Source organism: Mesoplodon mirus (genome assembly GCF_964341445.2).
Source record: "Mesoplodon mirus genome assembly, chromosome: 7".
In the NCBI taxonomy this organism is placed as follows: domain Eukaryota; kingdom Metazoa; phylum Chordata; class Mammalia; order Artiodactyla; family Ziphiidae; genus Mesoplodon; species Mesoplodon mirus.
In genome coordinates, this window is record NC_138983.1 from 56975770 (window position 1) to 57042825 (window position 67056).

Genomic DNA, 67056 nt, shown 5'->3' on the forward strand with positions numbered 1-67056 from the left:
ACATGGCACAATGCAGAGGAATCATTTGGGTCATGGCTTATGACAGGTCCCTGTCACATGGGGGAGCCCATGTGAGCAACCTCTGGGGGTGCCGTTTTGAAGAGGCAGAGTGGGAAGGGTGGAGGAGTCATAGGAGGTAGGTGTAGGTGGGGTGGGGAAAGAAGGACCTTCTCTCAGGCAGAGTGGGCCCCTCGGGCAAGGGCTCTCCCAGAGGGAGAGGGAGATAGAGAGAGAGAGTCCTTACCCTTGAGGTTCAAAGCGAGGTCTGCCAGTTTTGCCCTATTCCTGCCCCAAAGCTAGGGCTGGGCCCTGTCCAGATGAACTCCACAGATGTCCAGAGTGGTCCTGGCTAGACCCAGAACCTGTCCCAGGTGAGACTCATCTCCCCCACACTAAGCTCTGACCCAGCCTGAGCACCAACCATTATGCCAGGTAGCTGGATTTTCCCAAGAGGCAGAGGACTGGACAGGAAGAGTGAATCTCTCCCACGCTTATCCCCAGTGCAAAAGAAACCTCATGGTCAGGGCAAGGAGGGAGCCCTGACTTGGCCTCCTTGTGACCCGCCCCCCCTCCCCATTCCTACCTTGAACCTGGGCACCAACTGCCCAGCCGGCTTCCAGTTCCTGCAGGCCCTGCTCTCCTGCTCCCATGTCTTTGCCTAGAATGCACCTGCACCTGGATGTTCTTCTCTTATGAAGTGCTTTTCTCAGAAGTCCACCCACTCCAGGAAGCCTTCCCTGATGCCCTGGTCCACTGCCCCAACCACTCAGCATTATCCAGTGGTGTGCTAGAGAAATTTGTACCTGCTCTCAAGAGCCCTCTGTTAATTTTTCAGGAATTTTGCACGAGGCTGATATCACATTGGTAGTCTGAAACTGGCTGTGGCAGGAGTATTTGTACCACAGAAACTGGCAATGCTGCAAATAAGGGGTTCCCCTCACCCCCGCACCCCCCGCCGAGAGTCAGCTTAATGGTTGAACTTTTACCAGCGCATGACTGGTCATCATCATTAAATCCTAAACTGGGGGATCCTGAGGACTGGGACCCCACCTGACTCCCCTCTGCACCCAGCAAAACCAGGCATAAAAGCCAGTTAACTTTAAAGTGGAGGATGACCTGGGGTCTGGAGAGTATATTTATATTCCTCGTATGAGACCACCACTGAGGCAGCTACTGGGAAGGCAGGTGGCAGAAGAGAACAGGTTGGAGAAAGGACCCTAGTGTGGATGGTGAGAGCTCCCCAGCCTGTATCCCCAACCTCCAACTACACAACGGGGTCCGGCTCAGCAGGTAACAACACCTTTAGTACAAGTCCCAGCCTCAAACTGGCTCCCAGCCTCCAGATGGGTTTATGACATCAGTTCCCAGACGTTCATCCCTTGGTCTGGGCGTCCTCCTCAGAGCTGAGCCCACGGTGGCACTCAGACCACTCCGACTCATCGTGGGAACCTCTGGCTCAGCCCTGACTCCTTACCAGGGTCCTCTGGTCAACTTGCGACCCTGTCCCTCCCAGGTAGCTCAGGCTTGGCTTGGCTGTGTGACCTTGGTTAAGTCACTTTCCTCTCTGGGCCTGTTTCTCCACTTGACTTGATTAGTCTGGAGCCCAGCCTAGGTACCTTGGCAGGCACAGCCAGGTATTTACGTGGGATTCAGGCCAGGGGCAGAACTGGCCCCAAACCCTTGCCTTTCTTTTTTTTTTTTTTTTGCTGTACGCGGGCCTCTCACTGTTGTGGCCTCTCCCGTTGCGGAGCACAGGCTCCGGACGCACAGGCTCAGCGGCCATGGCTCACGGGCCCAGCCGCTCCGCGGCATATGGGATCCTCCCAGACCGGGGCACGAACCCGTATCCCCTGCATCGGCAGGCGGACTCTCAACCACTGCGCCACCAGGGAGGCCCACCCTTGCCTTTCTTAAAACCTTACTCCCCAAATCTCACATACAAATGGTGACTCGGGATGTGGGGACTGTTGAACTCTCTGGACCACAGAGAACAAACTGCGCCCCTGTCAAATGACAGAGCCCTGGGGTCACGGCCCCCTTGACCATCCGGCCTGATTCACTGATGGTCCATATCTGGGGAGACTGTCCCATTTGAACAAGTCTACAGTCCCATCCGACACAAACTGGCACAGGCCCAAGGGGTTCAGGTCCTACAGCCGGATGTCCTTAGTGTTTTCACCACCAGGCGGTGTGGGCTCTGTCTGTCTAGAGTTCTCACTGCTGGCCGAGTCTTCTGTCCTCTTAGTGTCAGTTCTGTTGAACCTGTGCAGGCCCAGCCTGCGGCGAAGCTGGGTGGTAGGGGTGGGGTCTGTGGGCGGCTTGGCATCCCGAGCAAAGCGCACGAGCCTCTGCCCAGCCAGGAAGTAGAGCACAGGGTCAAGGCAACTGTTGGCGCTGGCCAGTGGCCGGGTGACCTTGTAAGCCATGTTGATGGCGTTGAGGGTGTGGCAGCTGAGGTCCAACGAGCGGAAGGAGTAGTAGAGGGTGCGGGTGACGTGGAAAGGCAGGAAGCAGAGGGCGAAGACAGCTAGCACCACGGCGATGGTGCGCACCGACTTGCGCTTGGCCCGCGGCAGGCCCCCCGTGGTCCCGCGGGTTGGCTTTAGCAGCCGCCGAGCCATGAGCACATAACAGACCAGGATGATGGCAAAGGGCACCGCGAACAGCAGGCTCAGCATGATGGAGCTGTAGGCCATGAAGCGGCTGAAGAGCTCGGGCGCCGAGGTGTCGTGGCAGGTAATGCGGCCACCACGTGCACTGGTGGTGACGAAGTAAAGCACGGGTGCCTGGCAGGCCAGCACCAGCACCCACACGGCGATGGCCACCCTGCGGGCATAGCGGGCCCGGCCCCAGCGCAGCGAGCGCAGTGGACACAAGACACCCAGGCATCGGTGCACACTGATGCACGTGAGGAAGAGGATGCTGCAGTAAAGGTTGGTGTAGAAGAGGAAGCGCACCAGCTTGCAGAGCATTGTGCTGAAGGGCCAGTGGTCGCCGTGGGCGTAGTAATAGACCAGCAGGGGCAGCGAGGCCGCGTACAGTGCATCCGACATGGCCAAGTGGAACATGTATGTGGTGGAGGCGTTCCAGGTCTTGAGGCGGCACAGGAAGATGTAGAGAGCCACGGCGTTCAGACACAGCCCGAGCACGCACACCACGCCGTAGGACACAGGCAGTAGCACGTACTTGAAGTCCTCATTGAAGCGGCACTTGTAGCCCAGTTCATCCCCATCCCAGGTGCCATTGATGGTGCCATTCCAGAGGCCCGGGCCTGTGGCCATCGCCCTGAAGGGAAGGGGGTGGTGGGGAGAACGGCCATCAGGACCCAGCAGGGAAGCCTGATACCCCCACCTGACCAGGGCCATGCGGGACCCCAAGTGCCCACAGACTCCCTCGGTTAAGATCTGCCCAGCTGCGTTCAAGGCTTTTATTGCATCTGATCTGCCTCTCTTCCTGGACCCAGGGGGCCCAGAACCTTGGAACCCAGGAACCTTAAGGATGCATGAGATCCATGAGTGTCAGGATCATATAATTCTCACACTTTGGAACAGGGAGAGGCAGACTACCCCCTGAGGGCCGAATCCAGCCTACCAGTCTGTTTTTGTAAATAAAGCTTTATTGGAACACAGCCATGCCCATCTGTTTATGTAGAGTTGAATAGTTGTGACAAAGACCATAGGTTCCTCAAAGCCTAAAATACTTATCAGCTTGCCTTAAAAAAAAAAAAATCAGTGACCCTGTTCGAGAACATCAGGAACACAGAGTTCTAGATCTAGGACTCTGAGCTCTAGAATCTGAGGATCTGGTCGTCTCAAAGGGGTACCATCTGAGATTCACGGAAAGGGGCCTTTGAGGCTGACTGGGTCCAACTCACACCCATTGCCCACTGCCTGTTTGTGGCCAGTGGGCAGCCCACACCTTCCTGGTGGCATTAGGAAGTTCTTTCCTTTGGCTCAGTTTTCTTCTCTCTGGGGAGGCTCTGGTCCTGTGCCTGGTATTTTGGTATTTGAGGGAGTATTTCCAAGGGTCTCCCTCTTCAGTCATTCATTCACCTCTCAGCAAATATTTTTAGGCACTCCTATTCTGGTACTTTCTGCATCTGTAAACAGAAGTCCTATTCCCTGGCCTATGAGGCTACCAGATGGGGCTGTGACCCTCCTGAAGATTCCAGGGAAGTCTGGGGTGTAGGTGGTGATGGGGACATCGGGGGACTTCTGCTGGGGGGCAAATTCAGCTTCCTCCAGGCTTGCCCAGCTTCTCTTCACACATCATCACTACCTTGACCTTCTCCTACCTTGTCCCCAGTGGGCATAGAACACAGCCGTGATGCCTGACCGCCCAGACAGTGAGCACCTGGAGATCAGGATGCCACCTTCCTCCTCTCCCCACCCCTCCAACGTGACCAATAGCTCTCTCTCTCAGACTATCCCAGTCTGGAAGGCAAAGGTGTGCCCAAAGGTCTCAGAAGGTAGGCTGGAAATCCTAACGGGAGTCCCAGAGGGGCAGGTTTGGGACAAACACAGAGAATAACCTTCTAGCAGTGCGAAGGGGCAGGAGGAGCTGCCACCATCCAAGCCCCACAACTACCATGTGTGCTTTATTCATGTGACTTCATTCTATCCTCACAACACAGTTCTGGGATCCAGGTTATCATGCCCACGTTTCCGATAAAGAGGCTGAGACACAGATCATTCAAGTAACTTGGCCCAGGTCACAGGCTGGGGATAGGCTGCAATTCCTATCTGGGTCCATCCCACAATGGAAGGGGCTGTAGGAGGAGGTAGTGAACTCTCTGCTTATGGGGGTGTGCAAGCATCTCTCTAGCAGAGTCTGCAGAAGGGCTTGTGCCCTATGTGTGGGTGTGTCTGGGATGACAGAAAGGGCAGATGTCATGTGTGTCCTCCCCACCCTGAGAATCCGGGGCTGTAAAATCCCTTTCATTTTGGAACCTGAGGTCCTGAGAGGCTGGGGCTCAGAGATTCTGCAGGGCCGGTGACATCCACTCCCTTAGACACTGAGCTTCTTGCCCAGCCTGGTCTCCCAGAAGCAGCCTGAGGCCCGTGAAGTTAAGATTAGGGGGGGTGAAGGACACACTGCTCCCTCAGCTTCTTTCTTTCCCCAGAACCCTCCCCTTCCCCCATCTTCCCTGCCTCCTATTGTCAGCAAAGATGCTACCAGGAGGCAGGGAGCCTGCACTTGTGACCTCCCTCCCACGGACACAGGTTCCTCCCCAAGGAGCTGGGGCAGATCCAGGGTGAGGAGGTAGGTATAGGGTTGGGGTGGGGGGTGCTGGCAGGGCCAAACTGCTGGGACCCCTCTGACCTGGGGCCAGGACTCAGGACCCAGCATTAAAGCACTTCCTACATCCCACTCCACTCCTTGCAGCCCAGTGTCACCTCCACCCTTGCTGCTGGAGCCACTGCATCAGCCTCCCTGTCTCCAGCCTCAGTCCCCCCAGTCCAGAGGGGTCTCTGGAAAAGACAAAGTCATTCTCCTGCTTGAAACCTCCTGTGGCTCCTGTCTGCTCTCAGGAGAAAACCCAGCCCTTCAGTCTGGTACCAGAGGTTTTCATAATCCAGCCTCTGTCACCAGACGCATCCCCTGTGACCTGCAGTTTCCTGAACGTACCCAATGCTTTTCGCCTCCCAGCCTTATGTTGCTCCTTCAATCTGGAATCCATTCACACCCCTCGCCTCCACCTGTTGAAATTACAACTCTATCCGTCAGCGCAGCAAACTCCAGTGATTAAGAAGAACCCGGCCTCCGGACACAGACTGCCTTTGTTCCCTCATCTGTAAAATGAGGTGATTAACAGAACCTATATCACAGGGCTGCTGTGAGGATTAGGTAATTTGTGTAAAACGTTTGGAGCCATGCCTGGCACGCAGTAGATACACTGTGTGTTACGAGCTTTGAGGCTCAGCTTACCTGCGGCTTTTTCCTGAAATATTTGGGGAGCTCTCTCAGGCCAGGGGTGGAGGAGAGACAGAAGGTCCTGGAGGCTGTGAAGCAGGTGAGTGTAGTGGACCAGGGGAATGACTCCAAGGCCCAAGCTGGGGTCAGACCTGGGGACCCCGTGAGGGGAGAGGTCTGAGAGCTGTTTGGGAGGGAGGCTGGAGAGACTGGCCCAGAGGGAGTCTGGATGGAGGAGGGGCCAGGATGCCTCAGGCTCAGGGGTCGGGAGGAGGGGGAACTCAGTGTCAGGCATGGTAAGTGTGAGATGGCACATCATGGACTGTGGGGAAGGGCGAAGGCTGGGACCACCAGGTCTGGTGCACTGGGAGATGAGCAAGAGTTGCTGGCTCACAGGAGCTGTAGGAGGAGCCTGGAAGCCCAGGTGTGAGACTAAGGATCTGTGGAGGAGCCATTCCCCCTGGGGACACCGGCGTGGGGTGTCCAGCTCTGCCACAGAGCCCCAGATGACATCAGGTATTTCCTGCCCTCCTGAGGTTCAGACCTCTCATGGGCTGAATCCCCTGGCCTGGTAGAACTGTGGTCCTCACACTTCCCCCATGAGGTGCTCTGCCTGCTGGAGACAGGGAGGGGGGCCCCTCTGTACTTCCTGCTCAGGCAACACCCCCCCAGCCCCCCTCCCCACTGCTGCTCTGCTCCTGCCCAGGAGCTGAGGCCTGCTGGGTCTCTCCTCAGAGTCGGGGTCAGGGCCTTCATCTTCTCTTCATGGTCAACATCTCATTGCTCTACACAGTTTCTTGCTAATTACTCATGATGGAATCTCTGACGCTGGTGAGAGGGGCGGAAACTTCCCTAAGTCTCTCATGAGCCAAGGGAGCTGCCCTTTCCACCTGTTTTAAGACATCCTGACCTCCACCCTCACAGGCCAGCTGGGGACTCTATCATTGTGCTCCCTGTCCAGACTGACCCTGCCTGTCCTCTCCCTCCGCAGGCTGGCCCACCAACCTGTGAGTACATCTTTCCTGCCCCACCCGCTCTGACCAGCCCCTGCTTATAGAGACAGCCAAGTGCCCAGCCCTCTCCCTCAGCCCTCTCCACTGCCTCTCCTAACCCCTGATGCCCTTGGGGCCTCACTCCCAGCTCCCCAGGACCAGCTCCCACCTAACTTTGTCCAACACCACTCACCAGCCCCTCTGTGTCCAGTTCTGGCTGGCCCTGCGCTCAAGAGCTCCTAGTGTGGAGGGAGATGTCAGCCATGTAAGTGCCTGCCAGGCTTTCCTGCCTTTGTGTATTGCTGTGCTTTCTGTCTAGAAAGCCTTTCCAGACCCACACACACTGCACGCTATCCTGCCCATCCCTCAAGGCTCTTCTCAAATGTCACCTGTCTCTGAAGCTTTCCCCCTCCATCACTAATCATCCAGGGCATTCCTCACACCCTGCTGGGAATTTGTCCTTCCACTCTCTACCGCAACACATTCCAGGTGCTCCTGGAGGACTGGGTCCCTCTGATTCCTTTCTCTGGCCCTATCATCCAGCAAGAAGCCTGATCCAAAGCAGGTATGACATGAATGAGAGAATGAATGAGTGAGTGAGTGAATGAATGAATGAATAAGTGAAGCAAGCACAAGAGCTATGGGAGGCCAGAGGAGGCTAAGCTTTATGATGGTGGCTCTCCTTTCCCTTATTCCTCTGAGGACATTTCAGAGGACAGTGACATTGAAGGATTTCTCAGCTGCTGATCCGAGGTGGCCAGGGGCCACACCAGCCCTCCAGGGGCCCAGCCCACCTGAGGCCTGCTCCTGCCCTAGGCAGGCTCCTGGACTGTCTCTCTTTCAAGAGCCCTGCTCTACTCTGGACACATCAGAGAAATGCCAGAGGGAGGGGAACCGGACCCAGGCATTCTTGAGATGGGTCAGCTCTCTGATCCACATTCCTTTACCTCACCCATCTCTGGCTCAGGTCATGGGTCAGTCTGGATCAGGAGCTCCTGATCCTAGATCATCGCCTCCCTTCACTTTGTAGGGGTCAAGTCTGGGCTGAGCAACTTCCCTGCAGCATCATCATTTCATCCCTCACCTCATTCCTTGGCAGATGCCGCCATAGAGGTTAAGCTATTTGTTCAAGGTCACACTGCCAGGAATTGGAAAGATTGGGTTTGATACGCAGGGCTGTCTGGCTCTGAAGCCTGAATTCATCACAGCCTGGGATGGAGGGAGCAGGGCACAGATCCCCTTGATTTACCCCCAGTTCAGTGTGTACACATGCACGAGTGCTTCAGCCCCAGCCTCCCAGCCTCCCAGCCCGTAGACCCTGCCCTTGCACGCCCATACCTGACCAGCCCCTGCTGTCGCTGTCAGGATGCTCAGCGCAGTCTCAGGTTCCTCACTCATGAATGCACCCGCCTGGACCCCTGGACTGAGCCGCAGGGAACTCTGTGGGAAACAGGAAAAACAGGTCCCCTGGCCTGGGGCCTCGCCCAGCTTCCAGCATTTCTCAGGGCAGGCAGTGCCTGGGCTCCTGAGACAGGGAGGTGGAGACAGCTTGGGCTCTGGGTCACGGGAAGTCAGCCAGGCCGAGCCTTCCCCAGGCTGCCTCTTCTGCTCCAATCTTGGTCTGAAAGAGGCAAAGAGGTGAGCTGGTGTGCTTGTCCCGGTAGGCCGGAGTGCCCTCTGCCCACCCTCACCCCCTAGCCGTCCACCCTTAGCTCACATGTTCTAGGGACGGTTATTCCCAGCCTTCAGGCCCAGGTCCCCTTTCACGGGAGGGTGGCTCTGCCAGGCAGGGTCTCCCCCATACCCTGCAGAGTTGAGCTGAGCCTCCAGTGCCCCCTCCCTTGGTCCTGGTCTGGAAACAGTCAATACCCTCCTTGCCCAGTGTACACTCGACAGTACTCTGGCCAACCTAGTTCAGCTCAAGCTGGGTCTCTATCTGGAATACCCTTCCTCCCTCATCCCACCTCTAACCATTCCTCCATAGGTGTTGTAAACACACAAGGACACACACAGGCATGGACACACCTAGATACACATATTACACAGAGATGTACACAGTCATACTCAGATGTATACACAGTATACACACACTCTCTCTCACATACCCAGAGTCTTAAACAGTCAGGGCCTGGAACAGCCTTTAGAAATCACCTCTGCCAACCTCCCATTTGACAGAGGAGGAAACCAAGGCCCAAGACCTCACAATAAGCCAGGGACAGAGCCAAGAGCAGAACCCAGGTCTGGATTCTGGCCCTAGTTTTATGTCTTGCCTGGAGCCCCTCCCACAGAGCAGGCACAGTGCTTCAGTGAGGGGATGGTGACCTGGTGGAGGAACGCCTCTGTGTGGGCAGGTCCCAGCAGAACCTCAGACCCATCTCAGAGAAGAAGAACATCCCCTTCCTTTTTCTCCCGGTTTCATTTCCCTGCAATGGGAGAGTGGGGTCTGAGACAGCTGAGCCAGGTCCCCAAGCTGGAAGTACAATGCAAGCATGGGGGAAAGAGGGGAGAGGAGATGGGTGGCTGCAGGAGTAGGGCGGGGGAGGGGGCACTGGAAAGGCCCTGGACCACCGTTTTCCCAGTGCACCTTGCCCCAGGAGTCTCAGGCTGACATTGGCCAGCAGGCTGGTAGCTGTTTGCCAGTCTGTTCTGGAGTCTAGTGACAAAGTGAAAGAAAGAGCTTCACCTTTTCACCAACTCCACCCAGGGTCACACCCAGTCTTCTCCTCCTAGGGAGATATCTTCACTCAAAAAACTAAGGTAGAACAACGCACGTTCTCAAAGCCACTCTCCCATTTCTGAGAAGGGTCTCTACCATCCATCCTTCCAGGCTTCAAAGCTCCAGTATACCCTTGACAAGCTCTCTCTTTCCCACACGTGTGAAACCATCACTCATCAAGCCCTGTCAGTTCGACCAATGCAGTGGCTTAGACGTGCCACTCTTCCCGACCCCATGGTTTTGGGCCTGCATTTCTCCTCCAGACCACTGCACTAGCCTACTTACTGGTCTCCCTGCCTCCATCCCTGCTCCTCCTGTCCATCTTTCATACTGCAGTTATGGGTCCTCCTAAACCACACATCTGACCACATACTATGGAGCTCAAAATCCTTCCATGGCTCCCCATTGCCCTCAGGTTGACATCTAAGTTCCTGAGGCTGGCACTCAAGGCCCTGCTGATCTGGTGCCTGCCGTCCTCCACACTACTCTCCCTCTCCGCCTCCACCCTCATCTTTCTGTCTCCAACACAGCAAAAGCAGTCCCATGGTCATATCTTTGCTTAGGGATACCCTCCCTATCTTCTAACAGCTATGTCATAACAAGAGTTGAATGCTTTATCTGTGCCAAGTTCCATGTTAGATGGCTCCATCAACCTCTTCTCGTTTAGTCCTGAGAATTTCAGAGAGGTTGAATGACCTGTCCAGGGTCACATAGCTAGCAAATGGCAGAGCAGCCCCGGTCTGTCTGACTTTAGGAGCTATGCCCCTGACTGTAAGCAGATAGGGTAGGGGTTCCCCAGAGAAAGAAAACCAGGCATGGCTTTCTTGGCATAAGAGAAGCCATATTAGGCCTAGGATTTAAGCCTGGCCAAAAATGCTTGCCCTTGAACAGGTCTCAGTAATTAATGATCGTAAGGGCAAGAGAAGTAGCAAAGCAAATACAATAAATCAGTTGTAAAGATTCCCAGCTCTGTTTCAATGGTAAAGATTAGCCTGAAGCACTTTCTTGAGCAGTTCTGCAAAATTTAAACCCCCCTTGAGGGCTCAACCACCAGATCAACTGGAACCTAAGGAATGATGATGATGACCTTTTCTGACTTGAGTCCTCAGTCAACTAAAGCTTGGACCCTGTCAACCTTTGCCCCAATTATATGCTGAGTTCTCTGCTCATATCCCTTGCAAGTGAACATGCATGTACCCTTAGCTTAAAACTCCCCCAATTTTGCTGTTCGGTGAGACACTGCTTTGGGAAAGGTCCCCGGTGTTCTCCTTACTTGCTGCAAGTAGTAAGTACTTCCCTCTCCCGCTCTTTGGCTTGGTTGTGTCTTTTGGCTTGATGCCCACAAAGAGGTGAACCCAGTTTTGGGGTAACTACCTCATACCCTCCAAAGCCCAGATCCTCTCTTCCAGGAAGCTCCGTGACCAGCCCTCTTTGAGCCTCACAGTTTTGCCTGTCTGATTAATTCTCCACCGGAGGGAATGTCTTACTGGCAGGGCCCAAGATCTACTCTTCCTGGTAGCTCCCCATTGTGAAGCAGCCATGATGGTTACTGTACCCATCTTACAGTTAAAAAAAAAAAAAGTCAAGGCCAGAAAGGGTAGCCCAAGATCTCACCCAAGGTCACCAATAAGCCAAGGGCAGAGCCAAGCCTAGCATGCAGACTGACTACCCTCTCCCTTAACCTGGCTCTGCCTCTATCCCACACTGGGTCTTTCTCCCTGTGGTCCCAGGCTAGTGAGCCCAAAGCCAGGAGGAGTGGCTGGGGCAGTTCCAAGGCTGGTTGCAGAATTTCCAAGGTGGTTGGACAACATTCCAGCTTCTATACTAGGGTGGCTCTGGAATGTACTGCCTGCTTGACACCCACCTGGCTGGTCCTGTCCAGTTTGGCAGGGGAAAGTGACCCATCACCATTCTGGAAACGCCTGCTGCCTGCCTCTGCTGGGGGTGGAGTGCTGTGAAGGGAAAACAGAGGCTCTGGATCCAGAACACCATTGAGGGGCAGGGGAGGGCACTGGGCAGGTGGGAGATCCCAGTTCTGCCATTCCCAGCTATAGGATCTGGACAAGCCTCAGCTCCACAACTTAACTCTCAATTTCCTTGCAATCTAAGAACAGTACCTGCCTCGTAAGTTTGTCGAGATAACTAAAGGAGATGATTTAGACTCACTTTGTGAAATAATTGAAAGAGATATGATTTTAGCACATGAAGAAGGCAGGGAGGATGGGAGTGTCCCAGGAGGATAAGAGGGGCAGGAAACCCACAGGTATTATGGGCAGAATAGCAAGGTCACAGCCAGACTGACCACAGATCAAGGTTCCCACACTGAAGGCTATCCTCAGAAGGGAGGGCAGCTTAGGGACCCCCAGCAGGACTTATACCCCACCATACCCCATCACTCACTCACCCTTTACAGGGGCTGCCATACCTACACCTGTCCCTGTGCAGGGCACTTAGGGACTCTGAGGTGGGTCAGACCCTTCCGTGATCTTGAGGAGCTCACTGTCAAGGCTGAGGGTGGAGGGAAGAGGACAGGGGAAGAACCAGAAATAGTCAGTGACAACTTAAGGTGATGAGAGCTGAAGGAACCAGAGGGCCGCTAATGGGAATGGGGGGGGGAAGTGATCAGGGAAGGCTTCCTGGAGGAGAGGACACCTGCCTTTGGAAGATGGGTAGGAGTCAAGAGGGTGGAGAGAGAAGAGGAGGACAGTGAGTGAAAACTGGGGCAATATGTTTGGGAAACTGTCAGTCATCCCTGTGGCTTGAGGGGAGTAGAGAGGGCAAGCCTGGGTTGGAGGACAGGAAGAATCTTGGAAGTCATCCTCTGTCCCCTCCCAAATGTCCTCCATGGGGCTGAAGGCCAATAGGCCCCCAGCCTTGCCTGGTGTGCTTTCTGCACCACAAACACTGGGGCTTGTCTGGGGAAATAGCTAAGGGCTAACCTCAGATGTTATCAGCAGGTGCTGTTGTAGTGTGAAGCCTCTGCAGCCTCCTCTGGAGGCCCTGGGTCTCTGTAGCCCCTTCTGGAATCTCTCTCCCCCTTGGGAGCCCTCAGGATCCTGACCGTGGGAGCCACCCATTGGGGTTGAGCTCAGAGCATCTGAGTGTGTGGGTCTCAGGTCAGCTAGGCTGGTCCTCCCACCATACAGACCAGGAAACTGAGACTCCTGAAGAGGAAGGGCCTTATCAAGGTCTGGTCTTCTAATTTTCAGTGTGGGGTTGAGCACCCCCAAACCCACTCCAGGGCAGGACTCCAAGCCATCTGATCCACCTCTGACACAGCACAGCCCTGGACAGTTGCTAAACTGAACAAGTTCAGAACCACAATGCCCTGGACTCCACCCCAATCCATCACACCCGAATGCCTCCAGCCATACTCAAGAGGCAAGAACCCTGGGTTCAGGCTCCAACTTGGAACCATCCATGCTGTGCAATCTTGGTCAAGTCAGTTCCACTCTCTGAGCCTCAGGTTCTTCACTGGTCAGACAGGGAGAATCACTGCTACATAAGACAGCTCATGAGGAATGAGCAAGACAAGGGGGCAGGTGGGTGCTCCGTGGGGCTAGCAGATCATGCGCTGTCCTAATGTAGAGGCTGTATCTGCCCATCTTGGCAAAGAGACCCCGAAACACTTCTCAGCAGGGGGCCTTACCAGGTGACCTAGCAGAGGAGCAGGGGTCATGGTCAGAGGAGTCAGGGAAGCCTCCTAGAAGGGGCCATGATCAGGTCTGTGGAGAAGCAGGAAGGGTCCAGTTTCAGAGGAAAGAGGGAGAATGGAGACTCCAAGGTAGAAAAAGGGACAAAAGTGTTGGCCAGGATATACGTGAGCCTGTGATTCTGATTGTCTCACTCAGAGTGCTTCCAGGATTTGGAGTTCATTGGTTCTTACAGTCCAATTCCAAGAGTCTCTGTTTCCAGGGGTGAATGCTAAATGTTTCTTCACTTCTGTTATTCATTGCTTCTGATAGCTTTGGTTTTGAGATTTTCAGAACCACAGAAGTCTAGACCCTCAGAGTAACACAATCATAAATCGCTTTCCCAGGAGCCACAGTGTCTCAACAAACACTTGCTAATACCCCCATATGCCCAACCTCGGAAAGACCCTGCAAACCCAGACTCAGATCAGACTCTGTCAGGCCCTTGAGGAGCTCCAGTCCGTATGGGGAGAAAGACACAGACATGGACCAAGTCCGCTTGAGTGATTAAGCCATGACTAAGGGAAGCCCTGGGGATATGGAATCCAGAGTAACCTCTAACTGGTGTGGGGAGGTAGTCAGGGAGAGCTTCCCTGAGGAGGGGTCATTTGAGCTGGGACTTGAAGGATGATATGGAGTTTGTCAGGTAGACAAAAAGGTAGGAAAGCACTGAAGGCAGAGAAGGGAGCATGTGCAAAGACGCCGTGGTGTGACAGTGTGGCCTCTTGGGGGAAGACTGGGGGGTCATGGGAAGTTGGAGTGGAGGGTTAGGTGGCACAGAATGTGGGAGGGCCTGCAGGTCTCACATGAAAAGGCTTGAAGGCCAGGTTGAGGCCTCAATCCTGAGGACAATGAGGAGCCATGGCAGGGCTTAAGCAGGGAAGGACATGGTAGGAGTTGATCTTTGCAAAGATGGTGCCACATGGAAGTTGGATAGGAAAGGGGGGTCAGAAAGGAGGGATCAAGAAGGAGACTACACACATAATGGTCCAGTGAGGGGAGCTGATCCCTTGGCCCTGGATTTCCTTGTGAGATGGAAAGCATCCTTGCTGGCCCATAGCCCAGCCACAGCAAGACTCCTCCCACAAGCTGAGGCTGGGGAGATTGGGCACTCACCAGGAAGCTGTAGCAACACCAGGATCCTCCCCAAGGCAGGGGAAGAGGAGAGGAGAGGGCCTCAAGAAGTCTGAGGGAGGCCCTCCTCCCATGCTCCAGTGCCCAGGCAGTGTCATTGTCACTGTGATGACAGGGCACTAGGGTAGAGCACCAAGGAGGAAGCAGCTGCCCAGAAGGGCCTAGGTTGCCCACCTTCCCAGCAGGGACTCCAGCTACTCACTGGACCAGACACAACTCAGGCCTTGGAGGTGGCATGACAGAGGCGTAGAGGGAACCCTCTGCTCAAGAACCAACTGTATCTCTCCACGGAGCAAGATCTTCCTCTTCTATTATACCCCTACTTTCACCTGGTTATTCATTTCCCAAACACTCACTGGCACCTTCTCTGTACCCAGCCTGTGCTGGGTGATGTGGACAGAGAGAGGCAGTGGGCCTGGCCTGGCCTAGTCCTGCAACTGACCTCTAGGATGAGTACAGAGGTCAGGGAAGGCCCCCATAGCCAGTCTCCCAATGGTTGGGAGAGGCCAGACCTGAGGACACAAAGGCAGGCCTAAGAGGAAGGTGTGGGTCAAAAGGTACACCAGACAGACCCACAGAAGGAAGTTTGGGGAGAGGAAAGATTTCACCGGGGTAACTGCACCCCCTCTCACCCAGATCAGCAAGGCTTCTCCAGCCCTGTGGGCAGCCTGAGCAGATACTATCTTACCAGCAGCTGGGTAATCAGGCCACAAGCAAGAACTGAAGACATGTTTTCAGGATGGAATTCAAACTTCCCTCAGCCTGAAAACTAGAGGACCTGGCCTCACCCAGATGGGGCTTCTGTCTTGGATGGGGAGGGATAAGCTAGATAGGGCAGGTAGGCAGGAATCCCAGCTTTCACCAGCTTTGTGACTTTGGTCAAGGTGCTCTCTGAGCCTTTATTTCCTTATCTGCAAAATGCGAGTAATAATTCCTCCCTTACAGGGTTGGTGGAAGATAAAACGAAGTACATTTATAAAATGTTACTAGTAAGCTGTCTCTGCAGAGAGGGCAAGGAGAGGAAGGCTGTCAATAGTTAAAATTCCAATAACCAGCACGATCCCTCACTATTGCATTTGTGTTCTTGTATCGTCTTCAAAATGCATTTAGGTCTATAAGTATCACGCGCCTCCCCTGTGCATTGCATTTTACAGCTTACAAGGCCCTTTCCTAGACAGTGTCTTAAGAATCCTCATAGCAACCTGCATTCGAAGACACAAGGACCATCATGCCCAATTTACAGATGGCAAAACTGACACCTAAAGGGGCACAGTGGTTCCTCATAGCCAGGAAAGAAGCCAAATCAAAGACTTCACAGGGTCACCTATGAGGACTTGGTGATGTTCTCACACTCTTTTAGCTGGTCCTTGGAGGATCCAGAAACCTCAAAGCTCTGTGCACCCTGGGCAGGAGGAGGACAAGAAAGGAGGGGCCATAGCCTCACTCTGCAGTCCAAGCTTGGCAACCATTTGTGAGTGTCACCCACTGTGACACTCCAACCCCTCCAACCAGACCCCAGGACAGCCCAAGGTAAGACGAAGTGGAGGGTGAAAAGCCTTTCGTGCCAGCTGCCCCATCCACCCCGACAAATACTCTCAATTCAGGACTTCACTGGTTCTGGCCTCCTTTTAGAGGCTGGCAGGGCAAGAACTGTCCCAAGGTCACCCAGCATGTTGGGAGCAAAGCTGGGATGAGATCAGTTTCAAGTCTCCTGGCTCCTACTAGGGGAGGGGGAGTCCTAACTCTCCCCAAATTCCTCAGCAAGAACATCTGAGGACTCAGAGAAGTGTTTGGCCAAGGGGACAAGGGCTCCAACTTTAAATAATGCCTGGATGGTTCTGGTGTCAATCTCACAAATGCCCTAACCTTCACGTACTCAACACTACTCAATCCATTCTCCACGCTGCAACCAGAGGGATCTTTCTGAAATGCTGTTCTGACCATGCCCTGCTCACAAAACTTCCAAGGCTCCCTATTGCCTTCTGGATGAAATCCAAGTTTTCAGCTTGTACACCCTGAGTCCTGTAGTGCCCCAGGACACACTGTTCTGACAATCTGTGCACCCATTCTGGTGACCTGATTCTGGTTTCCCCTTCTTTGTAATGACATGGAGCTCCACTGTAGACAAGCTTTCACTGGGGAAGCTGAGGACAGGGGGCAGGGGTTAGGGACTGCTGCTGCTCTCCCAGTTTAGCTCAGCACTGTGCAGGGTCCTGGCAACACAAAAATGAGTGAGACCCAGTTCCTGCCCTCCAGGGGTCCCCAGACCTTGGGAGAGGGAAGGAGGAGACAGACAGAGACCATAACAAGGTGGGACCAGGGCTGTCAGCACCAGGACTGCAAGAACCCAGAAGAGGCTCCAACCCAGCTGGGGGAATCAAGGAAGGCTTCCCAGAGGAGGGGGCATCTGAGCTGGTCTCCAAGGCTGGGAAGTTCTCCAACTGAAGAAGATGAGAGTAGGAGGGCATTTCAGGCAGTGAGTATAGAATATGCAATGGTCCAGAAGCAAGAAACTGACTACTGTGCACAGCAGATTACATGCATTTACTAGAGGGTAAAGAGTCAGTCAGGAGAGGTGGCTGGAGAAGGTGGCAAGGACCAGTTCTCAGGGGCCTTGAGTCCCAGGCCAAGGGGCTCAGGCTTAGTCCAGTGGAAGTCCTGTGAAAGTTTAGCCCAAGGAGGAGAATGATTGGGATTTGGGTTTCAGGAAGTTCCCTCCAGGAACTGATCTCCCCACCCCCAAGCATTGAGCCTGCCCAGGAGGATATTTGTGTTGAACATGACCCACACACCAGCTCCTCAACAGTCCTCATGTTCCACATCATTATTACTCCCCCTTTACAGACGAGGCCACTGAGGCTCAGAGAAGGGACATGGCTTGCCCACGGTCACACAGTGTACAAGGCACGATGGAGTATACCCAGAGAGCTTTTAGGGGGCTCTGTCTGCTCAAAGACTCTCTTTCCCAACTGCTCCCACCAATAGATAGCTGAGACTTTATCTGGGCCCCACCCTGACCCTCAAAAGCTCCCCATTATTCCAGCCTAGATCCCAAACAGAGTAGGCACTTCAGGCTGTGGGCCCAGGGAAGCTGGGGATGCATGATGAAAGGAACAGCTACCATCAGTCCCACAGACTCCAAACTGGCAGTTCTGGTCCGCAGCAGGGCCTGGCTTTTGGGTCTGGCTCCTGGCGACCCCAAGCCTGACACCTGCGGCCCTAGTTGGGGTGGGGAGAGAGGGAACTGTCTTTCTCCAGACCGACCCTTCGTACCGCAGCCTGCCAGATTAAAACTGCCCTGACAGAGGGTTAACTGTCCTTCTAGGCCACTGCTCTGCCACCCCCAAGTCTCGCCGATGCCCAGGCGAGGTTGCCCCCCAGAGCGCCCCTGGAGGGAGGGGGCTCAGCGGGCTTCCAAGGTTGGCCTGTCTCTGGCCCTGGTCCCACGCTGCCGGGGCGCCCACACCAGAGCGCAAACACAAACAGGTTCCACAGGTTCAGCAACTCGACCCTGCAGGGGCGCGCGCACTCACCCAGTGACACACAGACTTTCCCAAATACGCGGACGCACATTCACCCGGGTATCCGTGCGGGTATCCGTCCACATTCCCCAAGATCGAAGCTCCGGTGGAGACCCAGCTCTACCACGGACCTGCCGGAGCGCTCACATCGGCTGGGAACCGCGCCTCCTCGGCCAGCCCCGCGCGCTCCGCTCTGCCTGCACGGTGCCGGCTGAGCCGCCACCGGCCGCGTACCCGGGCCCGCCCGCCGCCGTCTCTTCGTCTCCGGGCCCTGCAGGCGGCCCGCCCTCACCTCGCAGGGCGCTCGTCAGCCCGCAGTGCCCCGGCCGCTACTCCCAGTTGCCAGCGCCGGCGTCCAGTCGCCGCGGCGGTGACCCACGTGCCTGAGAGCCCCGCCCGCCCCGCCCGGCTTCCTACCCTGCCGGGTCAGGCCGGGGGCGGGACGGACTCTGGACAGACCCAGGCACAGCCATCACCACCTCCCGTCCCGACGGACACTCCGCCAACCACTTGGGGACGCTGCCGGGCGATAGGGCCGCGGGGTCAGGGCGTCCGCTTCGGGTGCTGCCCGGGGAGGGGCTGGCAGCGACTGTCCTACCTCCTGGGCACCGAGGCTCCCTGGGCTTCCTCATACGGGATGATGAGTGGTCTTCAGAGACGCTAAAGTTTTGCAAAGTTTGGTATCCTTGTGGCCCCTGTCACTGTCCACCGCGAGACCTTCCCCGAACCTGTGTCCACTCTTCCCAGGCACCTTGCTCAGAGCACTCGCCTCCTATTTCCAGGAGGAAATCCGGGCATTCAGGGTTCTGACTCTCCAGCTCTGGAGAGGAGGGTGGGGGGAGCCTCCCTTGTGTTCTCTGTGCTTAATCTCAGCCAGAAAGAGTCACTAGAAATTTCCTGAACACTCGGCTTTTTTTGGTCCATCATCTTCAGCTGCTTCCCTTGAGATGCCTTCTCAGACGACTCCAGCCACAGACATCACTCCCTTCTCTACCCTCAACCCCACTCCCACGGCTCCTGTGGCCAGGGACCCTATGTCTGTCCCTTTCCTGGACTGTGAGCTCCAGGAGAGCAGGGACCAGGTCTGTCTGCCTTCTTCTCACTGGTCGCAGAGGTCCCAGGAATTGTGCAATACTTGTTGGATGTTTGAACGGATGAATGAATGAATGCCCCCCTCTCTCTCATTCTGGTCTAGGCGTCAGGAGTGCATGTTCTGGCTCAGCTTCAGCACTGACTCTGGGAGACCTTGACCCAGTTCCAGCCCCTTTCAGGGCCTCCTTTTCTGTGAATTAGAGGCAATTACACTCACCCTCCCAACAACCAGTGACCTTCCATGTGTGGCTTTAGACAGTCAGTGTCTGGACCAGTGCACAGGAGGTCTGTTTCTGTGGCCAAGGAGCTGGCCCAGGGCCCTGGGACCTTGAGTCCTGCTGGGCTCCACATCAGCTGACTGGGGCCTGGCTGCAGCCTTGCCAGGAGCAGGAGCAGGGTGGACACACAGTCCTGTGTGGCTCAGCCGCCTCAGCAGTTCCCCAGGGACCTTCACCCGGGAGACACAAAGGCCTCTTGTCCAGCCTCCTCCACCTATTGTCCAAGCTGGTCCATGCAGCTTCTAGGAGGCTAGGAATCTCTGTGGCCCCTACTTATGGAGTCCGGGCCTTGGGGTCTCAGTGTGGGGAAGGCCCCCTGGACACTGGAGGCCTCAGCCAACCTCCTTCTTGCCCCTCCCATCAGCCCTCTACTGTAACTGCTATTTAGGTCCAGAGAAAAAATTCCTTTGACACCAGTATGCGGACCCAGGGCTCTGCTTCAGTCTCCGGTCGACTGGAGGGTGGGCAGCCCAGAGTTCTGCTCCTGCTCTGGTCAAGTCCCTTACTTTACAGCAAAAGAAACTGCATCCCTGAGAAACACAGTATCTGAGCTACCACAACAGGTGACTTAGGCCCTTGAACACCACAGCCTTGAGTTCAGGTTCCCATCTTGCCTCACCTCCTTTGATGCTTCTCTGAGCCTCAGTTTCCTTTTCTGCAAAATGGCAATAACGATCCCTTCTTCAGTGGCCCGTCTGGTGTCCTTTTTTCAGGGTTTTGCTCATCATCCCCAGTGACCTAGGTTCAAAGGGTTAGGATTTCCCTCTCATAAAGGGCTGGAAGTCTAGGTCTCCTGACATCTTTCCCTGACACTCATCACTGGGCTTTGGAGATCATCAAGTCCAGCAGGCTCCAAATCCCCCAGCTGAGTCTCCTCTACATAGGGCAGCCTGAGGAGCCCCCATCCCACTTCAATCTGAGCTCCTTTGCTTTTATCTTTGTATTTACTTACATTTTCTTGTAAGAGTTTGATGAACCATGATCCGGCTAGGAACTGAGGCCCAGCAAGTCCCATAGCAAGCTCCACACAAGGCTCCGTTACAGATGGGTGGAAGAGCATGCAACCAAGCAGCCAAGGCGGGCTAGTGGCGAAGGCCCAGACACGTTATGGTCCCCACGAGGAGGGGGGACCATGAGAGGAAGCAGGGAGCAGGGTTCCATTAGCAGCAGCAGGTCAGGATGGGGAGGGCAAGCCCGGGAGTGCTTCTCCCCAGGCATTAGGAGGCTTCCTGCCTCTCCAACCCTGAGGAGGCATTTCGCTCTCTCAAGACTTCTCATCTTCCCTCTCTGACTGCTCTCATCTCCCCTGAGAAAACCCACTCTGAGAATTTGTGCTGGGGGTGGAGCCCTGGCCCCGGCTCAAGTCTTGTCGCTCAGCTGGGACATGACACCTCCAAGCCCTCCTTCACAGGCGCCATCACCCTCCTTAGCCATTGCCTGCCTTACACCCTCTGGTGGCCACCACCACCCTCAAGATAAATCCTGGCTCTGCAGGCTACCACACCAGGCCTTTCCTCCCCCCCCACCTCCCCTCCTGCCTCTGCTCCAGCCAGACTGCAGTGCTGAGCCCTCACTCGCCTCCTGCCTGGCACTTGCAGCTCCCTCTGCCTGTGCCCCCTGATGCTTCTCCACCCTTGGCCCTTTCTCCTAACTCCCCACCATCGCTCTCTAAGTCCCAGCCCAGGTGCCCCATCAGGTACCTCCCTCTGTCACATCACTTACCACAGCCTTATCACTGTCGATATCTATCTCCTCCTTTAATGGGCATCTACTTGAGGGCAGGGCTAGGGTCCCTCCAGTTCACAGTTAAATGTCCTGCACACAGCACTGTCTTTGTCACCCGGGCAACCTCAATGAATATTTATTGTATGAGTAAATGAGTAAGAACTCTACTGATCGCCTTCTTTGTGCTTGTCATTGTCTCTTTTTTTATATAAATTTATTTTATTTATTTATTTTTGGCTGTGTTGGGTCTTTGCTGCTGTGCGCCGGCTTTCTCTAGTTGTGACGAGTGGGGGTTACTCCTCGTTGCGGTGCGCGGGCTTCTCATTGCAGTGGCTTCTCTTGTTGCAGAGCACGGGCTCTAGGCGCGCAGCCTTCAGTAGTTGTGGGTCGCGGGATCTAGAGCGCAGGCTCAGTAGTTGTGGCGCACGGGCTTAGATGCCCCACGGCATGTGGGATCTTCCCGGACCAGGGATCGGACCCATGTCCCCTGCATTGGCAGGCGGATTCTCAACCACTGTGCCACCAGGGAAGCCCTAGTCATTGTCTTAAAGTATCTAATTTAATCTTCACCAGAACCCTAAGAGGTAGGTGTTATCTTTATCATTTTACATATAGGGAAACTGAAGTGCAGAAAGTGGAAGTGAATGTCCAAATCACACAGTGAGTCTGCGGTAGGTCTCCTGGCCCTGAAACTGCAATGGGCTGGGAAGGAAGGCCCTGCTGAGTTCCCGGAGTGATGACTGAGCCATGGCACTGGGACCCACGCTGCAGCTCTGGTTACACAGGGCTGGGCTGGCTCCAGCAGCCTTGTCTTGCTAGCTCTCTGGACTGCTGCATCGGCCTGGACCATCCCTGCCTCCCTCACCGACCGGGAACTGTGCTCCTCAGATTTCCAGGGCAGGGGCCAGGCCTCTGATGTCAAATGCGGCCTGGAAGCTCTGGCTCTTGGCATGCCAAGATGCTGGCACCCAGGGGAGGCAGCCCCAGAAGCAGGAAGCCTGGTCCAGGCCTAAGCAAGCCTCTGTTCTACCTTTCTACCAGCAGGACCAGCCACATAATTTGAGGAACCCAGGGCAAAATGAAAATGCAGGCCCCTTATTCAAAAATTAGTATGAATCTCAAGATGGGATAGTAGAGCATTAAATCAAGTACAGGGACCTTCAAAGCATGGGTCAATGCCTGTGAAGCCAGTCCTATCCTCAGACCTTTGTTTCTTCATCTGTCAAATGGGTAAATGATGGCCACCTGGCCAGGCAGTGATGAGGATGAGGTGGGAGATGTAATCAGGAGTTTCAGTGAACAGCCTGAGGTTGGGTAGGGGTCCCTGTGGCCATCATTTGTTGTTTACCTCTCAGCACTAACTAGCAGACCAATTCTTGTCAGGAGTTTGATTCCTCACACAGCTCCTTTTCATGAACTAAAAACTAAGGCTCAGGCAAAATGGCTTGGTCAGGGTCACACAGAGACTCAGTGGGGGAAGCCAAGATCAGAGCCCTGGCCAGTCTCTCTGCAAAACTGCTGCTTTTTGTAACACAGGCAGAGAGAGAAGGGCAAGAGGGAGGGGGTTGCTGCTCAGGACAAAGAAGGCCACTGTGCAGACACAAAGACCTGACCACAGAGGCCCCTGCAGGGGCTGGGCCAGATGGGTGGATAGAAAAGCCCCTTGGCGACTGGGGGAGGTGCCGGGAGCTGCCTCCCAGCCTCTCCCTGGTCGTGATGGGGGTGGGGAGGTGGCACACAGAAGCTGGGAAATGGGTCAAGGAGGAGAAACAGACTCAGGGCCAGGCCCCTTATCCCAACCCCAGGCCCAGGCCACCAGAGCCAGAGCTACCCACTCTGCTTCTCCCCAGCTTCTCCTGGGCAGCCTGCCAGCTGAAGGGATCCCCCCTCATACAACCCACCACCTTGCTTTCCCCCACCTCAGTGAGAGTGGGGCTCGTCAGGGAGCTGACCATGTGACAGCTCCAACCTCACAATCCTGCTCAGAAACTTCTGGCTACTCTCCATCACCCACAGGGGGAGGAAGCATAAGCCCCTCAATGTGTCATTCAAGGTCCTTCGTGACCTGCCCCGTTGACCTTTCCACACTCCCCTGTCCCCACTCCCTATCAGCCTTCCACAGCCTAGTCATATGAGACATCCCACAGTTTTCCAAATCACTCAGTCCATTCACAGACAACCCTGCGTTTGCTCATGCTTTTCCTTCCTCCTGGAGAGATCTTTCCCCCTGCTCATTGCTGACTGGAATCCTTTCTCCTTCACTAACCAGTTCAAGGCCCCCTCTACCAGACAGCTTTCCTCTACCCCCATGGTTGGATGCAACCTCCTCTCTGCCCCCAGTGTTGGATTCACCCATTCTTTTGCAGAGCTTACCCCAGTCTGGCTTGAGCTGTAGTTTGGATCCATAAAGCCTGCCTGGAGGAGGGGGCATTTGAGCTGGGCCTTAAAAGGTAGGTGGACTTGACTGGTGGATGACAGTGGTAAGCAACCAATAAGAGTTCACAGAACCAGCTCTCTCTCAAACATTTTATTTAAATCAATCTATTTGGTTCAGATAGCAAGGGATCCATAGTTCAGAATGGCAGGAGATGAGTGTGGGAAGTCGGGTGAAGGGATAGATAAAATGCAAGGGCCAAGTCATGACAGGTTTTATATGACATACCACGGACTTTTTTTGTTTGCTTGTTTAAAATACACCTGAATTTATTTCTCAGCTCTATGGTTTACTAAGTAATTCTGCTTTTATCTTTATTATTTTCTTCCCTTTAATTACCTTGGGGTAGCTTTTCTGTTCTTTCTCTACAAGCTTATTAAAGTGAATGTCTATTTTGTTTCTTGTCATTTTTTAAAATAACATAAGCATTTAAAGCTATGTTTTCCCTCTGAATTTAGCTTTGGCTGCACATTGTACATTTTGATATGTAAAGTTTTCTTTATCATTATTTTATAAATAGTTGGTCATTGAATTTTTTATTTCTCTTTGACTCAGTAAAAGTCTTTTTAGGGGAATATTTAGGCTTAGGAGTTGTTTGTTTTAATTGTTAATAGAAATATTGTGTTATGAAGTTCTAGTTTTATTTCAGGTGTATAGGGGGACTTTGGTTTAATTAAAGTCTGTAGTTTATGTATATTTTATTTTTTAGATTTTACTTTTTATGTGTTCTATGGATTTTTTAAAAGGAGATGTGTGCTCACTTTTTATAGGATCCATCTTTTGATATTTTATTAGTTTAGTTGTACCATACACATACACACACATATATTTTAAAATAATGTATATCCATATTTATTTTTAGCCTATGTAACCTATCAGACTGATAATGATGTATCTCTTAATACTTTTTATTTACATTAATTCTTCTATTTGTACTTCATCTATTTTGATGCTCTATGATTCAATATATAAAAGCCTTCCTCATTATGGATTGTATTTTTTTTTTTTTTTGGCTGCAGGCAGGCTTTCTTTAGTTGCGGTGAATGGGTGCTACTCTTTGTTACGGTGCAAGGGCTTATTGCAGTGGCTTCTCCTGTTGCGGAGCACGGGCTGTAGCGCTCAGGCTTCAGTAGTTGCAGCACGCAGGCTCAGTACTTGTGGCACGTGGGCCCTAGAGCGCACAGGCTTCAGTAGTTGTGGGGTGTGGGCTCAGTAGTTGTGGCGCAAGGGCTTAGTTGCTCTGCGGCATGTGGGATCTTCCCTGACCAGGGATTGAAACTGTGTCCCCTGAATTTGCAGGTGGATTCTCAACCACTGCTCCACCAGGGAAGTCCATGGATTGTATTTTTTAAATGAATAAAAGTATCCCCCTTTTAGCCCATTTAATGCTTTTAGCAACAATTTTTATTATTTCTTATATCACTATTACCATCCCCTACTTTGCACTTACCTAACATAGCTTTGTTTGTGGTTTTTAATGTAAATTTTCTTTGTCATTTAACTTTTTTACTTAAAATTTTGAATGAATAATGTATTTACATTTCAACAATTAAAATACAAGAAAAAAAGATATACAGAGAAGAGCCTCCCTCCATTCTCCATTATTCATCTACCCAGTTCCCACTTCTCCCTTCACCCCTAAGCTGGAAAGTGGTTTTATTATTTTCTTGTGTATCCTTGAGTTTCTCTGTGCAAATACAAATATCTCTACTTATTTTCCTTTTTTTAATTTTAATTTTATTTTATTTTTATTTATTTTTTTGCCGTATGTGGGCCTCTCACTGTTGTGGCTTCTCCCGTTGCGGAGCACAGGCTCCAGACATGCAGGCTCATCGGCCATGGCTCATGGGCCCAGCCACTCTGCGGCATGTGGGATCTTCCCGGACCGGGGCACGAACCCATGTCCCCTGCATCGGCAGGCGGACTCTCAACCACTGTGCCACCAGGGAAGCCCTATTTTCCTTTTTTTAAAAACACAAACGTAACATACACAATACACAGAATCTTGCATTTTATCACTCAATTGTACCTCGCGGATTTTTCTTAATTTTCCTTCTTCAACTTGCACATTGCAAGTTTCCTTATTCTTTCTAGGGGCTGCGGAGTATCCCATTGTATAGAGGTTCCAGAATGTATTTAACCAATTCTCTGTTGGTAGACATTTGGATTGTTTCCAATTTTTGCTAGTACAAACAATGTTGCATTGAATAACTGTGTACATACTTTTTGTCCGTGAGGGAAAATTTCACAGAAATATTATTACTAAATCAAAAGGATTCTGCGTTTGTAAATTTGATAACTACTGCTGAATTGCATGTCATTGGGTTGTACCAATTTACCCTCCCATCAGCACTGTATGAGAGCACTTATTTCTCCATAGCTTCACCAGCACCGTGATAGCAAACTTTAGCAATTTTGCCAATCTGATAGGTGAAAAATCTTGTCTCAGTGTATTTGGATTTGCATTTCTCTTATTTTGAGCACATCTTTTCATAACAAAAGAGGCATTTGGGATCTATGTGCATTTCTTTTTCTATTATATCCTTCAACCATTTTTCTATAAGGTTGTTGGGCTTATTGATTCCTATTAGCTTTTTATATTTTAGGAAGATTATCTATCCCTCTGTTATCTGAATTAAAAATGGTTCTTCCCAACTTATCATTTGTCTTTTGAATTTACTTAGGTTTTTCTTTTTTAATTGTAGAAGTTTTTATTTTTCTGTTGTTGAATGGATCAATCTTTTCTCTTATGGTTTCTGGATTTTGAGCCAAAATTAGAAAATCCTTTCCTACTCTAAGATCTTTTCCCCATGTTTTCTTTTAATACTCATATCCTATTTTTTACATATATATCTTTACTACACTTGGACATTATGTGTATTTGAAGTATTTCTTATAAGCAGAACATAGTCTAGTTGAATTTTATTTTTAAATGTGAGGCTGAGAATCTTTGCCTAGCATAGCATAATTTATTTATATCTATTTCATAACTGATGTAGTCTCATTTTACTTCTTTATTTTCGTGTTTCCTTAATGCTTTGTTTTTTCTTCTCTGCTATACATTCTAGGTTTTTCTTGTTTTTATCTTCTATAATGGTTTAGAAAGTAGAGCTCCAGTTTATAATTCTATAAGCCTTCAGATTGTCAAGCACATATATTTAAACTCATATGTACCCAGTTACTAAAGTCAATAAAATGTGTCACTTATTGATTATGTGCCAGACACGGTGCTGGCTGCTTTCCCTGAGTGTCTACTACTGTCTGCATTTTACAGACAAGGAATCAAAGCTCAGAGTGCCTAAATAGCCTGCCCAATTTTCGATGATCTCCTCTGAATGATACAAAATTTAGTAGGCTTCAGGCCATCAGGGCCACCCCTGGAAGTGGAATGGAAGAAATCTCACTTAAACAACATGGCTGAAAAGGAAGGAGGAGTGAATTCTTCGAAGTCAAATCCCCAAAGGATTCAAAAATCCCCACAGTGGATTTCACTAGGGCCTCACAACCCTGTGATATCAAACTGTTGGATATCTGCCAGTCTCACAGGTGAAAAATCATGTTTCCTGTAGTTTGGGTTTGCATTTCTCTTATGAGGGAAACAAGCATCCTTTCATGTTTGCAAGCCATTTGCATTTCCATTTCTATAAACTGCTTGTTCACATCCTTTGCCCACTTGGGAGGCATCCAGCAAATAACCACTATATCAAAGCTTCCTGGGGTATGTGTTTGTTTTGAGAATATCAGCAGATAACTTTTAGAGGTTTATTCTGTTTCTTATAGAAAATCATTTCAGAGATAAAAAGTTCTTCATCTGAATCTTCAGGACAATTTTCTTCCTCCTGTGTGTAGGATCTTTCACAGGTCCCATGTTGATTGTTTTTGTTCACTCTTGCTCCACCAGGCAGAGAAAAAGCCAGGCCAGGCACCGCCTCCTGCCCCTCTCAACTTTACGTTGCATTGCTTAATAATGGTGGAAGTTTCAATCCCACCGTGAAACAGATGTTGTAGACACAAAAAAAGAGAAGCTGATAGGGTTTATTAGGGAATTATCACCAACATCATCAATAATAGCTGGAACTTAAATATCACTGTCTATCTATATTTATATCTATATCTAGTGTATATTATATATAGTATATAGCATATATAGTATAATATATAGTATAGTATATACAGGTACATTTATTTATATATATGTATGTGTATACATATATATACTAAATATATACACACTAAATTTACACACATGCACGTAAATTTAGTTCTCACAACAATGCTCTTAATTGGTATTATTACTATCCCCATTTTACAGATGACAAAGGTGAGGCACAGAGAGGTTAGGTTACTTGCCCAAGCTCACACAGTTAATAACTGATGGAGCCAGGACTCCACCATGACTTTCTGGTGCTGGAATCCATGCCCTCAACAACCCTGATGGTTGGGGTATGGCCAAAAGTCCATTTAGTCATTGCTGACCCTGGGTCCCTGAGAGAAGAGTAGGCAGTGGGAATTAGTCTGTTTTATTTACTTTGGAACCATTGGTTCTTCATTCATTAATTCATTTAATCCTATGATTCATTCATTCAACAAATATGTATTGAGTGCCTATTATGTGCCAAGGCCTGTGCTAGGTGCCAGAGACATCAAGATAAATTTTAGACACGGTTCTTGTCCTTAAGGAGCTTGCAGTAAAGGAGAAGGGAGGCACATGGTCAGTTAATGACACAGTATGACACGTGCTATTCTGTTTCAGAGGGAGGAGAAAGTGGTGTGTCATCCAGTAATGTGTTTCTCAATCTGTCCCTCTCTACCATCTAGTTAGTGCAATTTCTCCCTCACACTTTGCCTTGTGATCCTCTCTTATCTTTAGTTTATATAGTATCATGGCAAGTTTTTGTATTATTGCTTATCTTTCTGATCATTTCACAGGGAAAATGATAGTGGAATGATCAGTCATGTCTACCCTAATTTTTTTTTCCATCCAAGAAAGGTGGCCTTGTTCCTGAGAGTGATAGGGAGCCAGGAAGTGTTCTGAGTAGGACAGACAGGCACTTTAGAATGAGATCTCTGGATGTAGTGTGGAAAATAAATTGGATGGGGGAGGTAAGGTAGACAGTGCAATGAGAAGGCTGCTCAATAGTTCAGGTGGAGGATGAGATCTGAGCAAATGTTGTGGCGGGGAAGGGGGAAGGGTATGGATCCAAGGAATATCAAGGGAATAGAATTCAAGGGATTTACTCATTCATTCAATAATGTTTAATGAGCAGCTACTAAGTGCTGGCACTGTGCCAGGTGCCAGGAATACAGCAGAAAACAAGATAGATACAGTCCTTGCTTTCATTCAGTCTAGAAGGAAAAGATAGACAATTGGAGCTTTTACAATAAAAGATAATAAATGATGTGACAGGACAGTACAGAATAACAGAAGGGGAGACATGGGGGGTGTGAGGGAGGAGTCCAGACTGATGCCTGGAATTCTGCCTTGGCTGTAGAAGTAGATGGTGGTATCATTATCTGAGCCAGGGAACTCAGGAGGGCAGAACCCCATGGATGTCTCTTGGAGTCCCCCAAGCCCAGGACACGCAGGAGCAGGGGAGGTGGTGAGCAAATGACCATTGAATGAATAAATAAGTGGATGAGGGCTTGTGGATACTCCCCAGCCCCCAGCCTGACCCTGAAAGAGGAAGATGGGGAGTGGTCCAGAAAGAAACTTGAAGTTTCAGGAAGCCCAGTGGTTACTCAATACCTGCAAACCACTAACCTCTTTTCAGTTACCCAATGGGCCACATGCGGCAGCTGTCACTTTCTCCTGATGTCCAGCAACCAGAGCTGGGCTGCCATGACTCAATATATTTGGGGCCTGGGCAGCAGGCAGACTCAGCATAGCCCTTGGTTATTCAGAGGCCATCAGCCTGGGCCCCACAGAGCGTTGGAAGAACTGAGGGAGGAGAGAACCAGCCTTGCAAAGTCCCTGGGTACATGTGTCCCCTCTGGCTCCCGCATCCCCTGTGTGCCCTCTGTCTCAGCATCGAGACCCCATCTCTGGGTCTATCTGCCTCCATCCAAGGGCAGGGACTGGGTGATCACTCTTTGTATCCCCAGCACCCAGCCCAAACAACCGTTTCTCCCCAGCACATGATAGAAAATGTTTCTTGAGTTAGTTCATAGTGCTATGCCTTCACCCCCAGGGGTTAGTCCTCTCGACCCTCAGGAGAAGCCCCGCCAGCAGCCACACAAACACCAGTCCCATTCTTGGCCTGTGGCAAGGATGCCCATGGTGGGACTTCCTGATGGTGCCGCGGTTAAGACTCTGCGCTCCCAATGCAGGGGGCCTGTGTTCGATCTCTGGTCAGGGAACTAGATCTCACATGCATGCCGCAACTAAGAATTCACATGCCACAACTAAGGAGCCCATGTGCTGCAACTAAGGTGCCTGCCTGCCACAACAAAGACACAGCACAACCAAATAAATAAGTAAATAAAAATTTAAAAATAAACCAGAATATATTTTAAAGTTCATTTCAAAAGTAAAGGATGCCTACGGTTATATCCCTGAGTGGGTAGGCCTAGGCTCTGAAAGCATCTGAGCAGGTAAGAAAAGGCACCAACCCACTGCCCCACCACTCCCCCCTGAGCCTATCAATATCTGAGAGTCTTAGAATCGTAGACTCTTAGAATCTGAAGGACAGAAAGGCCCCCTGTGGTCATAACCTCCAATTGCCCTTTTGTGAAATCCCAACTGTCCTGTCCAGGCCCTGATCACAGTGCCCTTGGCAACAGGAACTCACCGCAACCTGGGATCTGGGGCCTGCCTTATGTGATTTCCCTGAGGGTCTCCTTTCTATCTTCAAGCCCACACAAACCCCAGCTGCCCCCAGGGCCCAGAACGGGCCACCAGAGCCAGGGCTGGGGATGGGAGTGGGGTCCCTGCAACTGTTACCTCCAGCTCTCTGCCATCCCCAAGAGATGAAGAAGTAAGCAGGAGATCCTTTCTCCAAGGCCACAGTTAAAGTGTCATCACATGCAATAACCAAACGATCAATGGGGCTGCATCAAGGCCAAGTAGAACAAGAGACAGGCTACTTTACCAAGCAGAAAGCTGAAGTGTTGCAGACTATTTTAAGGTCGTGGGCAATAGTGGTTAAAAGCACCTCCGTTACGTATGAGCTGTATGACCTGGTGCTTAATCTTTCTGGCCTTAAGTTTTCTTGTAGGTAAAATGGGACACTGACCCGGTGGGCTTGCTGTGTAGATTAAATGAATGTACACAAAGGGTCAGCCCAGTATAGCACTAAGGAGGCACTCAGTGAATCCGGGCTCTCACATGGCGATGTCTGGAGACCACGTGAGCCGAACACCACCCCTGGCTCCTCAGGACTCAGAGTCCGTCCAGGCTGATGGCCAACTGCAGTGCCATTGGGAAGAGAGAGGCCTGCTCCATCCTGGCAATTGCCCAGTGCTGTTGGCTGTGCCCGTCTTGTGGTCTCCCCACCCCTCGGGTCTTTTCTACCTGAAAGTGGGCTAGGGCTCTCCTTCCAACTCTTGAGTCACTTATTTGTGTGGCTCTTCAAGCAAAATGTCATGTGTTTACTGAAGTTTCCCAAGTGCCTGCTGGGAACAGAGCCCTGTGTGGGAGGTCCAGGGGCCCAGAAGAACCGCTGAGAGTGGGTCCAGGGAAGTGGGGAGTGCCACACAGCCAGCCCCAGGCAAGGCAGGAAGTGGCCAGGTGAAAACTGCAGGCAGCTTCCATGGAACCCCACAGCTATCCCAGTTAAATTCATTCTCAAGTACGTATTAGACAAAGTTTTTTTTTTAATGACTATAGAAATAATGTCTCTTCATTAAAAAACATCTGAAAAATACAGAAAAATATAAAACAAAATAAAAGGTCTGACAGTCCTAATCCACACAGATAAGTGATGTTAAGATTTTGGTGTGCTTTGTATCAGAGTTTTCTGTGCATTGTAACTTAGTCATAATGCACATTTAATTGTATCCTCTGCTTTTTTTCACTCACCATCATGGCACAAACAAACATTTTCCTGGGATTTTACAACCTAGTTATTTTATTTTATTTTATTCTGGGCCACGCTACACGGCTTGTGGGATCTTAGCTCCCCAGCCAGGGATTGAACCCTTGCCCTCAGCAGTGAGAGTGGAGAGTCCTAAACACCGGACTGCCAGAGAATTCCCTATAACCTAGCCAGTAAAATTCTACCCTGTTGATTTCAGCTTATCATTCTTACAAAAATCCTTAACTTGTGTTGAGATTTAGCTGCCTCTTCCCCGGATAGAATGGTGCTGGGTGCCAGCCTGGAGGAGAAGGGAGAAAGAGGAGGAGGAGAGGAAGGGGAGGGGAGGTGAAGAGAAAAAAACCAACCCCACTGGAGGTTCATTCTCTTTGCCCCTCTCTCCCCCTCAGGCTAAATCTGTTTCTCAGTATTGAAAAACCCCAGGGAGTCATCTGACCCCCAGAGTCACCTGGGCATACCTGATGTCCTTCTGAGTCTTTCCCCTGCTCATTCCATACACCCTTCCCTAAAAGGAAGGGAGCTCACTCCCTGGTGGATCAAAAGCCTTCTTTCCTGGGCACCAGTCCTTCAGACCCTGGACAACAAAGACCCTGCTCCAGCCTCCCTGCCTACACTTGGATCCTGTGCCCACTTGTCACGTGACCTGGTTTCCAGGCCTCTGTAGTCTGGTCACCTTCTCCTGACCCACAGCATACCCCAACATGTCAGAGAGGCCTGAGAGCTCAGGTGGGTCTGGCTGAGTGTGCAGCAGAGCAGGGCAGTCACCTCTCTTCTGAATGCTATGTCTCTGTTAATGCCTCCTTCATTTGCTTGTTTGGTAGCTGTTGCCTTGGCTCACATAGAGCTGTGCTCAGCTCAAACTCTGAACTCGTTTTTGCATTATTGTTGGTAAATCAGTTCACCCATATCCTGTGCTTGGACAATCATTTGAAGAAATCTACTGCAAGACTTGATTCTTTGCTCTCTTTATGTATTTGAATTGTGATTCAACTCTTCCTCTTGGCTTCTTGTAGGAGAATTTGATACATGTGTGCTGTCTTTATCCAACCTATTGATAAGATGATAACTTGACAGGCCCAAGACAGAAATCCCCTTCCCACAGGCCCTAGTCCATAACCAGAGCTGCTACATAAGTTTGACCAGCTTCCTAAAAACCTGTGAAGATATATCACCTTCTTTAAAAATCTAATCATGCAGAGGTATACACAAAAGAATTGAAAACAGATTTTAAATTGAAAACAGGTATTAAAACAGATACTTATACATGAATGTTCATAACAGCACAATTCACAATAGCCAAAAGGTGGAAACAACCCAAATTCCAGGAATGGATGAACAAAATGTGGTATATAAATACGATGGAATATTACTCAGCCATAAAAGGAATGAAGTTCTGACACATTCTACAGTGCAGATGAACCTTGAAAACATTATTCCATGTGAAAGAAGCCAAATACAAAAGGTCACATATTATGATTCCATTTATATGAAATATCCAGAATAGGTATGGGGGCTGAGGAGAGAGGGAAATAAGGAGCGACTGCTCAACGGCTATGGGGTTTCCTTTTGGGGTGATGAAAACATTTGGAACTAGATAGAGGGGGTGGTTGTACAACACTGTGAATGTATAAATGGCACTGAATTGTGCAGTTTAAAACGGTTAATTTTATGTTAAGTGAATTTCACCTCAACTTAAAAAATGCAACTGCAAAACGAAAACAAATGCATCTGCAAAAGAAAAAAATCCAATGCATTCATCAGAAAGCCTTGTGCCAAGTACCGGGGACACTGAGATGAAGGAGACCAGCTCCCTGTTTTGGCCTGGTAGAGCCCAAAGCCTTTGACACTAACAGGGTGCTACCCTCTGAGATTCATCTTCCTTTTTGTGGGTTCCCTCATTGGTTACTATTATCACCACTGTGCAGACTTCCAGGGGTGCTGCCCCTCCCATCTTAGTGACTGGGCTGGTACAACACAGAATGCATCCTCTTAGTAACTTTGCAGTGGAGAAACCTGACAGACATAACCTTGGCCATGTGATCAAGGTTAACATCCACAGTAATGAGTCATGTTGATCGAATGTACCCTTGATCTGACGTGATGAGAATAGCACTTCAGCTGTGAGGTCTTACTCCTAAGGACTCCTAACTCTAGTCTAATCATAAGAAAAACATCAGGAAAACCCAAATTGAGAGACAGTCTACAAAATACCTGACCAATACACCTCAAAACTGTCAAGGTCATCAAAAACAAGTAAAGTCTAAGCAACTGTCCAGACCAGAAAGAGGGTAGGGAGACATTATAACTAAATGTGAGGAAGTATCCTGAGACGGAAAAAGGACATTAGGTAAAAGTTAAGGAAATACAAATAAAGTAGGGACTCTAGTTAGTTGACAATAATGTACCAATACTGGTTCGTTAGTTGTGACAAATACAAGATGTTACAATAGAGGAAACTGGGTGGGGGAGTATATGAGAATCCTCTGAACAATCTTTGCAACTTTTCTGTAAATATAAAACTATTCTTGGGACTTCCCTGGCGGTCCAGTGGTTAAGACTCCGCACTTCCACTGCAGGGGACACAGGTTCGGTCCCTGGTCAGAGAACTAAGATCCTGCATGCTGTGCAGCACGGCAAAAAACAAAAAACAAACAACAACAAAAAAGCTATTCTTTTTTTTTTTTTTTTTTTTGCAGTATGCGGGCCTCTCACTGTTGTGGCCTCTCCTGCTGTGGAGCACAGGCTCCGGACACGCAGGCTCAGTGGCCATGGCTCACGGGCCCAGCCGCTCCGTGGCATGCGGGATCTTCCTGGACCGGGGCACGAACCCGTGTCCCCTGCATCGGCAGGCGGACTCTCAACCACTGCACCACCAGGGAAGCCCAAAAGCTATTCTTTTTAAAACTTTATTTATTTTAAAAGATTATCTTAAAAATGTATCCTTCTAAAATCCTTGCAAGGGCTATAACAAGGCTGTTCAGACAGAGGTGACAATGGAGAAATGAACAGAGTGGAGTGTGACCTGCTAAACAGTTAGGTGTAACAGGTGTCATCTGTTCTCAGGTGCAAAGTGACCCTAGGGAGAAAAATAGGGGCTTGTCTGATTGCAACCCTACTTTCCAAGTTCCTCACCAGCCTCTTCCTGACTTGGGAGCCCCCTTGTAGACACCAATACCTTTAAAAATCCAGACTAGGAGTCAGGGTTTCTCTTTCATAGCCAAGGACCCCATGGTGGTTCTGCTTTCCAGACCCTGGACCACACATCTTCCCCAGAGGACTCACATGGGGAAGAAATTTAGGTGAGATGCCTCATTGCCTTTTCACAGGTGTAGTTTCGAGGCCTGATGGTTGTTCTAAATCAAAAGTAGAATGATATTTTAATCCTACATAATATCCATAGATGCTCCCACCCATTAATCAGGGATTATTTCCTTCTCTACTGAGCAAATATTCCTCCATTTGGTATGTGATATCATGGATGCCTTTGAACGAGGCCTTTCTCAAATACAAATGCAGGGCAGGGCACTGTAGAGGTTAAGAGGAATGGTCTAGAATAAACAACCCTAGATTCAAACCCTGATTCCATCACTTGTTAATTTACTTAAACCCTGTGACCCTGTTTCCCCCACTGTAAAATAAGGATGATAGTAATAATGTCTACTTTATAGGATTGTTGGAGGAAGAGATAATTCATGCAATGTGTTTAGCATAGAACCTGATATAAGGTCTCAGGTTCCTGTCAAGTTTCTTGGATGGAGCTGATGAGAAGTCCACAGGCTCCAGAGAAGTGGCACCTGCCACCAAGGCCACTAGTCCGTGAGTGAAACAGAAGCCAGAATAGAGAGAGAGGACTGGCTGGATCCTGGAACCAATGAGAGAAAAGGAAGGGGTAGCAAAGGATCTATCCACAGCCAAACTCGACTCTGAAGGTTGCTGGTGAGGAGACTGGCACAGAGTGGCTCTCAAGGTCTCAGGCATGTCTGTATCCAACAGTATGTTATATTCTCCGAGGCCATCATAAGATGAATCATCGTGAAAACTGCCCCACACCCACCCCTGTGAGGACTTGCCCTGTACCGGGTACATACCTGGAGAGGCCAGTGAAGTCCAGGAGGTCCAAGATGTGGGTTTTGATGTGGCCTGAGCTCCTGGAGCCCTCTAGCTGAAGGAACGTGAGGAGGCTTGTGTGGTACACCAGGGGCAGCCAGGGTGGCAGAACAGTCAGAAGGCCTCTGGGCGTTTCAGCCCCAATTGCACTCTGGTGCCCAGCACTGTACCTGGCACACAGTAGGTGCTTACTGAGCACACAGATGAGAGAATGAAAGGTACCTGTCCTCAAGTCCTTCACAGTCTAGCAGAGGAGACATGGCATACCACAGACCCATGAAGCATCTTGCCCAGAAGTAAGCCTGGACGGTGGCCATTGAATACCTTGAGGGAGCGAAGCACTTGCAGGGTGATGCGTGGTAGGATGGTGTGAGCCTGGGCCACGGAGGAGGAAGGCTGTGTCTGTGCAAGGGGACCAGCTACCCCAAGAGTGCTGAGGAGTGCATGACTCAGGGTAGGGCAGGGCTGCAGGCTGGAGGAAGGGTGGAGCACCCTGGGAAAGTGCCAGTGAACCCCAGGAGGAGCCAGCCTCATCTCTGCCTTCCTGATTCCTTCCCTCCTTTATTGTTTCTGGGCGAAGGCTGCTGAAGAGTTCAGAAACAAGCAACAGCTTTGCTGGCATCTGCAGCATGAGTAGCAAAGATCAGAATGGGATAAAGCTGGAGTGAGTTTCTCAAGGCTGAAAATAGGCAACATCTCAGAGAGTACTTTAAAAATAAGGGCGAGGGCTTCCCTGGTGGCTCAGTGGTTGAGAGTCTGCCTGCCGATGCAGGGGACATGGGTTCGTGCCCCGGTCCAGGAAGATCCCACATGCTGTGGAGCGGCTGGGCCCGTGAGCCATGGCCGCTGAGCCTGAGCGTCCGGAGCCTGTGCTCTGCAATGGGAGAGGCCACAACAGTGAGAGGCCCGCATACCGCAAAAAAAAAAAAAAAAAAAAGGGCGGGGACTTCCCTGATGGTCCAGTGGGTAAGACTCCACGCTCCCTAATGCAGGGGGCCCAGGTTTGATCCCTGGTCGGGCAACTACATCCCGCATGCCCTAACAAAGATCCCGCATGCCTCAACAAAGATCCTGCATACTGCAACTAAAACCCGGTGCAGCCAAAATAAATACATTTTAAAAATAATAATAAAAATAAAGATAAGGGCGGCTCAGGGTGACAAAAGCTTGAGCCTCAACATTGGATAAAGCTGGTTTAAAATCCTGGTTTAGCCTAAACTCCTAGCACCTGAATTCCCTGCTTCTTTAATCTAGGTATTGGAAATGGTGTCGGTAGGGGCCTGGCTCTTTGAGTTGGGGCTCAGTGCCTGGTAGGTAGACATGGTCTGTCACTGTCACTGCACTGCCCCAGACCATGGCTGTGAGCAGCCTGGGCAAGCAGATGCTGAAAGCAGCAGGGGTCTCCATGTAGGGCAGAAAGCCACTCGCCTTACCTAATATTGCTGAGTGACTGTTTTCATCCACAAAAATTGCCCCAGCAACACCTGATGCCCTGAGTATGACTGGTCCTCCCAGCCAGCCGGGAGCAGCCGTACCCTCCCTCAGCTCTCTATCATTTCAATCTTCCGTTCTGGGTTCTCAGCCCAGTTCTAGAGAGCATGAGAGAAGAGAAAAACCCAGCCCCTGCCCTCTGAAAATGTAGGATCTCGCAGGACAGGCCACCATCCAAGCAATGGCACGTCATGACGCTAAGCCTCCCCCGGCCACAGGGCCACAGCACTGGAGCTCTTGGCTCGCAGCCTCCTCTGCACTGATCCTCCACACCATCCACACCCCTCCCCCCTAAGTTCATTGCACACACCTGGCCTTCACCTGCCCTCTTCCCTCCGTCTGGAAGGCCCTTCTTCCAACTCCAATGGGGAAGGTCTCCTGGGAGGCCCTCCCTCCACTGTTCTCCCCCAGCACTTTCAATGTTTCCACTGATTAAAGCCTGCGCTGTGGTAGGGCCCGAATAAAACAGAACAGGTAGGGCCCCACTGGCCCAAAGCCTCTAGTCACATGGACCAGTCAGTCCTGTGAAAGCACGATCATCCTACTGTTTTGTGATCGTTTGTGTGCCTGTCTCCCCACTAGACTGTGAGCTCCAGGGAGGCAGGGGCTGTGTCTGTCCTGATCACTGTTGCGTGTCCAGCACCTGCTACATAGAGGGCACTTGGCTGATTGAATGGCTCTATGACAGTGAGTCTGACAGCACTCTGGGAACTCAGAGGAAGTGGTCCTGATGCTAAAGAACAGCTAAGGGAGCTTCCTGCAGTGGGTAGAGTTTGTATAGGAGGGAAGGGGGCAGGAATAGAGCAAGGATGTGGAGGTAGGTATGAGTCTGGGCTGTGCCGGAGATGGTGGGGAGGCCTGCCTGCCTTATTGGGAGGAGGGGTGGTGACGTCAGCTGGATCCGGGGCAGGAGGAGTTCAGGGGCTGCCTCTTGGGGCCTCTCTGCCTCTCTACACAGCTCTTGGTTTCCCCCAACTCCTGGTTCTCCCTCCCTCATCCCCCTACCTTCTAACAAGGCATCAAGCAGTCCATGGATGAGGGACTCGGAGAGCAACAAGGTAGGTGACCAGAACTCTGGTCATCTGAGCGTCTGGGACCTTCCTCTGTTGAAGTCCCGGCTCTAGTCACCTTTCCCACCTGGAGTTGCCAGATAAAATACAAGACACCCAGTTAAATTCAGACAAACAATGAGTAATTATTTAGCATAAATAACATTGGGGACATGCTTATACTAAAAAGTTATTCATTGCTTACCTGAAATTCAAATTTTTATTTGCTAAACCTGGCAACCCTTTCCCCACCCCACTCACCCCTGCCTTGAGCCTCCAGGGAGCCATCAGAGAGATCCTAGGCCTCTTGCAATATACTCAACAAAGGCAGAATTTAGATGGAAGAGATACTGAAGATTATTTAGTCTCATCCCTTGCCCCATGGACTGGGAGACTGAGGCCCAGAGGGGACAGGCACTGGCAAGTCCTTGGGCCCCTCCCAACTCCCTGACTGTAACTTGGGCCTCCTGGAGAGCAGAAGGACCCTTGGGGATAGGGGTTTAGGAAAGGCCAGGGCCCTCCTGGGTAAGGCAGGGCAGGGAGCCTCCAGGTTAACCTACCCCCAGGCAGTTTCCTGGATCCTGACACCCCAGGTGAGTCACCACCTGCCAGACTACATCTAGAGCAGTTCCAAGGCCCTGGCTGCTCAGCTCCTCCTGGGCTTGCTGCCCGAGGAGCTGGGCGGGGGGAAGGGATGGGGGGGCTGGGTGGGAGGGGGGTCTCTTGGGCGAGAGCAAGTGGGTGGTGCTGGACTTCACGGGAGAGGCCTGGCTAGCCCCCTCAGGCACTTCAGAGATGACTCAGTTTCACTCCCAATGAAGAAAATGGGTGAGGGACAGAAGAGCGTGATAGAGGCAGGAACCTGATCAAAATCACCCAGGAGGGCTTCCCTGGTGGCGCAGTGGTTGAGAGTCCGCCTGCCGATGCAGGGGACACGGGTTCGTGCCCCGGTCCGGGAGGATCCCACGCTCCGCGGAGCGGCTGGGCCCGTGAGCCATGGCCGCTGAGCCTGCGTGTCCGGAGCCTGTGCTCCGCAACAGGAGAGGCCACAACAGTGAGAGGCCCGCGTACCACAAAAAAAAAAAAAAAAAAAGGATTTGAGGTGGACCATTACATATTTACTGAGTGGCAGCCAACTGCCACAAAGCTCCATGTGCGCATGTGCATCCACACTCCCTCTGGCAGACAGGAGACCCAGGAACCGCAAGGGCCAGGGCACAGGGCTCCAAGGTGAGGGAACTCAGAGGAGTTGGGAAAGAGGAAGGAGGGTGGCTAGAGAGGTGGGGGGACTTGGAAGGAGGGAACAGTGAAAAGGGCATGACAGGAGGTGAGAACAGAGGGAACAGAAGGAGCAAAGGCTGCAGGTGGGGGAGGGAGGAGAACCACAGCTTCCTTCTGTGACCCTTGCTTGCATTTCCTTTCCCTTTTGCCCACGTTGGCTTCAAGATCTCTTCCCCTTCCCTCTTGCAACATTGCCCAGTGGGGGACAGGGTGGCGATGGAGGTAGTGGGGGCTGAAACTGCAGGAGTCACTCAGGCTCCAGATTCCCCTCAGGAAGGAGCTCTGGTTCCCAGCCAATGAGCAGCCCTGTGGTCACAGCACACTCCGGAGTTCCCAGCACGCTTTCCATCCTCAGTTCATCTCCCAACCAGCCTGTGACTATGTATCACTGTATCCATTTCATCAGAGAGGAAACCAAAGACCAGAATGTTGGTGACAGAGCAAAGACTCCATCCCTCCGTCCTCAGAGGCTAAAATCCTTCTTCTGTCAACTATTCCAGGTGCCATCTGCTCCTGAATCCTCTGGGCACAGCACAGGGAGCTCAAGAAGTAGGTTGGGGGTGTCCCTGGTGGCCCAGTGGTTAAGAATCCGCCTGCCAATGCAGGGGACACGGGTTCGATCCTTGGTCCGGGAAGATCCCCCATGCCACGGAGCAACTAAGCCTATGAGCCACAGCTACTGAGCCCGTGTGCCTACAGCCCGTGCTCGGCAACAAGAGAAGCCACCACAATGAGAAGCCTGTGCACCACAATGAAGAGTAGCCTCCGTTCGTCACAACTCGAGAAAGCCTGCGCACAGCAACGAAGACCCAATACAGCCATAAACAAACAAACAAACAAACAAACAAATAAAAGAAGTAGGTTGGCATCGGGGAGGGTCCCTGAGAAGGGTCTCTCCTCACTGCACCCTCCAGGCCAGGGAGCACCAATATCTGGGCTTAACCTTCATGGGCTACTTTAGTCGCTGGGCCCTTCTGCATTTCTACCTAGCCCTGGTGCACAGGGCATAGAACCCGGCCAGGCACCAGGAAGCCCAGGCTCCAGCCCCAGTGCTGCCATCACTAGCTATGTGGCTCTGGCCAAGACCTCAGCTCCTCTGCCCTTTGCCTTCTGCAGGCAAGTTGCTGAGCTAGAGGGTCTTCAAGGTCTTGAGCTCTCTGAGCTCCCTGACTCAGATTTCCCTGGATTTGGTTTGTCTGTCTGCAGAGTGTGTGCCAGGCTGAGAGCAGGACCAGTTCCCATCCCATCCTGCTGGTCATCCCTGAGGGGGCTCTCCAGGCAGTGGGGATGGTGGCCAGGGGGTACAGATTCTAGTTTCATCTGTTGCAGCCAAAGCTGGGGCTGGCCTGGCCCACTCCCCAACCGTCCCCAACTGACCCCAACACTGAGAGGCTGGTAATTGACCCAGGTTGAGCTGAGGCAGCTGTCAAGGCAGCCCTAAAATTAGCCCCAACAGGGATAGGGAGAGAGCCCTGGCCCGGGCTTCTGGCTCCAACAGCCCCAAGGGACTGAGCCCACACTTTACTGAAGGCGGGAGAGGTCAACCAGAGTTCTGGCAGTGTCCCTACCATGATGTTGGGTGGGGAGAGTCACAAATGAGTATGGACACATTTCAGGAGAGGGGATGAAGGGTGGGCACCCTCTGCCAGTTGCTTGGGCCCTGATGTAGTTCCCATTCCCCAGCCCATCAGAACCCTGGGAGGGTCCAGGGAAGGACGTTGCTATTTATATTCTTCCAGAACAAGGTTGAGGCAGCCAGCCTCTCTTCCCAAGGCTGAGTTGGACAGCCTCACACCTTAGCATCAATTCCCAAGCCAGAGGAGGAGCCAGGAGGTATATCAGCCTGCTGTGGGAGTAGGTTGGAGATACCAGGGACAGGCCCAAAGCCAGCCCCTCCCACTTAGGAATAGCAGCTCTGCCCAATTCCTTCCTCTCTGCCTTGTGCTCTGAGGATCTTGTTAAAATGCAGATTTTAATTCAGAAGTTCTAGGGTGGCATGTGAGATTCTTCAGGATTCTAACAAGGTCCCAGGGTTGGTCTGCACACTACTTTGATCCCAGATCTTAGTTCCCAGCCAGCCTGGGTGGACCCCAAGACCAGGCTCCTTGTCTTCTGTTTCATAGGTATTCCCCAACCAACCCCAGTAGAGCCTGGCACCGGCATGTGGGCACATGATATAGCAGGTGGCTGACTGTTTTATTGTGGGTTCCTGTGTGGGCATGTAGACGTTCATGGCAATCCTTGGGCCCCTGTGCATCCAGCTTGTGACTTGTTACGTGTATAGAGAGTGTTCAAAAATGCAAGCAATAAAACAATAAAACAAAAAAACAATAAAAACAGAAGTTGCTAACATTAAAAAAATAAATAGCCAAGGGACTTCCCTGGCAGTCCAACAGTTAAGACTTGGCGCTTCCACTGCAGGGGGCACGGGTTTGATCCCTGGTTGGGGAACGAAGATCCCACATGCCACATGGTGTGGCCAAAAAATTAAAATTAAAAAATTAAAAAATAGCCAACTTCTATTGAGCACTATGCCCAGGCCAGGTACTAACAAGTTTACATACAATGTCTTATTTAAGTCTCATAACAACTCTGATGAGATGAGAAAATTGAGGCTCACAGAGGTTAGGTGACTTGCTCAAGGTCACACGACTGTTAAGTAGCAGTCAGGGTTGCTGTCAGGGCTGGGCTACGCATGTGCCCAAGTGTCGATCAGGGCACCCACCTTGGTGCCTGTGAGCTGCAGGACATGTGTGCAGTTGGGTGGACATGGGCGAGTGCAGGAGCAAAGCAACACCAAGGATGAGTAGGGGAGGTAGGAGTCAGTGCATAACGATCAGAGCATGTGCAGAAGGCAGGTGGGGAGGAGGAAGGAGACACAGGCATGAGTCAGACCAACCTGGGCTTGATCCCTCCCCCTGCCAAGCCGAGTTTCCACTTTCTCCTCTGTGAAATGAATGTATAAGAGTTGCCTCATGAGGCTGCTGCTGTGAGAAAGAAATGTGATAATATGTACAAAGCGGCTCACCCAGAGCCAGCCTGACACACAGTAGGTGCTCAGGATGTGTGAGTTGGCCTTTCCTTCCCCCATCCCCCCATGACTGAACTGCTTGGCCATCTGGGGAGTGGCTTCTGGCCTGGCTGGTTGCCGCCAGTTCATTGGATTAAAAGGAGGCATCCTGGGAAGGGCCAGGGACAAGCAGGGACAAGGCCAATAGGGTGGTGTTGGGCTCACAGCTGAGAGAGCCCCCCAGAGAGAAACAGACATCCAGACAGAGCTTAGAGCCTGGCCCACTGCCTCTTGCACTGGCTGAGACAGGAGAGCTGCAAGGCTGGAGACCACCTCCTCCCACAACTCAGGAGAAGCCCTCCTAGGAAAGTAAACACCCTGTACCTTGACTCAGCCCTCAGCTATGCCAGGCACATCAGTCCTCATGGTACAGACCTTGGCCCCCAGTGGGGGCCAAGTCTCCTCTGGGCTGGGCCGGATGTCTATTAGGTCAGCCTTTTGTAAGTCCCTGATGACTCATTTTCTCTTCCTCCACCCACACCCTAACCTTGCTCCCAGAGCTGTGGTGTCCCTGATGCTGCCCACACCTGGGTAGCTCCCAGCATGGGCAGCTGTGAGGCATCAGTAGGCAGACCCTTTACCCCCCAACCATGCATTGTCAGCAAGTTTGCTGCCTGAGTCACTCCTAGAGTAATAAGCTGCCTCCTGCAGGCCTCTTCAAAGAGTGGGAAGTCGCCTGGGTGGGCATTAGTCTCTCCTGGGACTCAGGTGAATGGAGAAGGGGAATGGAGTCTAGGACACATTGCTGATGAGAGGTGCCTAAAGGTCATCAGGGAGACTGAAACAGCACTGGTGAGTCCAGATGGCTCACAGCATTCACCTCCTAAATTTCCCACGTGAGGATCCTAAGGCCAAGAGAAGGCCATCACCAGGCCAGGGTCGTCAGGAAAAGGGGCGCAGAGGCCACCCCACCCACGTTGCTGATAGGAGAGCGCGGGGAAGAGGCTGCGAAAGACTCTGGCTTTGGCGCCCCCATGTGGCAGAAGAGAAGAAAGACAGGGCTGGGCTGAGATTTGGGAAACAGGTTGCCTGGGTGGAGTGATCCCACTGTGTGGGGAGTACCCTTCCTGGATACAGGGCGAGGACTCTCTCCAGTTACACAGCCCCTGCCCCAGCTGGTTACTCCAATCCAATAGCTACCTCCCCCACCAGACTGGGAGCCCCCCAGGAGCAGGGTGGGGTTTGATCCATCACATCCCTCGGATATGCTGGGAGGGCATTGTGAAGCTTTGAGGAAGTGGTTTGAACTGAATTGAATTCAGTATACATGGAAGGAAACAGGGTGGAATGTGGACTAAGATTTATGCGCAAGAGTGTTCACCAAATTCATGTCTGTAAAAGCAAAAATTGTGTTGATTATTGTTGAAGTGGGTGATGAGTACAGGGGTCCATTATACTATTCAATTCATTTTAGTGTGTGTTTGAAATGTTTTGAAACAAAGGAATTAATACAAAACATAAAATTCTAACAATAGAAATCTAAATAAATTATGATGCAGCTGTGTAAAGGAATAGTGTCTAGAGGCATTAAAAATGCTGCCATGGGTGCTTTGTGACCACCTAGAGGGGTGGGATAGGGAGGGTGGGAGGGAGGGAGACGCAAGAGGGAAGAGATATGGGAACATATGTATATGTATAACTGATTTACTTTGTTATAAAGCAGAAACTAACACACCACTGTAAAGCAATTATACTCCGATAAAGATGTAAAAAAAAAATGCTGCCATGGAGTTCTTTTGTTTTTAATTATAATAGCTTTATTGATCTATAATTCACATAACATACAATTTACCCACTTAAAGTGTACAGTGCAATGGTTTTTAGCATATTCACAACGTTTTGCAGCCATCACCGTAATCAATTTCGGAGCATTTTCGTCTCCCCCAACAAATCCCCATACCCGTTAGCAGTCGCTCCCAAACCTCCCCCTCCCCTCAACCCAGCCCACAAATCTACTTCCTCTCCCTGCAGATTTGCCTATTATGGACATTTAATGAAAATGGAATCACATAATATGTGGTCCTCTGTGTTTGACTTTTTTTAACATAGCATAATGTTTTTAAGGTTCGTCCATGTTGTAGCATGTATTGGTACTTCATTCTTTTTGTGGATACACCACATTTTATTTATCCATTCATTAGCTGATGGACATTTAAGTTGTCTCCACTTTCGGCTATTATGAATAATGCTGCTAATAACATTCATGTACAAGTTTTTGTGTGGATATATGTTTTCATTTCTCTTGAATATATACCTAGGAGTGAAACTGCTGAATCATATATTAACTCTATGTTTAATTATCTGAGGAACTGCCAGATTATTTTCCAAAGGGACTGCATCATTTTACATTCCCACCAGCACTGTGTGAGTGTTCGGATCTCTCCACATCCTTGCCACATGTGTTATTATCTGTCCTTTTAATATTCTAGCCATCCTGGTGGGTGTGACCCATGTAATTTTTTATGACATGGAAAAAGTCCTTGGTGTAATGTTAGATTTTTTAAAAGTAGACTTTAGAACTGTTATACAGTGTGATCTCAACTCTATATAATATAAATTTCTACAGAAATCAGACTAAAAGATAATCTACCAAAATGTTAATTTAGTTATCTGCGGACAATTTTGCGTGATTTTTACTCTTTCCTAAATTTTTGACAATTTGAACATGCTTTCATAGGGAAAAAAAGCCAATATTATAAAAGAAGTTTAAAAAATCAGTAAATATTAGAAAGAGATAATGCAAATAAATTAAAATAAAATATCAAAAATCTATCGAATGAAACTGATTAAGTGTCAGTATGCAGGACCTTGGGGTCCGAGTGGGGATGGAAGAGGCAGAAGAGTCAGGCCACAGATTTTAGGGTGTAGGGGTGTCCAGAAAAGGAACATTACTTTCAGTAGGAATCAGGGAAAGCTTCATGGAGGAGGCAGCCTGCAGCTATATGGACTCTGAAGCAAGAGGCAGATTTAGACTCATGGAGAGGAAGTGGGGGGATAGATTACAGATCCCAGATATCAGACATAGGCCTGACCTCTGCGTGCACAGACTTCTGGGGTTGCAGACAAGGACTCCAGTGTCTCTATAGGAGAGACGGTGACCTGAGCAAATCTGGCTCTGCCCTAATTTGGGGTGACTGACCTTGCCCAGTATGCTGAGGATGAGTTTCCTACTCTCTGAAATGGCCATGATAACCTTCCTTGAGAGTTATCATGAGCACTGAATGAGATAGGAGTGTGAAGCAGTCACCGGCACAGTCCTGACCCACAGCAAGTGAGTGATTTACTGCAAGGAAATAGGGAGATGCAAGGTTAACTCTAAGGATGGGATGATATAGGGGGAAGTCTGAGGCGAGGGACACTTAACTGGACCTTGAAGGATGAAGGATTGGTTGAGGAGGGGGCTGACATTCCAGGCAAAAGCAGCTGGGATCCTGAGTCCCCAGCAAGAGGCAAAGGGTTAAAGGACAGGCCGACTGTGGGTGGGATACTGGAGGGAGGAGCACCTAGCTTCCTGACAGTAGAGAAGTTACCACAGTAAAGCTACAAATACTCCCCTGGGAGGGTTGCCAAGCAGTCAACTTATCTACTTTTACCAGCCAGCCCAGAGAGGCTCAAGCTCACACAGGGAGATAGGGGTCTCTCAGGCGAGGCCTCTTCTGCAGGAAGTGGCCCCAGGACTGTGGACTGCAGTGGGAATCAGGGATTTGCTCCTGATCCCTGTGTGTCCTCTCCACCCACCTCTCAGACAAGTGGCCCCCCTGGGATTATGGATGGAATTGGAATAAAGAGAGGAGGCAGTTTCATTTTCTTCTTTATTCCTGTTTTGTTTCGGGTTTTTTTGCCCTCCACACTGGGCTAGTGCTGTCTTTGTCCCTGTAATAAATGACACAAGTGGCTGTTGCCGCTTTTTAAAAAATTTTTATTTATTTATTTATTTATTTATTTATTTATTTATTTATTTTGGCTGCACTGGCTCTTAGTAGCAGCACACAGGATCTTCATTGCAGTGTGCGGACTCTTAGTTGCGGCATGCATGTAGGATCTAGTTCCTCGACCAAGGATCGAACCCGGTCCACCTGCATTGGGAGCACAGAGTCTTACCTGCTGGACCACCAGGGAAGTCCCTGGTGCTGCATTTTAAAGAATATTTCCAGAACAGCTTGCTTAGACTTTGTAAAAAGTCAATGTTACAAGATTTTTCAACTTATTGTCAAATGTTTCTGGGGGGGGAAACCATATCCAGGGAGATAAAGCAAACATGGCAAAATGTTAACAATGAATGCACTGTAGATGCAGGGTATGTGGGTGGACATGGTACTACTCTTTAAATGTTTCCATAGATTAGAAAAAAATTATTTTAAGTTTTGGGGAAAAAATGCAACATATAAAACCATACATAAAATGTGAACCAAAAATTAGAAGGAAGGAACACCAAAGAAACAGAATCTTTCTGACCTTGAGTTAAGCAAAGGGTTCATAGAAACAATACCAGAAACATGATCTGTAAATGAAAAATGTTGACAAATTGCACTTCATAAGAATTAAGAATTTCTGTTCTTTGAAAGACACAGTTAGGAGAATGAAAAGACAAGCCACTGTTTGGCAGAAGCTATTGCAAGTCATTATCCATAAAAGGAGTTGTATCCAGAACAACTATAAAAGACAAAAACAAACAAAAAAACTATAAAAAATATAAAGAACTCTGAAAACTCAGTAATAAGAAAACAAACCACCCAATAAAAAATGGGCAAAAGATATGAACAGTTACTTCACCAAGAAGGTGTATGGATGGCAAATAAGCACATGGAAAGATGCTCAAAGGGCAAAAATTAGTAGACGTACAGAGAGGAATAGAAGAATCTGCTATCATAGCTGGAGACTTCAGCACCCCTATTAGAAATGGGTCTAGCAGACTTCCCTGGTGGTCCAGTGGTTAAGAATCTGTCTTCCAATGCAGAGGACACAGGTTTGATCCCTGGTCGGTGAACTAAGATCCCACATGTCGCTGGGCAACTAAGCCTGCATGCCACAACTAGAGAAGCCCGTGAGCCACAACAAAGAGCCCCCGCACCACAACAAAGAGCCAGTGCAGCCAAAAAAGATGGATCTAGCAGGCAGAAAATCAGTAAAGACATAGCTGAACTTAACAACACCATCAATCAACTGTGTATAATTGATATCTATAGACTACTTCATCCAACAACAGCAGAATATACATTATTTTCAAGCTCACATGGAACATTCAGCAAGATAGACCACATTGTGGGCCATAGAACACCTAACCAAATTTAAAAGAATAGAAATCGGGCTTCCCTGGTGGTGCAGTGGTTGAGAGTGCACCTGCCAATGCAGGGGACACGGGTTCTCTGTAATGTCTTTCAGAGGCTAGAAGCAGAGGGAATACTTCCTAACTCATTCTATGAGGCCAGCATTACCTTAATACCAAATCCAGACAAAGACATTACAAGAAAAGAAAACTACAGACCAATATCTTTCAATAACATAGATGCAAGATGCTCAAACACATTATTAGTTATTAGGGAAATGCAAATTAAAACCACGAGATGCCACTACACACCTATTAGAATGGCTAAAATTAAAAAGACTGACCATATCAACTGCTGATGAGGATATGGAGCAACTAGAACTCTCATACACTGTTGGTGGGAATGTAATATGGTACAACCAGTTTGGGAAAAAGTTTAGTAATTTCTTAAAAATTTAAACATAAGCCTCCTATATAACCCAGCCATTCCATTCCTAGGTATTTACTCAAGAGAAATGAAACCATATGTCAAAACCAAGTCTTGTACCCAAATAATCAAAGCATCTTTATTTGTAATAGTCCCAAACTGGAAACAACCCAAATGTTCATCAACGAATAAGTGGATAAACTAATTGTGGTACATACATACAATGGAATCCTACTGAGCAATAAAAAGGAATGAGCTGATGGACACCATCTGGAATGGTGGTATGAGGATCCCTGCAGACCCTCTCTCCAGTGGAACAACCATAACTGTGAAAAATTACATATATATATATATATATGTGTGTAATTTTATATATATATATACACCATTCTCTGGAAATTGCCCTAACAGCACACAGCAAAGGACAGAATATTTACTCAAGAAAATCTACTAAATCTTGGTAAGGACAGTAAGAGTCTGGAGCATCTGAGCCATGACCGTTTCCCTGCCCCCACCAGCTAGCTCAGTGTAATGGAAGCCCCACTGTAGACAGGTGAAGCTAAGAACACAGGTCTCCTTCTTCTCCAGCTTTCAGTTGAGGGCTATGGTAGGAGGAGCAGGCTGCCAGCATTTCTCATTGTCTCAGCTCTGTGTTGCTGGGACAATTGGCGCCACAAGAAAAAGGATTCAGTCAGTTGCTTCCTTCACACCATATACAAAAATTAATTTAAAATGGATCAAATACAGAAACTTAAGAGCTAAAAGCATAAAACGCTTAGAAGAAAACATAAGAGTAAATATTCAGCACCTTGGGTTTGGCAGTGGAATCTTAGATACGACAACAAAAGCACAATCGACAAAAGAAAAAAAATACTTTACAAATTGAACTCTGTCAAAATTAAAGATACATTTGCTTCAAAGGATGCCATCAAGAAAGTGAAAAGACAATCCACAGAATGGGGAGAAATACTTGTAAACCATGTATCAGATAAAGCACTTGAATCTAGACTATATAAAACTATTACAATTTAATAGTAAAAAAACAAATAACTCAATTTTAAAATGGGCAAAGATCTAACTAGGCATTTTTCCAAATAAGATGGACAATTAAACAAATAGAAAAACAGACCATAAACACAAGAAAAGATTCTTGACATCATTAGTGATCAAGGAAATACAAATCAAAACCACAACGGGGGGCTTCCCTGGTGGCGCAGTGGTTGAGAGTCCGCCTGCCAATGCAGGCGACGCGGGTTCGTGCCCTGGTCCGGGAAGATCCCACATGCCGCGGAGCGGCTGGGCCCATGAGCCATAGCCGCTGAGCCTGCGCGTCCGGAGCCTGTGCTCCACAACGGGAGAGGCCACAACAGTGAGAGACCCGCGTACAGCAAAAACAAACAAACAAAAAAACCCACAATGGGATATCACATCATACCCACAAGGATGACCATAATTTAAAAAATCATAGGATAACAAAAGTTGGTGAGGATGTGTAGAAATCAGAATCCTCATAGATTGCTGGTTGGAATGTGAACTGGTGCAATTACTATGAAAAAAAGCTTAGCAGAGCTAAGGCTGGGGGGTGGGCAGCCTGGAGGGCCAGGATCTGAAGCCCTTCAGCTTCCCCTTCTGGAAGGGATGTTCCCAGAGGGATGGGCAATGGGGAAAAACCTCTTTTTCTGGCATCAACCCATGCCAGCAAGGTACTAATGAGTGACTTTATATGCATTTTCTTATTTAATCCTCACCACATCGCCATGAAATAGGCACTACGATTATGCCCATTTTACAGTTGAGGAACTTGAGGCCAGAGTTCAGTAACTGCTTGGAGATTCTTCTCCTGATCCAAGGGCTATGCCCGGGCTCCCTGGAGGCCAGAGAAGTCACAGGATTGTATCCCCTGGGATCAGCCTGTGAGAAGCCTGACCTGGCCCCTGGCCTTGGGGAAGAGGGGAGGCTCCAGGAATCAGGGCCTTTGATGCTGGGTAACCTGAACCAGAGGGGATAGGGTTGCAGTTCAAGGTAGGGACTGTGTACCTGCCAGCAAAGGGGTCAAAGCAGGAGGTGATCATGGGGGGCAGGGAATTGTGGGGAAGCTCTGATGACCACAGGTTCAAAGGGTTGTGACCTTTCTGACCTCATATCCTGACACTTCCTCTTCCCCCTCAGTCCTGTCACCCTCAAGCTTACACACATAAACTCTCTCCTCTGTGCCTTTGCACAGGCTGTTCCCTGAGCCCAGAATGCCCTTTGTTCACAAGGCAAATTACTATCATTCTCTAAGCCCCAGCTCCAAGTGTCTAGCCCTGGGCTCCCACCTCTTTCTCATCCTTCTCTGTGAGATCATAATTGACTCCTTGAGAAGGTCCCTAGGACCTGGCCCAGAGGAGAGTCAATGGGAGTTGGGATGACAGTAATTCATCTTCTCCAGCCCTGGACTTTCTGCTGTTGCAGCCCCTTATCCCCAGTGGTGGCTCTCAGCAGGCCTCCTCCTCCCATGGCTGGGGCCAGAATTCCTTCAGCACCTACCACAGAGCAGCACAGAGCTCCTTCAGTGAGTGAAGGCTGGAGGTGGCATCCCCAGTTGGACTCAGGTCCCACCAATTGGGCCCCAGGTGGCGCTGTCAGCCCAGGCAAGAGCTGAGAACCCTCAAGCCCCGGAGCCTCTGGCCCTGGTGCAACCTGGCACACGGAGATGGTGCAGGGTTGTCAGACCCTCAAATTCCAGAGCTGCTTCTCCTCATCCTATCCAGTGTGTCCATATCTGATTTAAAAGCTCAGGATGTCAGGCCTAGATTGACAGCGGTGATCCTTCTTGCGCCCAGATACAGAGGAACAGAGATCCTTGCAAGGCCACACAGCTGAACCAAGAATGCCCAGATCTCCTGAGAGGTCTAGGGTGGGCAAGCAGCTGCCTAGGTACAGTCATTTCACCCAGACTCTACCACAATCAACTATATGATGGGATAGCCCCTTCCCCTCTCTGAGTCCAAGTCATACAGCCTCCTGTGGGCCAATGAGAGCTAAAAACATGGCCAGAGTGCTGGATTCTGGTCCTGGAGTGCTGACTGGCCAGTGCCCAACCCCTGAGCCTCAGGGACACTGGCTGTGAAATGCGGGCTGCACCCAAGAGCTCTGAGCTGCTGGAGTCCAGGATCCCACTGGGTGAGAGAAGCCTGGGTGTGGGGCCAGTGCCTTGGCCAAGGACAGACGGCTCCAGGAGCTGCCAGACGGGAAGCATTTTCCACAAGCCGGAAGGGCTGGCAGAGCCCAGGGCCAAGCTGAGCAACCACAATGGACCCTTGTGTGGAGGTTTAGCTTGGACCCACCTGCGTGCCTGGCCCCTGGGCTGGAGTGGGCCCTGCTTTCTGATCTGCAGCCAGACCCATCTCCCAGACAACTCAGCCTAGACCCAGAGACTGGGATCCCAGTCTAGCTCCAGAGTGATGCCCACAGGCTTGTTGCCTGTGCCTGAATTTCTGCCATCAGCCTTCCTGGAATCTGCTTGCCTAAATGACCTCACACAAAATGAGAAAGCCTATCTCCCCAACCAGATGGGAGCCTCAGAAGGGCAGGGGCAAGTCTTCTCCTCCTCAAGCCAACTAAGGGAGCTCAGGACAGACTGTTGGGCCAGGCTGCTTCAGGTCTGACAAAGATTGCTGGCTAGGGAGCCCATCTGGGAGACCTTGGCTCTAGTCCTGGCTGAGCATTTCCTCCTCTGCCAATGAGAGGGAAGGAGGGGTGGTAATACTCATTTGAGGGGACCCAAATGCTGGTGGGGAGGATTTTCAATGCATCTGGCTCCCCGTCTGCCTCAGGAAGGACTCCACCTAAACCGGACAGTCTCCACTCATTCTCCCCTCCTGTGGGCTCCCAATCACACTTGCCCCTGGAACCCTGCCTGAGGCTCTGAGCTGCTTCTGAGGCAGCCCTCAGGAAGCCCTTCTGGATGCTCATGTGGGCTGCGCACAGCCTCCCCTTCTCTGGGCTCCCATGGTCTTATATCCATCACTGCTTGGAGCACAGGATCCTGCCCACCTAATGCTCATGGTCATCTCAGCAGCTGCTGCTGGGACCCCTGCCGTGGCCAGGCTCCCCACGGGACACTTCACATCAGCCATCTTTGTGAGGTCCAGTAAACTGCCCTAAGCATGAAAGGAGATGATGCAGGAGAAGAGGTTGTACATAAACTGTATATGCCACCATGAATTGCTAATATTTACAAGATGGAAAATTTAAAAAGACCTTGTACCTGGATCAGATTTATAAAGGCTTGAGGTCTGAGATGAGAGGAACACAGTGGAACGTGACTAGCACAAAGGTGGATTTGATGCCTGGCTGTATTAGCAGAGGCATAAAGCCTAGAACGTGGGAGGTGACCAGTTAGCTCTTCTATGTAGCTTTGTGCCCATTTCTCAGGAAAGGCTTCGGCACTGATGCCCCTGCCCAGGTAGTTTTACACCCAGAGCAGAGAAGATGCAGAGTCACTGTCCTCCCAGTTTAATAAGGCCATTCGGAGCCATAGGGCACTGACTTTGGGCCCCATAGAAGATCTGGGGTGGTCCTGGGAGGCTGGTCTCTGCTCAGAATGAGAAAGGCAGTCCCATAGCAGAAGGAGCTGCTTCTAGAGATAGGCAGTGAGGGTGTGAGACTGGGGTTGGATGAGCCCATATGGGACGTGTGTGGAGAGGATTCCTCTCCTGGTTGGGTGGACTGAAAACTTAAGTGGCCCCTCCATAGTAGGGCTTTGAGAGAGTCTAAGTTCCTGAATCACTCTAAGAATCTGAGTTTCTGAGGTCAGTGGTGCCTTGGCCTAAAGCCACTTGGTAGTGAATATCTCAGCAACACAAGAAACCATGCCATCACCTCTGTTTGTTTTGCAGGGTGTGGATCAATATACCTTAAAAAAAACCCACAAAAAACAAAAACCCGTCAGCAGGAGGCAAGTTCCTGCTGTCCCAAGGTCATTTCTGTTGATTTTGTCACTGGTACAACCAGGCAGCTGGGAGCCGGGGCAGTGCCTGGAGTTAGCCCCTGGCTTTCCCCCTCCTGCTACTTCCTTGCATTGTCAGCCCTGGGTCTCAAACACAACCTAGCCTGGGTAAGGTCAAGAACACAGGCTTTGGAAGTAAACAAACCTGGGCTTGAGTTTCTGCACTACCATCTACCAGCTGTGTGGCCTTAGGCAAGTAGCTTTGCCTCTCTGATCCTCTGTTCTATGATTTGTTAAACATGGTCAAGAATGTCTGCTTCCAAGGTTGTGGGGATTAGAAAGAATATGTGCTAAGGACCTGGTACATAACAAATGCTCAGCAAATGTGGGCTCCTTTCTCTTCACCCTTTCTTCTCCTTGGGAGACATTGGTGTAGTGAGAGACCCTGGACTGGGGGTCAGGACATTCTGGGTCTGGTGAGTGGGTTTTGTTGTTCACTGGCTGCCTGACCTCAGACAAGTCCCTGGCCCTCTCTGACACTGGTTCATTACCTGAGAAATAAGGCAGGGACACCAGACCATCTCTCTAGGGGCCCTTCCTTTTCCCCAGACCCAGAGAGAGCACTGATTTTCCTGAGCATGGATGGGAAATGCTCTGGCTGGGAGGCAGGACTCTGGTTTGAGTCTGGACCCTGCCCTGACACACCAGATAATATAGGACACGCCCTTTTCTCCTCTGAACCTTGGTCTTCCCTTTAGTGTAATGGATTGGATGCCATGGGCTCTGTAGCCCCTTTGGCTCTGATGATCCAGGATCCAATGATCCCCATGGGTCAGGCAGGTCCCCTGTTCATGGGCACTGCCATCCGCCTCCCCACCTATAGCAAAAATCTCAAGTCCCGCATTCTCCGTGGCAGAATCCACCCTGTATCCAACCTCATGGTCTTTCCTTCTACATCTCCTCTAAGACCCTGAGAGCTACTGGGACTCCTACCCCACTGTTTCCTGCTCAGTGCTCAGTGTCCCATGAGCCACCGGGCCTCTCTGGGCCCTTCTTCCCTGAAATCATGAGATTTCCTCCAATAGGGAATCATCTTGATGCCTTCCTACTCATCTCACAAGAATATAAGGAATGCTTGCTTGCAGAAAAGCCCCCAAGTAATGATGGCTGCACTTTGGAGCACGCAAGCACACTGCTTGAATTCCCACCATCACAGAGGCATCCTTTTTCCTGCAGCTCTGCAGAAACGCATGTTTCAGGTTGGGCTATAGGCCCAGAGGACTTTACACTTTGCACCTCCTCGGAGAAGTAGGCAGAGCACTTGAGAGAGCCCTGCACTTGGCATCACGAGCCCTAGCACGTGAGGTAAGAGGCAGTGACTGAGTTGGTCTCGTTCCAGACAGCTGGCAAATAGCAGGTTCACAGCCTCACAACCAATGTGTGGGCTCTAGAGGGCATCTGGAACAGTGAGAGGCCATCACTCTGCTGGGAGCCAAGCTCCTGCTCAGCGTCACCATGGGGCTGTGCCCAGATACTGCCCCCCTGCAGGAAGACGGCTGCCCAGGTGCGGAGGCCTGGTTCACCCTGCTGGGCGCACCACTTCCTGCATCTGATTTCCTCCTGGAGAGGCAGCCAGAGGTAGAACTTGGGGTTCTCCTTCCCACTGAGTCTGCTGGCCGTGTTGGCTACTGCTACCAGGTTGGTGAGGTCTGGCCAGGAATTCCACACACACCTGCCCCCCCACCCCAAGGCCGGGGGCCTCCTCTGGGCATCCACAGTCCTGAGCCCTCATGGACTAGCTGACCACATTGTGCATGGCAGTCAGCATACTCCCCAGCTCAAGTGCTCTGGGTAAAGGGGATTGAGTCATCTTGATCCCCATGGCCCACGTTAGGGCTTGGCAAAAAATAGATACTAAATCATTTCTCCCATCTATGCCGTGTTTTGAGTCCTACCAGCACTGACCCATAAAGGTCCTAGCAGGGACCTCCTTCCAAGAGAAACAAAGAGGCCTTGGAGTGGGCAGTCCTTAGCTACAAATGATGGAAAGCTAACATTGGCCTCAGGGCAGATCCTGAAGGGGAAGTAGGGACTGTGGAGTGGGATATAAAGAGCACTGTGGGGTCCCAACAGTCTCTCTGCTTTGGTCTCAACCCACTCTCTGCTTGCGTCCTGAGCTCCAGCCCACCCAGACACACTGCCTGTGAACTGCCAGATTTCTAGGTGTACCATCTCAGTGCCAGGCCTCTCACTATTTCCTCCTCTTGAACGCTTTCTTCATCTCCTTTTCTCTGGAAACCCTCCTGGCTCCAAAGTCTACTGACTGTGGGACACAGAGGTGATCTGTCCTCTCCATGTTCTCCCAGTTTTTTCTGCTTATCAGCTCACCTGGCCCCAGAGCTATTAGTGCTCTTTGTCTTATCTGTCTCAGGAGGCTGCTCTGAGAGAAAGCAAATACCAGCCTCTGCAGCCTCAGTTTCCCCATCTGTGAAATGGGGACAGCAATCCCTACCATTCCAGGTTGATATGAGAATTAGATGAAATTAGTCAGGTCAGAACCCAGCACGGAGTCATTGCACTTGTCCACACACGTGGCAGGAGGTAAGGCATAGCCAACCTGCACCAAAGATGCAGGGGCCTCTGGGCTGGGGTTCTCAGCCCTGTGGAAAAGCTCTGCTAAGCAACTGAACACCTCACCTCACCTCCCAGGCACAGGGAGGAGTGGCCCAGGGATATGGGAGGCCAAGGAGAGAGGGCAGGCACATTATAACATCTCCAGGTACAGGCAGAGTGAAGACTGCTAACCTCCTCTGGGCACAACTTGTGTGCCCAGCCCTCTGCCAAGTGCAACATGGACTCCATCTGATCCACCCATGCCTGGCTTACGGGATCCTAGAGGACCTAGGGCGCCACTTGGCTCTTTCCACTGTCCCCACACTGTACCAGTGATGTCATGATACCTAGAGGCAGACTAGTGTTTACTTATATTTATAATCATAGATGTAGTACTCCTCCACATAGTGAAAGTGAATTTACACCATAAGAAACTAACTCTTTTAAAAATAAACTTTATTTTGGAATAATTTTAGATTTATGTAAAAGTTGCAAAGATAATACAGAGAGGTCCCATATACCCCTTACCCAGTTTCTCCCATTAACATCTTACATTCCTATGGGACAGACACAACTAAGAAATTGACATTGGTAGTAACTATTAACTACACTCCAGACTTTAATTGGATCTCACTATTTTTTCCAGCAATGTCCTCTTTTGTTCCAGGATCCAATCCAGGGTACCACATTGCATTTAGTCATCATGTCCCTTACTCCAGTCTATAACAGGAGAGACTGACTTTTTAACTGATGATTTCACAGGGGAAACAGAGGAGAGGACTTTTTCGTGGCTTCCTTCACTTTCACTTTCACAAGTTCACTTCAGAAAATCCCCGTAGACGTGACTTTTCTCACCAGAGCAGCCCACTCCTGTTCTCCCTTCACCATGATGCCTCTCCCAGCCTTCAGGCCCCTGGATGCCCCAAGGAGCTCCCGCCCATCTCATGTCTCCCCTTCCCTCCTTTTCCTTACTGCAAGGATATTTAATTCTGCCCTGCCACTCCAACCCACCATTTTAACATCATCTTTATGCATGTCAGTGACTATTATTCTGGGAATTACAAAACACCTGAAATTTTAGTTTTAGTTCCACTCTCTTCCTGGGGCAAAAAAGTTATGCTCTCAGAGGAGTGAATGGGGAAAATACCCAACACAAAATTCCCCCAAATTCATCCTCCCTTCTTTCTTTCCTGCAGTTACCACATCCCTTTTGGGAACCCTGTGGTCCCAGGGAAGCCAACTCCAGGGGTAGAAATGTGACCTAAGGGACTTCCCTGGTGGCACAGTGGTTGGGAGTCCGCTTGCCAGTGCAGGGAACACTGGTTCGAGCCCTGGTCCGGAAGATCCCACATGCCGCAGAGCAACTAAGCCCATGAGCCACAACTATTGAGCCTGAGCTCTAGAGCCTGTGAGCCAAACTACAGAGCCCGTGTGCCACAACTACTGAAGCCCACATGCTTAAGAGCCTGTGCTCCACAACAAGAGAAGCCACCGCAATGAGTAGCCCGTGTCCCGCAACGAAGAGTAGCCCTCACTCACTGCAACTAGAGAAAGCCTGCACACAGCAACGAAGACCCAACACAGACAAAAATAAATAAATAAATAAATAAATTTATAAAAAGAAATGTGACCTAAGCTTGACCAATCAGCACCTTCCATCTCTTGGCCACAGTGATTGGTTCAAGAGAGGCTTGTCGCCCAAGGTGGTCCAGTCAGAGTGAAGCTCGGGACTTTTGCAGGTGCTCTGGTTCACGGGTGCTTTGTTTTGCTCAGGGGGGTGGAAGGCATCCCTATGGAGATTGGAGGCCTGTGGCCATTTTGTTACCGCAACTGGTTGTCGAGGAGTTTCATTCAATCTGTTGAGGTAAACACATAAGCAATTATGGGCCTTTTTTCCTTCCTAATTACTCCCTTTACTCTTTCTTCTTCTCCTTCTCCTTCTCCTTCTTCTTCTTCTTCTTCTTCTCCTTCTTCTTCTCCTTCTCCTCCTTCTTTTTCTCCTCCTCCTCCTCCTCCCCTCTCCCCCTCCTCCTCCTCCTCCTCCTCCTCCTTCTTCTTCTTCTCCTCCTCCTCCTCCTCCTCCTCCTCCTCCTTCTTCTTCATGGGTAGACTTTTATAACTTTCTGGTCTCATTCATTTATTTAAACTTAGACCAGCCCAGTTTAAAACTTCAATCTCCTATCCAATTCATCGTGATTCTTCTACACCACCCAGGCTAGACTTGTGACTAGAGGGGCTTGGTATGGGAATGAACTATGATATGCCAATGACACACTCTGCTCTTTTCTGGTCACTAGCTCCTGAGGTTGGGGAGGAAGCTTGATGAGATCTCCTGCCAGCCCAAATTCACTCTGCAGTGGAGAGGGGTTCCTGGTCTTCCTCTGGTTCTGAGTGGCCTTGGTGGCCTCTGTGATATGGTGGTCTCCATGGAGGGGATATGTGTGGTTTCTTGGGTGCTATTCAGCTCTACATTGGCCCCTTCATTGCCAAGGACTCCCACAGATAGGGGCCACCTGGCCTTCCTTTGTCCCTACCATTGGTCTGTCCCGAGCCCCTCTCCCAGATTAGGAGTCCTACTGCTTGGCCTAGTGGCTGCTGGTTGGCCCTCTGGTTCCTGCACCACCTCTAACCCTCACGCTCTTTCACAATGGAGCCATGGGAAGTTTGAGGAACTGGGAGAGGTGGCCCTATTTTCCTCCCAGCCTTGCCACATCCTGGTCCTGACAAGCTGGCTGACACAGGCCCTTCCATGAGATTCTTATCTTCAGAACTCTCTAAGCCACTATCTGTGTTCACAAACAACCCCAGTCTCATGGTAACATGGCCCAGGCACTCCCTGCCCACAGCCCAGCTTTCTTACTACACTTTATTCCAGCAGCAGTGCCAGGATGAGCATGTAGGGTTCTAGCTCAGCGAGTGTCCAGGGGGAGAAGCCCCTCTCCCCCTCTGCAGGCACCCCAGTCTCTTCAAGGGAGCCTCTTGGATGCCTCCATTCTCCCTCTTCTGCCCCCCATACACACACGCTTAGCTTTGATGGGGAAGAGAAATTCTGGAGATTTGGAGCCACTGTTGGTTGAAATGTGCAAGCATTAGTATTAAAAGGGGCCTGGAGAGACAGTGGGCTTTCAGCCTGGATCTTCTCTCTCACTTCAGAGAAGAGCCCTGTGCCCACATCTTTGACCTCCCGCCAACTCCCCAGCACTAGGTAAGCCCCTGCCTGCCTCAGCTCCAAGCCCCTCATCTCCTGCAAAGGGAAAAAAATGGTGCATTTATTGAGCTTCCTCAGAGGTACATCTACCACAAGATGGCTTTCCTGGTCACAGTGAAAATAAGTGCTGGAGTGTTTCGAGTTCATGAGTCATTGGCATTCATTAGTTTGCCCCTCAATCTGATTAGCAAGTGCAGGGACCAGCTAGGTGCCCCCAAGTGCCAATCCTCCTGGGTACCAGACTCTCCTCAGTGGAAGAGAGGATGCCCAGGGCTTTAGCCTGAGCTTCAGACTGGCTCTGCAGAACTTTCTATTGGTTGCTAGCCTCCTGCCTGCATCAGCCTATGTCTCCTGCCAGGAATGCAGACTCAGGAGGCTGGGTATATCTGCATCCCTTCTGCCTCCCCAGTTGGTACTGGCTCCTCCAGCCAGAACTCTGCTGCTCATTCTTATTCTCTGAGGGCTGCCCAACTCACCTCTCCCTCTTTTTCTTCCCACTTAGTTAACAGGGAGAATTTCAGGGACAGCATCATTCACGGTCCCAACAAGTCACAGATGGCCTGCTCAGTGGAAAATGGAAGGAGGTTTATTTATAAAGGGCCTATTTACAAAGTGTAGGGAAACTTCAAGTGCAATATCCTGAAACTAGTAATAGCAGAATGGCCTGAATGGCCAAGGTGGGTGGGAAGCAGTTACTGGAACCTGGAATGAGAAAGACTCATGTGGAGTCAGCCTCTTTGAGAGGAGCAGTGACCTTTAGTTGAGAGACAGAGCCAACCCAAGGCACTGTCACAAGAAGGGAGCCAAGGGAATAAATACCCTGACCTCACTCTCCTCCCTTCCTGGGATCTCCATTGGCCTAGTCCAGCCTGAAGCCAGAAACACAGGACTCCTGTTAACTGAGTCCCCACAGATCAGCCTCCTGGGGCAGAGAGCAGAGTGGAGAAGGCTAGAGAATGGAAAATATCCAGCATAGGGAATCCAGTGTCTGGGGAGTTTCTGCCTTTTTCTGTAAGGCTTCCCTATCACTTGTACCCATGATTATCTGTTCTAGCAGGGCCAGATTCTCCAAGCCGTGGTCAAGCACATCTTGTCCTATAGCTCATGGCTCACAGCACAAGTTTTCAGTCTTAACGCATGTGGGGAGCACTTGTCTCTTTCCTGTTGTCTTTAAGACATATGAACCCTGGCACCTCCCCTTTGCAATGCATATCCCTTTAAGTGGCACTGGTCAGTCTTGCACGGAAATGGAGGCATTGATTTGCAGCTTTGAATCCATGTTTGGTTCCTACTGCTAGAGCCTAAAACCTCTTAATTTTTGCCAATTCTCTCCCTCTTTCCACCACCATCCTGTAACGTTTCATTGGGAAGCTCTAACCACAACTCAGCATCCTCCTCTCTTTTCCCTGGGACTGCACTCCCTGCAAATGTCTCTCCTTTCTGGTAGCACGTAACCTTGACCAGAGGTTTCAGTGCTTATCTGGTAGCCAGCTCTACAGCAGCAGCTCCAGCTCCAGGAAATCCTGTCTCTGAACCTCAGGCTAAAAGGGGAGGGAGTGGGGGCCCAAATCAGCCAAGGGTATCTGCCCCAGTCCACCTCGCCCCTTCCTGGAGATACTCTGGTTTCTTAATAAGTCATGTGTCCTTCAAGTTTGGATTAAACATCAATTTCCAGCCTGGGGTCACAGAAGGATGTTTCGGGGGGAGGGGGTTTGACATCAGTCTATTGAGCTCATTTTGTAGGGTGCATGTCTCCATTTTTCACTGACTGTTATTTTCCTATTCCCATTTCTGGTATCAGCACCTTGATTTCCTTTGGGAGATTTTCCTGCCTGTGCTCTCAGTTCAAGGAGTTCCTGTGTGGCTCACCCCATTCTCCTAGCTCCAGGGTTGGGGAAGTACCCCAGCCAGTCCCATAGGACTCAACCCTGGTACTTTCCTCAGAACTATTAGGAAATTAAGCTCTTTCCCGTAGGGCTGATGATGTCCTGATGGTACTTTTGAGGGCCATCTTGCCACCACATGGGGGACATAAACTGAGAGAGAAGCCAACACAGAAGAAGGCAGAGTGGTGAGATGGAGACAAATTCCTGGTGACTTGATTTGTATGCCTGGATCTAGCCATTCCTGAAGCTAGACCTACTCCTGGCTTTCACATTTATGTGAGCCAATAATTCCACCCTCCCTTTTTATGTTTTTGGGTTTTGTTTGTTTGATTAATACATTAGAGATGAACTTCCATAATTTGCAACCAAAAGGATCCTGATTAACATACCTCTGGAAAAATCCATTCTTTTTTTATTGGAGTATAGTTAATTTACAATGTTGTGTTATTTTCAAGTATGCAAAGTGATTCAGTTATACATATATATATTCTTTTTCAGATTATTTTCCATTATAGATTATTACAAGATATTGGGTATAATTCCCTGGGCTATACAGTAGGTCCTTGTTGTTTACTATTTTTATATATAGTAGTGTGTATATGTTAATCCCAAACTCCTAATTTATCTCCCCCCACCCTTGCTATCCCCTTTGGTAATCATAAGTTTGTTTTCTATGTCTGTGAGTCTACGTCTACTTTGTAAATCAGTTCGTTTGTATCATTTTTTTTAGATTCCACATATAAGTGATATCACATGATATTTGTCTTTCTCTGTCAGACTTACTTCACTTAATATGATAATCTCTAGGTCCATTCATGTTGCTGCAGATGGCATTATTTCATTCTTTTTTATGGCTGAGTAATGTTCCATTACATATATATACCACATCTTCTTTATCCATTCATCTGTTGATGGACATTTAGGTTTCTTCCATGTCTTTATTTTAAATAGTGTTGCTATGAACATTGGAGAGCATGTGTCTTTTTGAATTAGAGTTTTCTCTGGGTATATGCCCAGGAGTAGGATTGCAGGATCATATGGTAGCTCTGTTTTTAGTTTTTTAAGGAACCTGCATACTGTTCTCCATAGTGGCTGCACCGATTCACCTTCCCCCCAACAGTGTAGGAGGGTTCCTTTATCTCCACACCCTCTTGAAAAATCCACTCGTGATCAGGCCAGAATACTGATCTCACAGCCACAACTTCCCTCTGGTGCTGAGGTAATATTCCAGGGTTATCTCTACTTGGGCTGAATCAGCCTGTATTGGCACTTTTGCAGTGATGGGGAGGGAGGAGCATGTTGGCTTTTAATTTTTATATTGGTAAGAACATTCAACATGAGATTTACCCTCTTAACAAAATTTTAAGTCCACAGTAGAGTAATATTAACTATAGGTACAGTGTTGTATGTTTGGCTCTTTGTTTAGGGTAATGATTAAAACCCAGATTCAGCTGAGAATTTAACTTCCCATCAAAAGCCCTGGGCTGGGACTTCCCTGGTATCACAGTGGTTGAGAATCCACCTGCCAATGCAGGGGACACGGGTTCAATCCCTGGTCTGGGAAGATCCCACATGCCGCGGAGCAACTAAGCCCTTGCACCACAACTACTGAGCCCGCGAGCCACAACTACTGAAGCCCACGTGCCACAACTACTGAAGCCCATGTGCCTAGAGCCCGTGCTTCGCAACAAAAGAAGCCACCGCAGTGAGAAGGCCGCGCTCCACAGTGAAGAGTAGCCCCCACTCGCTGCAACTAGAGAAAGCCTGCGCGCAGCAATGAAGACCCCACGCAGCCGAAAAAAAAAAAAGCCCCGGGCAGGGTCCCAAATGTGGTGTCGGCCCTCCCACCACAGCCTCCACTCACGCCTCTCACCAAGAAGCAAGACTCAGAACTCCTCTCAATTACCCCAAAGTAAATCTTCACCACAAGGCCTTAGTGAGAAAGGGACGTCATATTGAAGATTTCTATTTAGAGATAGAGTAGGGTTTACATCAAACGGGCTTCTCTCCCGTCAAGCGATCCCAAGCCTCTCTCTTCTCCAGCGTCTCCCCTACCCCCACTTTTCTTGCCTCTCTTTTTTTTTTTTTCCTTGCCTCTCTTTTTTGCAGCAGAGTTAGCTCTGGGCTTCTCTTCCTTACCCATGATGTAAGGCTGTGATATAGTGTAGGAAAGGCCATCACCCTGACCAAGACTTTGTTCTCAGCAAACCAGAAACCCTCGAGCTACCTGGATATAGCTTCCTGAGAAGGCATGGGGGGAAGAGAAATTTAAAATTTTCTGAAACACATATATATTTTTCCCTGCCATGTGTTTTAATTCTTTAGAATCAAATATATACCCCACTACTAAATCATCCTCTATTGAAGCTCAGTTTCTGCAAGTTACCTGGAGTCATTTTCAGAAATTATTTTTCTGCTTAAATTGGTCAATTTGTTTCTGTCACTTGTTCCCACAAGCTGACTGATGTAGTGGATCCCCTCTTTCCCTCAGTCTCTGCTTCCTCCCAGCCTATACTGACTCAAGCCCTTCTCTCTGTCTTCCTACCTCATCTCCTGCTTCTAATGGCTTAGCTCCTTCCTCAGAATGAGGAGGAGGAATGGCTGGCCCACCTAACCCCTGTTGCCCCCACTTGGGAAGAGCATTGGGCCAGGCCATCTCTGTGGTCTCCAGCAAGTCTATAAACTAGCTGCCCTTGGGATGCTCAGCTGTAGCTAAGGGAGGTGGGTGGGAGGCATGTGGAAGAGGAGGAGGGGAGACCCCTTCCCAAAATGGCAGGCATGACAAACACTCTGGGGCTTGGTCTGTTCAGAACTGGAGGTGACTGTCCCCTTACCTCAGAACTGGTCACATCACACCTGGAAAGTAGCCTCTGAATCCAATCCCCAGATCAGGAGAGAGCCCTGGACTGAATGGGCCCTGCCTGACCAGAAGAGAGAGACTGGAGCAAGGAGGGAACATCATCCACAAGGGCCAGGTGAGGGAAGTAGGGAGCCCAGAGGACATCATCTCCATCTATACCTACTGACAGGCTCTCCTAGCATGGGAGCTGAATTGTTCTAGGTGGCCTGGAAGGCAGCACCCGAAGAAGATATGAATATTGCAAGGGGCTGAGAAATATTTTCCTACAGCCAGAGCTGTCCCACAACAGTCCAGGCAGCCTATGAAGACAGTGATCTCTCCATTGTTAGAGGAACTCAATAAAGCCTGGGTGACTATCTGGCAAGGTTACAATGGAGAGGATTCCTAGATTACATTGGCTGAACTAGATGCTCTTTGAGGTCTCTTCCAGTCCTGAGCTTTGATATTTGGAATACTTACTTGGAATGAATAAAGACTGAAATGACTACTTAGTACTTTGCTGAATGCAGGCTGATTTGTCAAAGAAAGTGTCTGCTGAATGCATGTTGATTTGTCAAAGAAAGTGAATGAATGAAATTAACTGGTTGCTCCAATAAATACAGGATGCTTGAATAAAGACTGGTTCATTCATTGATTAGCTGAATGAAGATTGATTGCTTCGCTGCAAGCATGAATTAGCAAATATAGGGCATAGATGAGCAGGCTGGTTAAATGAAGGTTTGATGGCTGATAGGATTCAGTTCCTTGGTTCCTGCTCTATTCTCTTATCACGACCTATATCCTGCTTGTCTTTCTTTTCCTTCCTAGTATAGTCCTAAGGAAATGTTTTCATTTGTGTGCTGGGTGTGGAAAACATTGCAGGCTAAAGATTCCTTATGCATAATTAGGATTTCATTGTAGGCAAATTTGGTTGCCCAGGCTCGTGCCTATGGTGACTGGTCTAACCTGCTTCAGGACTGACAGGAGATGTGAACTTAGCTTCTTGACCAGGGGAACTGAAGGTCACAGCTGGGGCTGGGCCTCATCTGGACTCACTCATGTGTAGGCAGAAAATGCTATGTTCTCTGTGGGTTAGCAGAGGGTGCCTATTTGGCAAGAAAATATCTTCCCAAACATTTTTCCAAGGTGCCTAAAATTCCACCAATAGAATCACACCTTCTTTGCACAACAGAGCTGAAAGACTGTTGAGGCAGTACCTTCCAACAACCTGTTCAGATTTTTGCATTTTGGAATAAGTAAGATCCCTGGTAAAATGTGAATGGAATCAGGGAAGGAATGTATGTGAAGCTCTAGTGGCTAGATTAACCAACTAGTGCCATCAATTCCTTAGGTCAATTTGGTCTGTCACCTAAACTCAGTGTCCCCAGTGAGGTTCAGAGAGATCTGGGCACAGGCTGGTTAAGTTTGATAGAGGGAATGAACAGGAGATAACCTGAACACTTGAGTACCATCCTGGGCTGTAGACCTAGGTGAGGGGGCATTGTGGAATCTTGAGGATGAAGATCAGATGGGAAGCTCTTGAAATGTACTTGAGAAGGATTTGCAGGGAAGTGAAGTACAGAAAGAGGCCCAAGATTGTCTTGAGCTTGCCTGGGTGCAGAAAAGGATAATACACTTGTCTGGTCCCCCTCACCCTGCCACACTTCTGGAAGGTAGAGAAGAAGTTTAGAACAACATGTAACTGGTATGATTACTCTGTCAGCTTAGGGTACAAATTATAGTAACATTTCCCCCACCCCAATAATTGCTTGGGCTCCCACAAGATCTTTTTTTTTTAAATTAATTAATTTATTTATTTATGGCTGCGTCAGGTCTTCTTCGTTGCTGCGCGTGGGCTTTCTCTAGTCGCGGTGAGCAGGGGCTGCTCTTCATTGCTGTGCACAGGCTTCTGACTGCGGTGGCTTCTCTTGTTGCGGAGCACAGGTTCTAGGCACGTGGGCTTTAGTAGCTGTGGCTCGTGGACTGTAGAGCACAGGCTCAGTCGTTGTGGTGCACAGGCTTAGTTGCTCTGTGGCGTGTGGGATCTTCCCAGACCAGGGCTCGAACCTGTGTCCCCTGCATTGGCAGGCAGATTCTTAACCACTGCACCACCAGGGAAGTCCCCCACAAGATCTTAATAATAGGAAGTCTTATTAATAAGACTGCCCCTCTAGAGGCCATTTCTCCCACCTCATCAGACTGCTCACACACCTCAGGGATTAGCTTATTTCAAACGCAGTCAATGCTGAGCACCAGCCTTGTTCCACCGCCTGCTCAGAGCCCCAGCAGCCAGTAACACACGACTCAGCTCCCATTCACACTCCTGAGCTCAGGCAATTTTCGCCAGGAAGACAGTCCAAAGCCGCAGAGTTGAGCCTGGTCACCAGCGCAAGGCCCCTTTCCCACACCATTGAGTTCCCCTTGGGGACCCAGGGGTCCTTCCCCACTGACCAGTGGAGCTTACTGGGGATGGCTATCTTGGGAGAGAGTTGAATAATTTTGAACCTCACAGGGGAAGGGGCTGGGCCTTCTTCCACCAGCACCCTGGAAGCTCCTTTGTCCCCTGCAAATGTATTGCCTTCCTCCCCAGCTCTGCATCCCACTGGATCTTGAGTGAGGCAGCCTTTGTCGGGCCACAAAGTATTCTGTTTTGTTCTGCCAGGGCCTATTTACATCTGATAACCTCAAGTGACTGCCAAAACAGAGAGGGCCTCCTCCAAGGTGACTGGCTAAGTCCTCCCCCAAGGACAAAGAACGAAAAGCTTCCTTCTGCTGTTACACTTGGCCTCCTCCACTTAGTACTCTAGAAGGGAGGTGGTCATGAGTCAGGGACATTTTGCAACTGTGGAACTCAGATTGGGACTTGAATCCATGCGCTGGGACTCGAACCCAGCCAAAACCCAGACTGGGACTTGAACCCACGGTCTTTTAACTGAGATCATACACCTGGTCTCAGGGCTTAATGAAGCTCAGGTTCTTGATGTCTCATCGTAGAAAGAATTCAGAGAGAGACAAAGTGATAGGTAAGAAGTGGAGTTATTTAGAGCCAAACACTTCACAGACAGAGCGTGGGCCATCTCAGAAGGCAAGAGTGGCACCAGGGTATGGGGTTGTCAGTTTTTATAGGGGTGGGTAATTTCATAGGCTAATGAGTGAGAGGAGTATTCCAGCTATTTGGGGGAGGGGTGGGGATTTCCAGGAATTGGGCCACTGCCCACTTTTTGACCTTTATGGTCAACCTTGGAACTGTCATGGCGCCTGTGGGTGTGTCATTTAGCTTGCTGATGCGTTACGGTGAGTGTCCTGAGGCTCAAGGTCTAGTGGAAGTTGACTCATCCGCCATCTTGGACCTATTT

The 67056-nt window shown here is 49.9% G+C and overlaps 1 protein-coding gene across 6 annotated transcripts; it reads right to left on the minus strand.

Annotated features, from left to right (window-relative positions):
- Nucleotides 1–727: 727 nt before the first annotated feature.
- On the minus strand, nt 728–18560 carry P2RY2 (purinergic receptor P2Y2). Of its 6 annotated transcripts, XM_082626726.1 has the most exons (5): nt 17981–18560; nt 8244–8526; nt 5629–5699; nt 1906–3285; nt 728–1684 (listed from the first exon to the last, which is right to left on the minus strand). In XM_082626726.1, exon 4 carries the CDS (start codon nt 3279–3281, stop codon nt 2151–2153), a length of 1131 nt encoding a protein of 376 aa, XP_082482852.1. In that variant the 5' UTR covers nt 3282–3285; nt 5629–5699; nt 8244–8526; nt 17981–18560; the 3' UTR covers nt 728–1684; nt 1906–2150. The 6 variants fall into 6 exon arrangements, with proteins under 6 accessions (XP_082482852.1, XP_082482851.1, XP_082482850.1 ...); XM_082626725.1 differs by lacking the exon at nt 5629–5699 and having other exon boundaries at nt 18261–18560; XM_082626724.1 differs by lacking the exon at nt 5629–5699 and having other exon boundaries at nt 18100–18560.
- Between the last annotated feature and the right edge of the window lie 48496 nt (nt 18561–67056).

What these genes read in the sequence shown, in the direction of transcription:
- P2RY2 (XM_082626725.1), bottom strand. Translation starts at nt 3,281, where the DNA reads ATGGCCACAGGCCCGGGCCTCTGGAATGGCACCATCAATGGCACCTGG.